A 69,241-nucleotide genomic window follows, 5' to 3' on the forward strand; every position below is an offset into this window, starting at 1 on the left:
CAGCTAGGACCCAGGGGTTCCTATTCTTTCCGACTTGCTCTGAGAAGAGGTGAAAACACCCGGGCACACCCAAGAAACAGAGCAGGCTCTTTCCGTGTGGTTTTGGCAGGGGGCACGTTTCCCTCTGCGCTACGCCCACAGCCCAGCCCTGGCACACGGAGAACGCCCACAGATCCCGGCCCTGGCCAAGGCGTGGCCCTGAGCCCCTTCTAGAGGGAAGCAATTCCCGACGGGAGGGTGAGGGACACCCCGTGCCGCAGGAAATGCCACCCGGGCCCAGACCCAGGACCCCCTCGGGGCAGCCAGGGCCTCCGGGGGCCGGGGGGGGGGGGGGGGGGGGGGGGGGGGGGGGGGGGGGGGAGGGCCGGGGGCGGGTTAGAAGGGGCGACAGCCCCGGAATCCCGGGGGCGCCCGAGGTCCAGGCGAGCACAGAGTCTCCTCCCGAAGCCCTGTTCCCACAAAGCAAAACTGCGGGGTCCAGCGCGCACCCCGGCTTTGGGAAGGCCTGGAGCCCCTGGGCTGGGCCCAAAATGAGTCCCGAGAGGGCCGGGCCGAGGAGAGGGGGCACGCCGACAGGGCGGCGCCCAGGGCCCGACAGGCTCACGGGGCCAGCTCGGTGCGCGCGGCCAGGGCCGGCGAGGGGGGAAAGCGAGGCCCGGACGCGGCGCGGGACAGCTGACTCATCCTCCCACCGCTGCCGTGAGTCACCCGCGGGCGCCGCCGCCTCACGCGGCGGGCTCTGGCCCCGGCGGCCGGCCCGCGGCGCCCCCTGGCGGCCACACGGGACGCGCCGCCCGGGTCCCCACGCCCCGTGCCCGCCCTCGGCTCCGCCCGAAGCCCAGCGGCTGAGCGGGGAGTGTCTCTCTCTCTCTCTGTCTCTCTCTCTCTCTCTCTCTGTCTCTCTCTCTCACTCTCTCTCCCTCCCCCCACAATGCGTTGTCCTTTTAAAAGATGAGTTTCTTGACCCTCTCAGGGACTCCAAGGCAATGCCACATTGGAGCCGGAAGCTGGGGGGGGCCTCCCCACCCACCGCAATCCCCAAGAGGAAAGACCAGACCCTTAGCTTCCAGGAAGAAGACCAATGACCGAGGCTACCATCTACCGCTCCTATCCACCTCTGTCCCCACCTGGGATGTGGGCCCGAAGAACAGTGAGCCTGTCTGGCTGGCTCATCCCCACCACCCCCACAATCCCCACCCCCACCCCCATATACCTCCCCCAACCCTTCAACCCTCCCCCCTACACTGTGAAGCGCAGGATTTTCACCCAGCAGACCCTCCATGAAAATGTACCAAATGAATGAATGGGTGAGGGACTTTGGAGTGCAGGGGAAGGGAGCAGGCAAAAGGAGAGCAGGGGTCCCCATCCACTCCTCCAGCTACACTTACCCCTAGAAATCTCACAAGACTTTTTCATCACTGCGCTTCTTCCTCCTCCTTCATCCCCAGGGAATTGAGGCACCTTGTGAGCCCCCCACCACCCACTGCCTGCTCACCGTGTCAGGCCCAGGGGGATCCCAGGGCTGGCCCCCGGCATCCTAAACCCCAGCCCTCAGCCTGGCACAATTACCCGTTTCCCCTTCCTGGTGGAGCTTCGTGGTCAGACAGCAAAGAATTCTCTGGAGATGAACAGGGGACTAATGATAGTGGCCAACATTTACCCAGCACGAGTGTCAAACATCTTGCTAAGCCTTTTACCCGCTTTATTTTATTTAATGCTCACAGCCACCTGAGGAAGTAGGTGCTGTTATGTGCCCATACTCAGAGAAAGAGATAAAGACTAGCATAATGACAATTTGTAAAGAACTTAATTATTTAGGCAACACTTTCATTTAATTCCACAACAATCCAAGGAATGAGAGATTATTCCCCTGCTTTACAGATCAGCCAACAGGACAAGTCTTTTAAAAAGTAAACAATTTATTCAAGGTCACACAGCCCCAGCCCTCAGACACCAAGCCCCCTGGTGTTCTTTCTGTCTCCTTCCAGGGTCACCCCACCTCTTCCTACCCCCAAGCAAAAAAAGTGACTCACTCTCTTAACGCACTCCCCATCTGGATGCCAGCACCCATGAGTAATTTACCCTGCTGGTGGCTTTTGCATCAAAAACAAACCTAAACGGGGGTGCCTGGGTGGCTCAGTCAGTTAAAGGGCTGACTTTTGACTTTGGCTCAGGTGGTGATCTCAGGGTCATGAGATCCAGCCCTGCACCCAGCTCCCTGCTCAGCGTGGAGTCTGCTTGTCCCTCTGCCTCTGCTCTCCCCCCCCGCCTCGAGCTCGCGTGTGCTCTCTCTTTCTCTCTAAAATAAATAAAGAAAAATCTTAAAAAAAAAAAAAAAACATATCCCCCTGCTAAGCAGCCGGCTCCTGGAACAGGGATTTCTTTTTCTATGTTATGTTCCCTGCTGTCTCTCCAGTGCCTAGAACAGTCTGCCTATCTAGGGCTCAGTAGACTTGTGAGGAATGAATGAAATCTCCACACCAAATGAGGCCAGACAGCTCCTAACAGACTTCAAAAAGATTGGAAGATAGGGAAATGAAGAATTGGGAGGTGGGGGACAGTTGTGCACCTAAAGCCTCTCCGGGAAGAAAGGGCACCTTCTAGGGCTCTGTCAGCTGCCAGTCTTCATGCCTCGTACCCTGTCAAGGTCAGGTATTTCTTCTTCAAATCTAGCCTTGAACATACTCTCACATTCCCCACATGCTTTAGGGGCCAGAATGAGGTTGGCGTCCTTCTGGCTCTTCATGGCTCCTTCCAGAAGTTACGTCCCACCACCACCCCTGCCATCCCTTATAAATATCCTTGAAGAATTCAGGCATCAACCTTTAGCAACCTGTTCTCTCTCTGCACCACCTCCTGGCCACTCCCCTTCCTTCCCTGCAGACTGAGCTCCTGGTCCCCATCACCGAGGCCTCTCTTTTCCTCGTCTTCTTCCTTCCTAATGACAAATTCCTCTCCCCTCAACTTCCCACTCCTGAGCCACACCTTGGATCTTATCATGTGCCTGAAACTGCCCCACCTCCCCAGGCCCCTGTCCCATCATCGCAGCTCTGGCCCCCTGCTCAGGGACTGCCCGTAAACCAAACCTTTGGTGTCACAGAGACCTCCAGCCTGTCACCCCTCCCCTGGCTTCTCTTCACTCTCCATCAGCCGAGGGTCAGTGGATCTTCATTAGACTCACTCCCTTGCACAAGTCCTCAATCCTCTCCCTCCCCTCCCAACATACTCACCCAGCAAAACCTCAGCCCTGGATAACTTCTCCAGGCCACACAAACAGAGTCGAGCATTGCTGGAGAACACACAGCAACCAGGCAAATGACATTGCTGTGATTTCTTGCTGACCAGCCTCCAGGGGGCTCCAGACGCAGCCACCGATCCTAAGATGTTTCTGAACCAAGTTCTCCCTCCCACTCTCCTTGCCCCTCAAAACTGCTGCTGGCCCCTGCCCCTCCCGAATTTCACCTGACCGCTTTCTTCTCACTTCCCCAGAACAGAGAGCCATCAGACAGGAGCTTTTTCAACTTCCTGTGACCAAACTCACCCACCTACACCAGACCCCATCCCCTTTTCCTCTCCTGAGACCACAGAGGACCGGGTCCCTCCTCCCAGAGACCAGCAGTCCGCAGGAGCCCTGGATCCCATCCTCCAACGTCCCCTCTGTCTCTGCCACCCCCATCCTTCCCTCCAACACCACACATGCTCTTATAAACGCATTTGCCTTCTGGTTGGATTTTCTTTCATTTTCTTCATTTTTATTTGTATTGAAGTACAGTTGACACACAACCTTATATTAACAGTTTCAGATGTACAACATAGTGAGCCTATAGTTCCATACGTTACGAAATGCTCACGGGAAGCGTAGTTACCACCTGTCACCATTCAAAGTTATTATGATAGTATCGACTATATTCCCTATGCTGTTCATCCGCGTGACTTATTTATTTTATAATTGGACGTTTGTACCTCTTAACCCCTTTCATGTGTTCCGTCCATCCTCCACCCCCGCCCCCGCCGTAGGCACAAGTTTGTCCTCTGTACTTATGAGTCTGTTTCTGTTTGTTTGTTTGTTCATTTGTTTGGTTTTTTAGATTCCATATATAAGGGCTCATACAGTATTTGTCTTTCTCTGTCTGATTTATTTTACTTAGCATGACAACCTCTAGGTCCATCCATGTCATTGCAAATGGCAAGATATCATTCTTTTTTTATGTCTGAGTAATATCCCATTGTCTATCTACCACACCTTCTTTAACCAATTCATCCGTCAATGGACACTTAGGTTGCTTCCTTATCTTGGCCGTTGTAAATAAAGCTGCAGTGGACATGGGATGCCCATATCTTTTGGAATTACTGTTTTCATTTTCTTTGAGCAAATACCCAAGAGTGGAATTACTGGATCATAATGCTATTTCTATTTTTAAATTTTTGAGGAACCTCCATACGGTCTTCCTCAGTGGAAAGCATTTTAAAAGCCAAAGAACTACAAAACCCCTGTTCTTTCTCCACATCCCTCTTGCCCAGGACTGCCCGTTTCTCTGTCGATCTTCAGAGCCTAGCTTCTCGATAGAGCTGCCTGCCCTCCCGTACCCCCATTCTCCCTTCTGCTGGCCTCTGCCCTTAGCTTGGGCTGGAACTGCTCTTGTCACCAACGGCCCACCATGCGGCCCAGCCCAGGGGGTGCTGCTCCTCTGCCTTCCATTGTCACAGCAACCACCCCACAAAGGATTACTCCCTCTCTCAGCCCCTGGGCCCAACGATTTGTCTTTCTCCTTCTGGTCCTCAGCTGTTGCCTCCTCCAGCCAACCATAAACATCAAGGTCTGGTCCTAGGCCCCCACCTTCTCCAGTTTGCTCTGCCTCAGCCATCTCCACCATCCCACGACCTCAGATACCGTCTTTGTCACCGTGACTCCCAGAGTCTCTCTCCTGCCCACAAGGCTCATACCCAACTGCCGACTGGACGTGGCCCCTTGCAGGCCTCCCAGGGCTTTAAAAATGGAATAACACTATCCACGGTTCCCCATCAGCAGGCCAGGCCACCCCGTCGCTGACCTGACCCCATAACATCCTTGCACTTTGGGCTGTCTCCAACCCTTCTCCACCCCCAGGCAGGGCGATTTTGTGTCATTTGAAATTTGTGTCAAACTCATATAGTATCATTTCTAAAACAAGAATTAAAAAGAAAAGAAAAACAATCGAAAGCTGGGCCTGGAAGAGATATTGGTACACCCATGCTCACGGGAGCATTACTCACAACGGCCAAGAGGTGGAAACAACCCAGTGTCCTTTGACAGATGACTAGGCAAGCAAAATGTGACATACATACACTGGAATATTATTCAGCCTTAAAAAGAAAGGAAATTCTGACACAGGCTACAAGCTGGATGAATCTTGAGGACATAACGCTAAGTGAAACAAGCCAGTCACCAAAAAATACAGTATACTTGTGTATCGTCTGATCCCACTTACATGGGGTACCCGGAGTAGTCAAATTCATAGAGACAGAACAGAGAATAGGATTGCCAGGGGCTGGGAAGTGGGGGGGGGGGGGTGTTATTTAATGGGTGTAGAGTCTTAGTTTTGTGAAATGAAAAGATTTGTAGAAACCCATTGCACAATGCGAATGTACTTCAGCTACTGAGCTGTACACTTACCAAGTGGTTAAGATGGTAAAGTTTATTTTATGTGTTTATTTTTACAATTAAAAATAAGAAAAACATAAATGAGCTGGTGTTTCTCCCCTGTTTTAAACCCTACCACGGCTTCTCATTTCCCTGAGAATGTTGATGTCGTTTTTTTGGAGGGGTCTTGGTGAGGTCCGGAGCCAACGGCCAAGAAAGAATTCTTGAGCCGTCTTCGGTGCAAAAAAAAAGGTGATTTTATGAAAGCATGGGGACAGATCCGTGGGCAGAAAGAGCTGTTGCTGCCCCGGGATTGTGAGGGGCAACTGATTATATACTTTGGGGTTGGGGGACTTAAAGTTAAGGAAAGTTCCGAAAGGATTTTCATATGCTAAAGAAGATTCACCAGATACGGGAGGCCTTGCTATTGTCAAACTAAGGTTGTTTTTCCCCTCCAGCAAAGCATTCACCTTAAGTTGGTTGGGAGCTTCCTGGAGGAAGGTTATCCTCTGCAGGTTATAAGGACATTTAATTTTATCAATGTTTCCTTCTGCCTTTGTTGCCCACATCAAATATGACTTCTGCTTCCCTGTCACCCTCACCTCTGCTCCTGATCCCCTGCTCAGCCAGGCCAGCAGCCTCTCAGATGCATACCCGGGCCAGGCTCTTCCCTCCTTGGAAGGCTCTGTCTCAGCCTCTTCCCATGGCAGGCTTTTATTTTATTTATTTATATTTTTAAGACTTCATCTATTTATTTGAGAGAACGAGAGAGAGGGCACGGAGCAGGTGGAAGGGACGAGCAGGGGCAGGGGCAAGCAGACTCCCCACTGTGCTGGGAGCCAGAGGCGGGACTCGATCCCAGGACCCTAATGAGATCAGGACCTGAGCTGAAGGCAGGCGCTTAGCGACTGAGCCACCCGGGTGCCCCTGTTTTATCCTTTAGTCTGAGCTGAGCTGCTATTTCCTCAGGCCTCCCCTAGTCAACCTCCCCAGAGATTTCCCCATCTTTCTATGTTGCTGTCCCCTATTTATTTCCTTCAGAGCACTTTCCTTAATTTGCAATTGCAGGCATTAATGTTTACTCTGCTTCCCACTAACACAACCACCAGCAGCACCTCCTCCAGGCACTAAAGCCTCAGGAAAGCAGGAAGCAAGCCTGTCCCGTTCCCCCTCTACCCCTGGTACCCAGCGCACCACTGGACACACACCATTGCCTCCTGTGTGTTTGCCGGTGAGTGGGTCCCACTTGCTTGTGTTCCCCAGAGTAGCAACAGCACAGCGAGAGTCAGCCACTCCTGGAATTAAATCCCAGCCTCCCCACTAAGTGGCTGTGTGACCTGGAGCAAAAAGTACTTTCGCCTCTTTGAAGTTCAGGTTCTTTATCTGTGAAGTGAAGGTATCTTGCAAGGTAGTTTTGAGGATTGTGTTAAATAACATATATTAAGTGCTTGCCACTGGTAGATGTCAACACATTAGTACCTAACATCATTGCATCCGATACCGTCAAGGGGACGCATTACATTCTACACCTTCAATGGAACGGCGTCGCTCTGGGAGGGAGAGGAAGGGGAAACGTCACAAATCCCTTTGAGAGTTTGATTAAAACTGTAAAACTTTCCTCTGACTAGAAATATACAGCTCATCCCAGGGACACATATTTTACATATGAATTCTAGATGTTCACTGACCACAGTCACCAGGTTAAGAACCCTGAATATCAAGGAGAAAAACAAAACGAATACCATTAGATTGCTGAGGCTTGGGTAGCGTTCAAGAAAGCCTGTCGCAAACAGCATTCTAGGTGGACTCACGGAACAACCTGGCTGGCGTCCCTCGTTGTACAGTGCCCCCTGGTGGTGGGCTGTAACTCTGGCATCGGACTCCCGGGCCGGAGTAGGAAGGGCAGGATTCCCTGGGAATGTGCTCCACCCTGGGAGGCTACCCTCAACACTTCACGTGGTCTCCGTCTACCTATTTATCCTTCAGTCACCTTCCCCGAAGCCCATCGCGTTCCTATTAAAATCTCTTTGGAGCAGTGAAGTGTTTCCAAGAACAGCTTTATCAGGGCGCCTGGGTGGCTCAGTCGGTTAAGCGGCTGCCTTCGGCTCAGGTCATGGATCGAGCCCCATATATCGGGCTCCCCGCTCAGCGGGAAGCCTGCTTCTCCCTCTCGCACTTCCCCTGCTTGTGTTCCCTCCCACGCTTTGGTCTCTCCTTGTAAAGAAAAAAAATAAATTTAAAAAAAAAAAAAAAAAAACGTCTTATCAACTGTAGACTGGTAGTTTCAGGAGAAAAAAAAAGTGATCAACAATTCTGCTCCTTATCTTTCACAAACTGGAAATATGACATTGATTATGGCTGTCACAGACATCTCATTATGTTAATAATTATTACATTCCCAAAGATTTCAGGACTGCTTTAATTAAAGGGGCCAGCTTACGCATGTTTTTGCTTATGTTTTAAAATGTACTTCGTGTGTTCACACTGTTGTGTTATGTTATATCCCCAAATTATAAAAAGTCATTAATGGTTCAAAAGTGCTTTATGGAGTCATAAAAGTAGCAATGACGATAGTAATATAAATCTGACAACTCAGAACAATGTCATCTGTACACGGTTAGCAGGAATTCAGTGGGAATATAATATGTCTGTATGTACTGAGACAAAGGAAAATGTAAGAGTGATTATTTTGCACAACAAGCAAAAAAGAAACTGCGGATAGGAGCTGCCACAAAGATTACCTGGAAACTCGGGTTTCTTGACCATTCACCCCTTGTCCCCAGTGCATTATCAGCTGTGAAATGTCAAATCATGGCTCAAAGTCATCAAAACCTGCTTATGAGTCACAGGCAGAGCCTATTAATTTTTTTCAAAATAAGCACAAAATATTTTTTAAAAGAAACCATTAGTGCAAAAGAAGAAGACAAAAAAAAAAAAAACAAAAAAAGCACTTCCCAGAATAAAAATTTACTGGAAATAGAGCACATCACTCCGAGTTGTCCTCACTCCTCTGAGCAAATCAGGTACAAGTCACACAGCAAGAGATGTGTGAAGAGAGATGACCCAGTTGTGAAGTTAATGACCTAAATACTTAGAAAGCAGCTTTATCAAATGCCGTGGTTGGATATCACATAGCTGGCAGATGAGGTGCTACAAGGACTATGAAATAGCTGTGGGCGTGAGGACCACATACAAGATGGCAAAACAGTCAACGAAGTTTTGTTCTCCTTATCTCTAAAATTCCCGACTACAGGAGAAAAATATTTTGTGCTATTAGAGATTATTTTGTGAATGAAAGGAACACATTGGCATCAGCACAGATGGAGAACTGGCTTTGGGAGCAAGAAGGCAGGCGGTTGAAGCTGTAATAAAAGAAGTTTGCCAGGTACATGGGTGGCTCAGTGGGTTAAGTGTCTGCCTTTGGCCGAGGTCACGATCCCAGGGTCTTGGGATCAAGCCCCGCATCAGGTTCCCTGCCATCTTCTCCCTCTCCCTCTACTCTTCCCCCTGCTTGTGCTCTCTTGCTCTATCAAATAAATAAATAAAATCTTTAATAAAAAAAGTCTACCTCTTTGTGGTTCAGTTTTTTCCCTCTAAAAATTGGAAATGATGATGACACTAATAACGATAACAATACCTATTTCATACAGTTGGGGTAAGGATTAGTGAAGAAATACATACGAAGTGCCGAGGACAACGTCTGGCAGACGGCAAGGACTCAGTGAAGATTATTATTGCGAGCATCGTATGAACGGCAGTTCACAGAGAACCACCGAGAGCTTCGATATGCCTCCTGAATCCAAGTTAGTATTGAAGGAAATAGAAACATTTCACCGTGATTCAGATTGCAGTCACCAAGGATGTATTCCTTCCAATGTGTTCAGGTAGAAATAAACAGCATATAGAAGAAACTGCTTCCTCCTCCCAACACCTGGAAAGTTCTCTGACTCTAGAGGGCAAAGGTGCTCACATGAATTTGTTCTGTTCTATTTTAACATTTTTATTAAGATGTAACTCACATAACATAAAATTCACCATTTTCAAGCGTATGCTCCAGAAATTTTTGTATATTTACTATATTGTGCAACCATCGCTAACTCCAAAACATCTCTATCACCCCAAAAAGAAACCCCACCCCTATTAGCAGTTAGTCCAAAATCCTTCCCTCCCCCATCCCCTGGTACGTGCTAATCTACTTTCTGCCTCTATGGATTTGCCTACTCTGGACATTTTATATCAATGGAATCATACAGTATTTGGTCTTTTGGGGTTGGCTTCTTTTACTTATCACACTGCTTTCAAGGCTCTCCCGTGTTGTAGCAAGTATCGGTACTTCGTTCCTTTTTATGGCTGAATAATATTCCACGATACGGCTATATCACATTTTGTTTATCTATTAATTGCTTGATGAACATTGTGTTGGTTCTACTCTTTGGCTATTGTGAGTAATGCTTCTGTGAACACTCACGTACAAGTTTTTCTGTGAACGTGTTATCAGTTCTTTTAGGCATATACCTAGGAATGGAATCGCTGGGTCATATGAGAATTCTATAACCTTTTGAGGAATTGCCAAACTGTTTTCCACAGCCGCTGAACCAGTTTATATTTTCAAGAGCAGTGTAAGAGGGTTCCAATGCCTCTACCTTCTCATCAACACTTGTTATTTTCCTTTTTGTTATTAATATTTTAACTATTCTAGTGGGTGTGAAGTGCTATCTCACTGGTTTTGATTTGCATTTCTCTAATAATTAATGATGTTGAGTGTTTCTCCATGCTTTTATTGGCCACTTATTGTATCTTTGGAGAAATGCCTATTCAAATCCTTTGCCCATTTTTTAATTGGGTTGTCTTTTTACTGTTGAGTTGTAAGAGTTCTTTATTTATTCTGGATACTAGACCCTTATCAGGTATATGATTTGCAAATATTTCCCTCATTCTGTGTGTAGTCTTTTCACTTTCTTGTTAGTGTCCTTTGACCCACAAAAGTTCTTAATTTTGATAAAGTCCCATTTATTTATTTTTTCTTTGTGCTTTTGGTGTGCTATCTAAGAAACCATTGCCTAATCTGAAACCACACAGAGTTTCACCTGTGTTTCCTTCTAAAAGTTTTCTACTTTCAGTTCTTTTATTTAGATCTTTGATCCATTTTGAGTTAAGATTTGTGTATGGTATGAGATAGAAGTCCAAATTCATTCTTTTGCATGTGGATATCCACTTATCCCAGCATTATTTGTTGAAAAAGTTTTGTCCCCATTGAATGGTCTTGGCACCTTTGTCAAAAATCAATTAACCATAAATGTATGAGTTTGTTTCTGGACTCTTAATTCTACTCCATTGGTCTATGTGTCTATCCTTACAACAGGACCACACTGTCATGATAACTGTAGCTTTGTAGTAAGTTTTGAGGTTAGGAACTGTGAGTCTTTCAACTTTGTTCTTCTTTAAGATTTTTTGGTTATTCTTGGTCCCTTGCAACTCTATATGAAATTTAGGATCAGCTTACCCACTTCTGGGGGGATTAAAAAAAGCAGTTTTGACAGGGATGACATTGAATCTGGAGATCAATTTGGCAAGTATTACCATCTTAACCATATCAAATTTTCCAGACAATGAACACAGATGTTCTTAAATTTATATTACATAGACCATCTTTAATTTCTTTTAACAGTGTTTCAGAGTGTACAAGTCTTGTACTTTTTTGGTTAAATTTATCCCTAAGTATTTTTATTATGTTTGATGCTATTATAAATGAAATTGTTTTAATTTCACTTTCATTTTTTGAAAGATTTTATTTACTTATTTGACAGAGAGAGACAGCTAGAGCAGGAACACAAGCAGGGGGGAGTGGGAGAGGGAGAAGGAGGCTTCCCGCCGAGCAGGGAGTCCGATGCAGAGCTCAATCACAGGACTATGGGATCATGACCTGAGCCGAAGGCAGACACTTAAAGACTGAGCCACCCAGGTGCCCCTTCATTTCACTTTCAGATTGTTCATTGTTAGTGTATTGAAACGCAACTGGTTTTTGTATATTGATCTTGTATCCCGCAACTTTGCTGAAATTATTTATTAGCTCTAATTCGTGTTTTTGTAAATTCTTTAGGGTCTTCTCTATACAAGATCATGTCATCTGCTAATAAAGATAGTTTACTGCTTCCTTTTCATTACATGAGTTTTTGAAAGGCAAGGTGACACTTCATAACATTGATAATGCCAACAAAGAACATTTCTCCAATTGCAAATGGTCTACTCACATAATGTAGTTTAGTGATATGTCAGAACCTATTCACTCAGAAAGTCAATTATCACATGGTTTCCCTTATTTGTGGAACATAAGGAATAGCGTGGAGGACATTAGGAGAAGGAAGGGAAAAATGAAGGGGGGGAATCGGAGGGGGAGATGAACCATGAGAGACGATGGACTCTGAGACACAAACTGAGGGTCTAGAGAGGAGGGGGGAGGGGGGATGGGTTAGCCCGGTGCTGGGTATTAAGGAGGGCACGTACTGCATGGAGCACTGGGTGTTATATGAAAACAATGAATCGTGGAACACTACATCAAAAACTAATGATGTAATGTATGGTAACTAACATAACATAATAAAATTAAATTAAATTAAAAAAAATAACCTATCACTCAGGACCAAAATTTCACAATTTTAGTGTTGGGGAAACAATATCAGGATGTCTCAAAACTAGAACTCTGACACGGTGGCAGCATCAAAGCTTTACTATTTCCCAACATTTGATTTATTTGAGAAAGAAATAAAAAAATATACTATTGGATATATTTAAAACCACTTTGATAAAATGGAAAGGTTTATGTTATGTATTTTACCACACACACACACACACACACACACACACACACACACACACACAGAAACCCTTGAAATTCTACAACATAACAAGAAGTGCTTTCCAGTACTGAACAAAGCCAAGGATTGGAAAAGGAATCGATTTGCCCCCAACTCCTAGGTTAAAACAGTCAATATTCCAAATTTTGTGCATAATGTGCTTACAGACCTAGGTCCTGGTAGTCTTGCAAACCATTTCCACTGACAATGCTCTCCACAGTCCTGAATCCAAGTTTAATCTGCTTACCCAGGACTGTCTGATGAAGCACTTGATGCCATTCCTTCGATTTTCCTAACTTAGTAGAAATGGTTAAAAAAAAAAAAAAAAAACCCTACTGGATATGGGATCTAAGCTATGGCTCAAACTCTCTGACATCAAGCTGAATATAAATACTTTAGTGAAGATTACAAATATATCTTTCTCATTGACTTAAATCAAAGCCATTGAGGCGCCTTGGTGGCTCAGTGGGTGAAGCAACTGCCTTCGACTCAGGTCCTGATCCAGGGGTCCTGGGATCGAGTCTTGTGTTGGGCTCCCTGCTTAGCGGCGAGTCTATTTCTCCCTCCCCCTCTGTCCCTACCCCTGCTTGCACTCTCTCGCTCGCTCACTCTCTCTCAAATAAATAAATAAATTTTAAAAAGCCACTGATGTGGGCGCCTGGGTGGCTCAGTCAGTTAAGTGTCTGCCTTCGGCTCGGGTCATGGTCCCAGGGTCCTGGAATCGAGTCCTGCATCGGGCTCCCCCTACTCTGCGGGGATCCTGTTTCTCCCTCTCCCTCTGCTGCTCCCCCTGCTTGTGTTCTCTGTCAAATAAATAAAATCTTAAAAAAAAAGCCATTGATGTTACTTCTTAAATGTTTCATTACACTATTCTAAATTTTGTGACAATTTTTGAAATGTAACAAAAATTTAGGTACTTCGTGTATACCAGACATCCATTAAAATGGTCTATGGATGCCAAAGTTTGAGAAATGATGATTTTGTAAAAAGAACATTGGATTGGGAGCCAGGAAGGCCAGATTTTAGCCCTGGATTTGACCTTGGCTATGTTAATTAACTTCTATCAGCCCCATTTTAGAACAGACTGGTATTTTTTGTCCTGGCTCCCTCCCAGGGCTTCTGTGAAAAGCAAATGATACAGTAGATACACAAGTGCTTTGTAACCTGTAAGACTGTGCAAATGGATGAGAGGAGATAATCTTTTAAAATCTATATTTTGGCTTCCCCTTCTTTTGGTTCCTTTGTGTACATCCCCACCACTTGTCGAATAGACCATTCCTCCTGGCTTTGCATTTGTAAATTTGGCCTATAATAGGGCACAAACCCTGTTTGGCCCTGGTGAAAAATGTTGCCAGGTCTCCCAAATCCTGCTCTGACTCCTCTGTGTCCCACGGTTCCCTGTCTCTCCGTTTCCCGGGGTCCTCCCATAAGTACTTGGAGAGGGTGGAGGCTGCGGGGTTCTCAGTCACACACTGCATATACCCCCGAGTCCTGATGACAGCTCCATACCCGAGCTTCTTTCATCCTCTCCCAAGGAAACTCACACCTGAGATTCTGTAGACAAAGACATTCTCCCACCAACCACCTCTGCTATATCCTGGACAGCTCTGCTGTCCTTGTCCCTTGTGCTGAGCCAGACAAGGGAGAGAATAGCTCCATCTGCAGACCCCACCCTCCAGGACTGGATTTATGCTTTATTGTTGGTGGCAACCATGGAAACCACAGGTGACTGTGAGTCAGAGGATAATAAACAGGATTCTTTACTAACAGAAGTTGCCTGGGGCAACCCTGGGAAGGCAGGGCCCTGGATTTCTTAGTTTGGCCTCTGAGAACCTCCAAGAACAGCAGAGGTCCCAACTCGGCTAACAAGCACAGGTAAATCATTTGCCATTCTTCTAGAGTTCCTTCTCAAGACCCCCAATATCCCCTTGAACTTTGAGTTTCCTTCCATTCCTCAAACTCACCATGCTGTCTCTTGACTTTCCTACCTGAGCTTCCTGCTCCCAGAAACTCTCTTATTCTTTTTACTCAGAAAACACCTATTCGTCCTTTACATACCAGGCCCCTTAAATGTCCAGGGCCTTCCCCACCCCTGGAAGTGTCAGAACCCCAGAAAACATGGAATCGTGTTTCTCTCTCACTTGAGTAAAATCTGGAGATACAGGATGCTCTTCATGGAGTCCTCGTGGCCCCAGGCTCCTTCCCACTCTGCCAGCCAGCCCTACAGGTGAGTCCCTCAGCCTCATGATCCAGGATGGCAGTATCTGCTCCACACAGCAGGATGGAGACAGGAACAAGTAAAAACGGGACCAAGGGCTTGTGCTGGCTGAGGTGTATAACCGGTCCTTAAATCTGCCAGCAAGTACTCAGCACCATTGGAAGGCAACTGATTTCCACCAGCTCACATTCCCTGTCACCTCCTTCCTAAGACATTCCTGCCTGCAGTCAAGGCAGCTGCCAATTCTCTTGTCCCACCAGCCTACTGACATGCGCCACTGTTCTGCCACTGTATAAAAGACAGGTAGGCCTCTTATCAACAGTGTGCAAGATCAGGGTCGTGGGAACTGTCGCCCCACCACCAAGGGCAGCCTATGGGGTGTGCTGTAGAGAATGTCAAAACAGTGATCAGCCAAAAGCCAGCTGCTCTTTATTATCACCTCAACCAGCAATTCTATTTATTTATTTGACAGAGAGATAGAGGGCACAAGTAGGCAGAGCAGCGGGCAGAGGGTGAGGGAGAAGCAGGCTCTTGCTGAGCAGGGAGCCCGACGTGGGGCTCGATCCCAGGACCTGGGATCATGACCTGAGCCGAAGGCAGACGCTTAACTGACTGAGCCACCCAGGCGCCCTCAACCAGCAATTCTAAACAACATCAGTGATAAAACTATTCCTTCCCTGAAAATATATTTTGTTGGTCTAAGTTTTAAATCTAAACTAATGCTGTGGTTTCCGCTGGCTTTCCACAATAGGTATTAGCAAATTAGCATTTTTTATCATGTGTTTTCAGGAAACATTATATTCTACAGAGAATTTCACTTCTGGAATTTCCAATGATATAGCAGGCCCTCAACTCCCGACTCAGCCAAGTGTGCCCCTTTCCAATTACAAGGCCCCTTCATGCTAGGTCAGCGCATCCATCTGGGCGAACTACTTACCTCTGCATTTAAACAGGAGATTCAAAGGAAGGGATGACAGCAGTGAGGACGTAAAGACAAAAAAAGTAAATTGAATTATTTTACCTCTGTCTGCTTGGACTTTTTCTTTGTGTTTAAAATTTAAAATAGTGAAAAAGAGGATAGATTCCAAGTGGGACTATTTTTGTTTAATAAGAGTAAGCATGAGGGGCACCTGGGTGGCTCAGTCGTTAAGCGTCTGCCTTCGGCTCAGGTCATGGTCCCAGGGTCCTGGGATCGAGCCCCGCATCGGGCTCCCTGCTCGGCGGAAAGCCTGTTTCTCCCTCTCCCACTCCCCCTGCTTGTGTTCCCTCTCTCGCTGTGTCTCTCTCTGTCGAATAAATAAATAAAATCTTTAAAAAAAAAAGAGTAAGCATGAAATGAAATCATTTCATTTCACGATTACTACAGAAAATAGTTTTGTCTAAAAGAAAAGAAAGGTGTTTAAAAAAAATAATCCACGCTGGGGCGCCTGGGTGGCTCAGCCGTTAAGCGTCTGCCTTCAGCTCAGGTCATGATCCCAGGGTCCTCGGATCAGATCGAGTCCCCACATTGGGCCCCCTGCTCAGCGGGGAGCCTGCTTCTCCCTCCCCCCCCCGCCTCTGCCCCTGCTCATGTGCTTTTTCTGTCAAATGAATAAATAAAATCTTAAGAAAAAAAAAAGTTATAATGCTTAGAGTGAAAAAGCTTGGTGGCCCCAAACAAAGAAAACACCAAAATATGGTTTTCGGTGAATCCCCTTGTAATCGGATCAGCACAAACCTATGATAGGTCTTCATATCTTCTCTGTCATGTATATATTTTTGTTACAGGCACACTGCGAAATTAACAGGAAGATATCACAGCCCATTTGGAAGCTGTGGATTCAGTTATAGCTTAGTGCAGGGCAGCAGGATGGCAGTATTAATTTCCAAGTGCCGCAAGTTGTCCCAGACTGGCGGGAGGGAGAACCCCTTAGCACAAAGCAATGAAATACTAAAGGTATCTTATATCATACAGGTGACAAACTCATAGCAGAGCTCCATGCCCGATCTATCCCTCTTAAAACTATTCATGATTCCAGTTCCAGTTCCAGCTGAGAGCCAGGCCACCCGGCTGTGCCCCCGGCAGTGCCACACAGGCAGCCAGGCCTGGGGTTCCTCCCCGGGCACCCCCAGGGGCCAGCAGGGTGCCTGGCTGGCTCAGTCGGTAGAGCCTGCGACTCCTGATCTCAGGGTTGAGTTCCAGCCCCATGTTGGGTGTAGAGATTACTTAAAAATCTATTTGTGGGGTGCCTGGGTGGCTCAGCCAGTTGGGTGCCCAACTCTTGATTTCCACTGAGGTCAGGATCTCTCAGGGTCCTGGGGTTGAGCCCCACCTTGCAACAGGCCCCGCACTCGAGCGGGGAGTCCGCTTGAGGATTCTCTCCTTCTCCCTCTGCCCCTTTTCTCTCTCTCAAATAAATAAATCTTTTTTTTTTTTTTAATCTATGCATGGGTGCCGGCGTGGCTCAGTCAGTTAAGTGTCTGCCTTTGGCTCAGGTATGATCCCAGAGTCCTGGGATCAAGTCCTGCATCAGGCTCCCTGCTTGGTGAGGAGTCTGCTTCTCCCTCTACCCCTCTGCCCTGCTTGTGCTCACGCTCTCTCTCTCTCTCTCTCAAATAAATAAATAAAATCTTTTTTTAAAAAAATCTATTCATGATTCCTAAAAAGGATCTGGACAGTGCTGACCTGCTGCAAAGCGCACTCCGCGCCTTCACCGTGCAGCCTGCGGTTAGATAGAGTGTGGCCAGCCAGCGCCCTCAGCCATCCGGTCTGGGTCTGTTCTCCTTTGCACATTTGCATGACTTCAAGGAGGAGGAAGTGAAAAGTTTCACATTTACTTTCAACAGATGAACACAACATCTTTAAATAAAAAGAACATATATCAAAGGCACTTCAATGTTTCATATTTTTGTAAACATTTATTGACTTGTAGAAAACATTCTCATTAACTTTTGCCCCCAAATTATTGGATGATGGAAACATCATGGTCTTTTCTTTTCTTTTTTTAATTTGGGTATGAGTATCCTGCTTGCTGTCGATTATCAATCACTTCTCGGCTCGTTTGTTTATTCCGACCATGTTTCTACTAAATTAATTTAATATCATCTGTGATGTGCTCTCCTGTAAATAATGCATTCAACAACAATCATTAACACATCTTTTGTAAGCCTCCAATTTACTGGTAATCCATATTTTCTTGTTAATTTGCTCTGAATCTTAATTATTTTAGCAATAAATAATTATGTGTCCATTGATGCATTCTATTTACATCATACACAATATATCAGGTAAAGTTCTAAGGACCTTATAATATTAACTCATTAGGTCCTCATCATAACCCTCTGAGATAGATACTATGAAGAGATTGAGGTGTAGAGAGGGTAAATAACTTGCCCAAGGCCAAACAGCTAATAAGTGGCAGAACCAGGCTTCCAGTCCAGGCTACCTACTCCATTCATAAGCTAAACAACTGCACTCTGCTGCCTCTCTCAAAAAATTTAGGTCGGGTGAAGCTCTGTCCATCTCACTGGGGAAGTACAATCCCAATAAACTTTTAAGTTCAATGTGAATCTGACATATTTCTGTTTTGATCAATTTTATACTAATCATTCTAATGAAGTTGTAGGGTATGGGAGACAGCAAACAGGGCAAAATATTGCTAACTGATGAATCCAAGGAAAGTGTATACAAGCAGTCATTGCATTATTTCACAACTTTTAAAAAATGTAAAATTTTTTAAATCAGTTACAATAAAAGTGAATCCTTTTTTGATGTTAATATTAATAATACACTAAAAGTTGCATTTAAAACTGGAAGGAAAAATTTTAGATCTAAAAAACATGCAAGGATGTAAATCGTTTCCCAAAATTCTTTTAGTCATGGTAACAAGTAAAGTTTGAAGACAACAGTCTTAATAAGGAACATTTCAGGAAATGGCCATGTGATTCTTTTGCTTTCAGCCCATTGGCTAGAACTCACCACGTGGCCATTGGCAGACCCTCTCACGGGTGAGTTCCGGGAAATTAGAATGTAAGATGAAGATATGAATGGAAGAGGTTTATTGGAAGCACCCCTGGCCTCAGCCCTTGTGGAGGGCAAATGAAGCAGGACTGGGCAGAGGGAGAAGTAGGGAGAAGAAAAGTTGCAAGAAAAACTTTAACTGACCCCCACAGGCAGCTCCGGAGCTGGCATGGCCCTGCAGAGTTGTCCCAGATTGGAACAAGGGGGCCAGAACTTTATACTTCCAGGTCAGCCAGTCATTGGATGTAGGCTATCCCAGAAGAGGGGGCAGACACTTGAGTAAGGCAGCTCTTCAGCTGAAGCAATCCATGGAAGGGGAAACAGCTGCAAGCTGTCAACAATGTCTCCTGCATCCCCATTTTACAGATAAGGAAGTGGAAGTAACTGGAGATTAAATAGCTTACCCAGGGGCGCCTGGGTGGCTCAGTGCATTAAGCATCTGCCTTTGGCTGGGGTCATGATCCCAGGGTCCTGGGATGGAGTCCCACATGGGGCTCCCTGCTCAGTGGGGAGCCTGCTTCTCCGCCTCTGCCACTCCCCCTGCTTGTGCTCTCTCGCTCTCTCTCTCCCGCTCTCTCTCAAATAAATAAATTAAATCTGTGAATAGCTTGCCCAAGGTCACAGAGCTGGTAAACAGTTGTATCGGTTCTCTACTGCCACATTAATGGTGCATAACAAACATCCACAAAACCTCTAATAACAGGCTAATAAGTAATTAGGTTTGTGCGTGAGTCTCTCAGTCGGCTAGGAGGTTCTGCTGATTTGGGCCAGGCCAGGCTCACTTCAGCTGGGCTCACTCATGCATTTGTGGCCCTGGGCCATGTCCTCTGACTGGCCTCAGCTGGGATGACTTGGCTGTCCTCCTCGTGGTCTCTCGTCCTAGTAGGCTACCTTGGGCTTATTGTCATGATGGTGGGAAGGTTCCCAGAGAGGATGAAAGTGCCCAAAGCCTTTGGAGGCCTGAGACCGGGACTAGTACATCGTCACTTCTGACACTCTATTGGCCAAAGCAAATCACCAGGCCAAGCCCAGAGAGCCGCAGAGGCATGAAAACCCAGGAATGGTCCGCCACAGTGAGGCAGCAAAGTTCAGATACCTCCCTTGACCATTATTTCCCAGCCACCTCCTATCAAATCTGTTGTAGTCTCCATTTCAAGTTCTGTCATTTCACAAGCACAGCACCTTGGCGGGCACTCTGGAGAGACAAGGTCCAACTTTCAAGGAGCCTACAGCCTAGTTAAGGAGATGAGACACCACCGTGGAAGGCTTGGTGACAAGAAAGGCAAGACAAATGGTAGAGGGACAAAAGCAACGGGAACCAAAGGTAGGAAAGGCCGCTCTGGACTGGGGAAGTGGGGAAGGTCGGACGGGGGTTCGTTTGGGTCTCGCACAATGTTCAGCATTGAGTCAGATGGTGAGTGAGGAGGAACAGATCACTCCACGTCCTCCTCTCTCCCCCAGGTACTGAAGGAGGGGGGAACAAAAGAGATGGAATGGGGGGCCCAGGAAGAAAGTTAACTTTTTAATCCCCTCTCCAATGTGTCCTCAGATCATTAGGGTTTCCTTCCACATCCCTTGGATATGCATTCTGCGCCCAGCATGCCAAGGCCAAGCCTATTCAATTCGTATATGGGTTTACTACTCCCTTTAGAGAATGGTAGGCTTTGAAAAATCTTTGGTTTTACTGAGCAGAAGGGTGGACAGAGCTGCAGAAGGGAAGATGAGAATGGATGGCTTTGAAAAGGGAATGAGTGGAGCTAGGGAGGGAAGGACCAGGCAGAGGGGTTAGAAGGAGACAGAAGAGAGGATGGGAGAGGTTTGAAAAGAGGCTATGAGGAGGGATCTTTTGGGTACAGGGAATAATGTGCAAAAAGGCTGCTTTTTAGGAAATGTTGCTGTGTGGTAAGCTGCAAGACCCTGTGCTCCAGGTCAACAGCCTTTAGCAAAGACCATTGTTACTTTTCAAGGCTTCAGGAGCTAGATTTCTGTTTCTTTGAATGCTGAGATGACCTTGAGGGTTAAAACAAGCCCTTTGGTGTTCCTTGGTTTTCTTGCCATATGGCAGGCTACACACAGCAACCCATTTATTTTCCCATAGGATAGTAGTAAAAGGTGCAGGCTTTGGAGTGAGACAAATGTGAGTTCAAATCCTGTTTTTTCTTCCTGTTGACTCAGTCATCTGAAGCATATTATATAACCACTCTGAGCCTATTTCTTCGTTTGTTCTAGGAGGGTAATACCTAACTCAGAGCTTTTGTGAGGATTAAATGAAATGAAACATGTCAAGTGCTTAATTATGCCTGCACATAGTAACTGCTTTATTAAAATTTTAGTGTGATTATCATAATGATCCTAAAATTTAATATTATTATCCTCATTTTACATATAAGGATGGAGACATAGAGAAGTCAAGTCCTCTTGCCCCAGAAGCCCTTGAGAAGGCCTTGTCTTTGAACAAAGACACTGACACAGAACAAAGAGCAGGAAGAAATGGGTAAGGCCATGACTGAAGGATATTTAGGCAGATAGAAAGGATTAAGGCAAAATTAGGGTGCAGACCAGTGTAAAATGGAAGTAAGGTCAGAGGAAGACATCTGTCCTAAATGCTCACAGAGGTTTCCTGTTTGGAGGCTAGTGGTTGGACCAACTCCCAGCTCTAAAGCCTTGTTAGATGTGGGGATAGGAGCCCAGTTGTTCCACATGCTGGCTTTGTGACCTTAGCCAAGTTACTTTACCTCCAAGACTCAGCTTTGCATCTATCAAATGGGATAACACTAGTCATACCTGTTTTCATTGGGTCGTAGCAAGAGAACGTTGATTAATCTACACGGGGCATCCAGCACAGTGCCTGGCGCACAGACCTAGGGGCCTCAGACCTGGGTGCCTGTCCACATGAACCCAAACTGAGAACCAGGGTCTCTGAAGGATGGTCTCTAAAATGACCCAAATTGTGGTTCAGTGATCTGAAAAGGGGTTCATGCTACAGAGAAGGACAGTTCCGGGCGTATGAGGAAATTATCTTAAGTTTGAGCTGGAGGTATTTGGGTCAGAGATGAGAAAGAACTTCCTGAAAATCAAGGTTGTCAAATTAAATTAGAAATAATGATTTAGGACTGTGGTGCTGGCATCCACCCAAAGAATAAAATATCTGCCCATCTTCCTGGACTGGGTAAGATGTGTCATAATGAGACAGGACGAGATAGTCATCCATTCTGGGCAAATGAGCCTTAAAATACATGTGCCATGAGCAAGGGCTGGCTGCAATCCTGGACTAAGTAACAAGGGCCACAGTGCTAGAAGTTGACCATGGCAGGGAGCCAAGATGTTCTAACTTGGAGAACATTTGCAAAGACCAACTGGAGCCTTAAACTTCACAATTACAAGTACTTTTGAGTTAACCTCGGGCTAAAGAGATGGAGACCCATTGTCAGGACAGACCTGAGGGAGGAAATCAAATGACTCCTCGGGAGGAAAGGGACTTGAAGGAAGTGAGCACACCCCCACTAATCAAAAACACTTGAACAAAGGTACAGACTCTGGGAGCAGCACTGCAGGAGGTTATCAGGTAGAGGCCTGGGCCATCTGCCAAGATCATTAGCCAGTGTTCTTGCCTGAGGAGGAATATTGGGTTGTAAGACCATATGGGTCCCATTCAAGGGGGAATGGGCAGGGCTTTGGGGCGTGTCTGCTCCTGACCCCAGAAACCAAGTCATAGCATTTCCAGGGGATGCCGCTAGGGGAGACCATGGCCCTCAGGTGCAGCAGAGCAAAGATAGGAAGCTGGGAAATAAAACATTTCTAGATATTACTCACTTTTGATACATTCTTGTCATTCCTTTAAAACTTTTTTTAAGATTTTATTTTTATTTATTTATTTGAGAGAGAGAGAAGGTATGCACACTGGAGAGGCAGAGAGGGGGAGGGAGAGGGACAAGCAGACTCTTCACTGAGCACGGAGCTCATCACAGGGCTTGATCTCACGACCCTGAGATCGTGACCTGAGCCAAAATCAAGAGTCAGACCCTTAACCGACTGAGCCACCCAGGCGCCCCTCTTGTCATTCTTGAAGCCTCAGCTGCCTAGGAGGAGAGAGGAATAGGGAACATTCCCACAGGTGGGAAACTCCTTGTCATCACCTTAGCTTTACCTGCTAAGGAACCTGCTGGGGATCCTGAACCACTGAGCCCTATTGGTCTGGCTGAGTCCACAGCCCCCTCTGGGGACTGATCATGTCAAGAGCATGAGGGGGCCCAGTAAGAACACAGACCCGGATGTTCAGACACTTGACTCCAAGGTCTGCTCTAGGAAATCTCAAGAAGGTAAATCTAACTTTGGAGTCCTCAGCTCCTCTTCTGCTCACTGTCCTCCTTCAGCTTCCACCAGAGGCAAAAGGCCCTGGGCTCTCCCAGTGCCCCAGTCTTGGCTTCATGTAAGTAAAGTATCTGATGAACTAACAGAAGGCGGAAGGAGCCCTGCCTCCTCACATGGCAAGTGTCACTAAGCCATCTTAGGGCCCTTTCTTCTTTTATTTTTTTTTAAGGTCTTATTTATTTATTTGTCAGAGAGAGCACAAGCAGGGGGAGCAGCAGAGGGAGAGGGAGAAGCAGGCTCCCCACTGAGCAGGGAGGCTGACATGGGACTGGATCCCAGAACCCTGGGATCATGACCTGAGCTGAAGGCAGATGCTTAAGCAACTGAGCCACCCAGGCATCTGAGGGCCCTTTCTTCTGAGCCCTCATCATCCACAGAATCCTTCTTGGCATAATATTCTAAGGAAACCACTACTAATCCATCAGCAGTGACGTGCAAGGTAAAACTTACACGGTGTGTTCATCCTAACAGGTCAGAAACCTCTAGCAGTAGCACCGAGGAAATGCTGAAGCTCTAGTAACAAAGCAGGAATGCCAAACTAAAATTATGGAAGACTCCCAGATATTTAAAGAACAAAGGTGCTTCCTTTGAGCAGGGACAGAGAGATGACAGAGTAGGCAAGTCTACCCACAAGTTGATTTTATCTGGATCCTCTAGCCAATCCATGCGGTTCAACCCCATAGACACTGGTCGCCAGTCCTAGGCCAGGCCCTATGCTGGTGGCTGGCTGCCTTCAAGGGGCTTGGAGTCTGGTGAGGGACATGGGCATATTGAATAGCAATAGTACTGGGCAGGTTAAGAATAGTGTGTTTTACAAAGCAGGAAAGAATGTCCAATGGAAAAAAGACAGTCTCTTCAACAAATGGTGCTGGGAAAATTGGGCAGCCACATGCAGAAGAATGAAACTAGACCATTTCCTTACACCACACACAAAAATAGACTCCAAATGGTTGAAAGACCTAAATGTGAGACAGGAGTCCATCAAAATCCTAAAGGAGAATACAGGCAACAACCTCTTCAACCTCAGCCACAGCAACTTCTTCCTAGAAACATCGCCAAAGGCAAGGGAAGCAAGGACAAAAATGAACTATTGGGACTTCATCAGAATAAAAAGCTTTTGCAGAGCAAAAGAAACAGTCAACAAAACCAAAAGACAACCGACAGAATGGGAGAAGATATTTCCAAATGACATATCAGATAAAGGGCTAGTATCCAAAATCTATAAAGAACTTCTTAAACTCAACACCCAAAGAACAAATGATCCAATCAAGAAGTGGGCAGAAGACATGAACAGATATTTTTGCAAAGAAGACGTCCAAATGGCCAACAGACACATGAAAAAGTGCTCAACATTGCTCGGCATCAGGGAAATCCAAATCAAAACCTCAGTGAGATATCACCTCACACCAGTCAGAATGGCTAAAATTAACAAGTCAGGAAATGACAGATGTTGGCAGGGATGCGGAGAAAGGGGAACCCTCCTACACTGTTGGTGGGAATGCGAGCTGGTGCAGCCACTCTGGAAAACGGTATGGAGGTTCCTCAAAAAGTTGAAAATAGAGCTACCATACGATCCAGCAACTGCACTACTGGATATTTACCCCAAAGATACAAATGTAGGGATCCGAAGGGGTACATGCACCCCGATGTGTATAGCAGCAATGTCCACGATAGCCAAACTGTGGAAAGAGCCAAGATGTCCATGGACAGATGAATGGATAAAGAAGAGGTGGTATATATATACAATGGAATATTATGCAGCCATCAAAAGGAATGAGATCTTGCCATTTGCAACGACGTGGATGGAACTGGAGGGTGTTATGCTGAGTGAAATAAGTCAATCAGAGAAAGACATGTATCATATGATCTCACGATATGAGGAATTCTTTTTTTTTTAAAGATTTTATTTATTTATTTGAGAGAGAGAATGAGATAGAGAGAGCACGAGAGAGAAGAGGGTCAGAGGGAGAAGCAGACTCCCTGTTGAGCAGGAAGCCCGATGCGGGACTCGATCCCGGGACTCCAGGATCATGACCTGAGCCGAAGGCAGTTGCTTAACCAACTGAGCCACCTAGGCGCCCCTGATATGAGGAATTCTTAATCTCAGGAAACAAACTGAGGGTTGCTGGAGTGGTGGGGGGTGGGAGGGAGGGGGTGGCTGGGTGATAGACATTGGGGAGGGTATGTGCTATGGTGAGCGCTGTGAATTGTGCAAGACTGTTGAATCACAGATCTGTACCTCAGAAACAAATAATGCAATATATGTTAAGAAAAAAAGAAGAAGATAGCAGGAGGGGAAGAATGAAGGGTGGGAAATCGGTGCGGGAGACGAACCATGAGAGACGATGGACTCTGAAAAACAAACTGAGGGTTCTAGAGGGGCGGGGGGCGGGGGATGGGTTAGCCTGGTGATGGGTATTAAGGAGGGCACGCACTGCATGGAGCACTGGGTGTTATACGCAAACAATGAATCATGGAACACTACATCAGAAACTAATGATGTAATGTATGGTGATTAACATAACAATAAAACATTAAAAAAAATTTTTTTAAAAGAATAGTGTCTTTTAAAGAAACACAGGGCCAAAGCCGTGAAAGCAGGGAGGAACACGGTCCCTCTGGTTGGGGGAGTAGCGGGAAATGGTTCATGAAGGAAGTAGCCCTTGGGAAGGACCCTGAAGGGGACAGAAATGGAGATGCAAGGACAAGGGGCCAAGAACATTGAGCGAGCTGAGGGGAAGGGTTCAAGCAAAGGCATGGAATCAAGGCCACTGAGGCAGACTCAGAGACTGGGGACATGTCCAGGGATGGAGTAGGGGGGTAGCAAGGGAAAGGCCGGAAGTGTAATTGGGGTCATATTGAGGAGGTCCTTGAATGTCAGGAAGAGGGTTTGTCCTCCTAAGCCACACTGCCCAGAGATCAGCTGCTCGGAGGGTGGGAGGTCCCCAGGAAGCCACCACGGCTAGCTTTCAGGAGGCCTTTGGGAGAGCCTGCCCTTTTCCTCTTGCTTTTTAAACATGCTCCTCCAACATGTCGGGGTCTCTGTTCACGCTGTTCCCTCCTCCAGAAATGCCTTCCTCCTCCTCAGCGCAGCAAACTCCTACTCATCCTTAAAATCCCAGCACCAAGTTCTCTATGACACTTCCCTGGCTCCTTTATGTAGCTGTTAGTCCCTCCAAAGTGTTCCCATAGCTCTTGGTTCGTTCCTTATATGTTCAACTTGTAGATCAGTGCTCTGTTCACCATCCGTCTGTCTCTCCACTAGTCTGTAGCCTCCTGGACGCCAGGGACTGTCTCTGATACTAGGAAGAGGGCTATTCCTCATACTGGGAATATGTGTTCTATACACTCCTTGTACCTTCTTGCACCAGTGAACACTGTCAGTAAGTGTGGAAGGAAGACCAGGAGGGAGAGGGGGAGAAGGAAAGTAGCAAAGGGAAGGAGGGCATCAGTTCTGGTCTGTGCCCAGGGGCCTGGCCTCCTGGTGGTTAGCTGCCTCACATGCCCTGGTGCCTCCCAGCTCCAGCCCTTAGGTTCCCCTCCTCTTCCTGACCCTGGGCCAAGGAGGATGCCGCTGCTAGCACCTCATTAACCCAGATGGCCTCCGCCCTGCCCTGAGAGGTGCTGGCTAGGCAGAGCTCTGAGCTCAAGTGAGTCTCCCTGTGAGGGAAGGGAGAAAGGACATGGAGCCCCAGAAAATTACCCCCATGCTCTGAATCCACATAGCTCCGATCTTGAGGACAGACACCTTCTCAGGAGCTGGGGCATACCCTGATGAAACGTATCCACACTAAGGGAGAAACTCAGGCTCAGAGGAGGGATAGGACTCAAGCGTGTGAGGAAAGTCCTGGCCAGCCAGGAGGAAAGACAAACATACAGGTGCCCCTCTCTGGGCCAAGGGCCAGGTGCTCCCCAGCGCCCCACAGTAGAGGCCAACCGTCCAACCCCCCCCCCGGCTCTCTGGGCTTCATTCATCTCCCTGAGCTGTGTTCCGCCTCAGCCTGTCTGAAGGCAGCTCTCCACAGCACAGCCAGGGCTTCGGGGAAACAGAGGTTGTGAGGGCAAGGATCTGACAAGGCCTGAATAGAAGGACTAGATCACAGGAGTCCCGCCTCCCGGCCCACAGCTTGCACCCGGCCACACCTCCCACTTTTAGACTCCAGCTTTCCCTGGGAACCTCTCCTCCCAGAGAGGCTGAAGACAGGCCCCGAGGCAGTGGCGGGTGGAGATTGGATCTCAGACTTGAGGGAAGTGAAAGGGTTAACTCTCCACATGTCCACTGGGCCAGTCCAGCCAGCTCACCCCAGAGCACTCTAAGTCCAGGCCTGTCTCTGGTGTTCTCTCAATTTCCATTTCCCGCTTACTCCTCCTTCCACCTCCTGCGAGACGTTGGGAGGAGAAGCTAGGGGCCCCTTGGCACCAGCTCTCTCTGGGGTGTCATTTAATACTGCCGGTAATCACCATCTCCTGGTTTATTAGTTCTCTTTCCCTCGTGGCTACTCTTGCCACCCCTGAATCTATCTCTCTCTCTCTCTCTCTCTCTCTCTCTCTCTCTCACACACACACACACACACACACACACACACACACAGGCTGTGAATAGAAGAGAAAAGGGCTTCTCTTCACTACAGTCCCTGCCCCACTCGGACTCCCCTTCGGGAAAGCCGATGCTGAGCTACCTGGAGGCAGGAAGCAGGAGGTAGAATGCAAGGACCTAGAGGAGCTCTTCTGAAACAACGGAGCAATCACGTAACAGCAAGCTCAGAAAAAGAGACTTTGGAAGGGCAAATATGAGGAGGGTGGGGGAAATTGGAAACCATCCCAAGATAAAGATTCCTCTCCCAAACAAAACGGAGTCATCAGAGTCCAAGCGAGGACTAGAACACTTCCAATCACTTATGGGTTCAAGGTGGCAGACAGGAGAGGAGCATGGAGACCCCTTTCCCTCCTGCTACAATGAGATTATGCTTTTGAACGTGCTTCATAAACTTCCCAATGCTCTCCAAATGGAAGGAGGCCTATCGGTCACCGCAGAGCTGATTCGTGGGAGGAAGACCATAGGGCAGGGCGGAGGGGTAGAGGCACTCAGGCCTGGCCGAGGGCACCACCACAGACTCTTCGGCTTCCCGATTGTAAGATCACAATGACGCCGCATCCGTGGACACTTCTGATCACCAATATCCAGCGCTTCTGCCAGGCGATGCGTGGAGAGGTGGGAATGCGAGAATGTGGTCCTTTCATGCAATGCCCAGCGAGTGCCCTTGAACGGCGTCTATGTCAGCAGCCCCCGTGGGTGCTGGGATGGCACCCTCACTGTAGGCGAAGCCCGTTTGCCAGTGAAGTGTGGGGATGCCCCCATCTGACACCCCTGTCCTCCCACCCCGGGTCTCAGGAGAAGCGTTGGGTCAGGTCTCAGCCTGGCGCCCGGTGCCATCCCCGGAGCAAAGGCAAAGTCCAGAGACAGCCTTCCACCCGATGGCCAGGGCAGCCATGTGAGAGATACTGGTCACACTTACTTTGGACTGACTCAGCCAGAGAACCAAGGGCCCCAAGGTCCTGGGGCCCCTGTGCCCCTTCCGCTGGCAGTCCCACTCCCCTAGGCAGGGGGAGGAGGGGAGAGCGGGCCACTCACTGCACCTGAAAGCAAGGTGGCACCGGAGATCACCGGGTCATTACCCGCACCGCCTCCTCCCGCGACGCCCAGCCTCGCATTTGGGCCTCATTCCTCTGGTGCCTGGAAGGGGTCTGGCCGGGAGGGGAAGGGCGCCGGGGCGGCGCGCGGTTCCCGGCCTTCCGCACCGGCCAGGTGGCTGGTGAGTTCAGGTGCGAAGGAGGAAGGGGAAGGGGAGCCCTGCGCCGGGAGCTCTCCTTGTCCCGGGAGGGTGGCGGCTGCGTCCCGGGCACAGGACCCTCCGTCCCGAGGGCCCCACGGGCGCCCGCACGGCGCGGCGGGGTCCGGGGCCCGCGGTGAGAGGGCGGTGCCAGCCCGCGTCCCCGCCCCGTCCCTCCACCTTCCCTCCCCGCCCGGCCCTGCGCTGCCCCGGGTCCCGCGGGCCGCTCGGTCCCAGACCCAGGCCGGGCAGCGGGGCTGGCATTGCCGGGGGAGCCGTCGACGACCGGGAGCCCCGCGGGCGGGGGTCGGCAGCGCGGGCGCCGGGACACCTGAGGACACAGGTGAGCGGCCGCGGGGCCGGGCGGACGGGGGCGGGGCGGGCAAGGGGGCTGGGGCCCGCGCGGGCGGCGCCGGGGCGAGAGGGGAAGGCCAGCCGGCGTCCCAGCTCGGAAAGGACCAGGGGGAGGGAGAGGGAGAAGGAGGGGAGGCAGCCCTCGGAGGGAGGATCATTAGGAGGGGGCCGGGGAGACAATGAACTTTTTCCTCTTTTCGCTCAGAAACCAGAGGAAAGTAAGGGGAGGGCTGAGCAGGGGCCTCAGGCCATCTGAGGGGGGACAAGCACCTGCTTAGGAGGCCTCTGCTCTCCAGGCCCTGCCCACTCAAAGGGTGGGTCCTCTATCCAGGTTTAAGGGGAAGGGATGGAGCCGAGCCCCCCACCCGGCTCCCAGCTCCGTGGAGGTGTTTCCCTTAGGCTGGGGAAGACCAAACATAGCCTGCTGTCTCTAAGTCCAGCATAGCTGTCCTCCTCACCTCCCTGTCTGGGGCCAGGAGGGTCCAGGTAAGGGGCGGACAAACTTTCAGTAAAGGGCCAGATAGTAAATATTTTAGACTTGACGTCTATAGGGACAGTCTCGGTCACAACTAGCAAGAAAGCAGTGGTAGACAGCTGGAGAGGTGTAAATGTGGCTGTGTTCCAATAAAACTTGATTTATGGACCCTGAGATTTGAATTTTATATATTTTCCATGTGTTGTGGAATATTATTCTTCTTTTGATTTTTTCCCAACGATTTAAACACATAAAAAGCATCCTTAGCTTCGGGGCTGTACAAAAATAGTGGGCAGGTGGTACAGTCTCCAGCATGCCCCCACCCCATGCCTCCCAGCAGCTTTTCCCTAGGCTACGGGAAGGGTGTGGCTCGGTGCCTGGGAAGGAGGGACATCCAGGAAGCCTGGGGACCTGCCTGTGACCCTTGTTCCCAGCTACTCCGAGGACTACAGCATCCTTTGAGGCCCGTGAGGGAGCTTGTACGCCAAATGTGCACACATGTAAGGGAGGACGCATAGCTCCAGGGGGCTTTCTCCCCAGCATGCGGGGTCATACCCTACCCCCACCAAGTCACAGATAGGTTGCTGTGCTCCTGCAGTAAGTGACAAGCCCTTGGCCCTTCCTCCCCGACTCCATCACCTTCCCCTCCCCCCTCCCTCCTCCCCCTCTTGGTCCCCAACCTGGTGCCACCCACTGATCAAGGCTGGCCCTGCCATTCCTTTATTTTCTCTTTGCAGCCTCAGGGGACCCTTTTCTCCTGGATATTGAAGATATGACCCTTCAGAGGTGACCCAGGAAAGAAGAGATGCAGACCTTTGCTCCTCCAGATGAGGGTCCCCTCCAAGGACTTGTGGCATCCCGCATTGAGACTTACGGGGGTCGGCATCAGGCCTCCAACCAGGGCTCTGCTGGCAAACTCCATTCCCGAGGAGGCCCTGGGCTGGTGAGTCCAGACTGCCCCAAAAGTGACCTGTGTGGGGCAGGAGGGAGGATAGCGCGGCCTTCAAGTCTGTCTTGCAGCTTCATGGGATGCTCTATTCCTATCCCTCACCCCTGCCTTCTTTCCTGGGTTGCGAGCGACAGGAGGGCCATGCTGTGCCAAGCTCCCAGGACTCCACACCCATCCCAGGCAGATGGGTGAAGCCAGGCCCTCGGAGGAGGTGCTGTTAGACAGGTCTGAGGCCTGGAGCTGGGGGAGGGTAGGGAGAGAGGGGGGAGTGTGCCACCCACTGGGATGGGCACCTCCCAGACTCCAGCCTCTACTTGGGAGGAGCCTGTGGGCTCCCTGAGACCTGCCCCCTCTGAGTCAGCACTGAAGGAAGAGCAAAAGTTCAGGGTGTCCCTACTCTGCAAGTGAGGAGGGGTGAGGGGGCCTGCCTTGGCTTCCCCGCAGCTCTACCCTCCTGGCCTGCCTCAAATGCTGACCGAGGAAAGGGGTGTGGAGGCCATGCAGTCTTTCCCTCAGCCTCCAAGCTTCCCCTTCACCTTGAGCACAGTTCTGCTTCCCTCTCGGGGTATCCCCTGCTTTCCTGGAAGAGGATTTGGCCCTGGGAGACTGGGGAGGACAGCTGGGGACTCTCCCAGGCCGAGGGCAGGAAGGGAGACTAGGAAGTATGTGGTGTTTAGTCAGGCCACAGGCAGATCACGGAATGTGACCAGGCCTGCCCAAGAGGAGACTTGTGGCTGTGGTGTCAGTCTCTCATGAGGAAGCACAACCACTCCCAACTGGAAAGGACACATGCTGCATGCCCCTGGGGAGGAAGCCGCACACGTGCATCCCCTCATGCCCACGTGCGAGGGAAGCCGTTCCCATGCAGGGGAAGCTGGGAGGGACCCAGAATGCAGCGCGCACTGTGCCTTGTACATGCAGGCCCGCGGGACAGGGAGCACACGTGTGAGGGGGCGGATCCTGGGGGCTGTCCACACCAGAGCCCGGGCATGTAGGTGCCTGTGCTCCTGCTCTGGAGGAGGCCCCACTTCAGCCCCGGGGCCCACTAGGGGGGCCAAGTTGGCGTGCCCCTGCCCAGCTCGGCTTGGCCTCCCTGGCAGCCGCTGCCGTGACTCAGAGCGGGAGTGACTCACCCCAAACTGGTTTTCAGGGGAGGGGTGAGCAGGCCCCACTTGCAGGGGTAGGGGACACCATCTGGAGTCAAGCCTGGCCCTCACTACCTCTCTGGGGCTTCTGGGAGAACGGAGGCCCCCTCAGAGCTTACCCTGCTATTCCTCCTCCTCCAGGATCCTGGCCGCCAACGCCTCCACGGCTATGTCCCCTTTGCCAAGGGCTCTGGCCAGGTCCGAGCCGTGTCTCCCCTGAAGCTGCGAGAACCAGAGCCCGAGAAGAGGCATGGAGGCCATTTTGGGGCTGGTCCACCACACTCCCCCAAACTCAAGGTAAAGGGCCCTCCTTCTCCCATCCCCACGCTCACAGCCCGAGCTGTAGTGTCCTCCACAGATGATCAGAGTGGAGAGCATGGCCAGCCCCTCCAAGAAGTGGGATTCGGTTCTGTGGAGAGACCCTCTCAGGGCTGCATCTGCAAGCCATGCTGCCTCATAAAAATGTCCGTTTTATAGGCAAATGTCAAAATGTCGCCTGAGACTGCGGGTCCCCTGGTCTCCACCTGCAGGTCCCTCTGAAGGGTTCTGTCTCAGGAGAGCCCTGGAAAGTATCTTTCTGGTCAGGGAGCCTACGTCAGACTCCTCTGTCAAGCACCTTTCTGCAGGCCAAGGTGTCTCTCCACCCATATTCCAGCAACGCCCTTTCCCCTGTCCCCCAGGCTTCTGTGTTCCCACTCACAGACAGTGCTACTTGCCACCTCCCATTCCCAGACATACATGCATGCGCGCGCGCACACACACACTCACACACACACGTGCACATGCACGCAGCCATCCCCAAGCCAGGGGTCTGCATGCCCAGGACATGGCCAGGACTGATCCCCTTTTCGGCTCCCCCAGGAGGTCACCAAGGCCCACCAGCTGGAGGTGAGGCTGCATACATTCAGCATGTTTGGGATGCCCCGCCTGCCCCCTGAGGACCGGCGGCACTGGGAGATAGGAGAGGGCAGCGACAGCGGCCTGGTCATTGAGAAGTCCTGGAAGGAGCTGGTGCCTGGGCACAAGGTGGGCCTGGAACACAGCGTCTGCCCCTGAGGCATCATAGACGCACACATACACCTCACCTCCACCCTGGAAGAGGGAAAGGCCTTGGGAAGTGCGATCACATGGGGAAAGCGTTTGGAGACATCTTGCTCTAGGTTCAACTCCTGGTTCTGCCACTTACTAGTGACACCTTGATGGAGACAGGAAACCTCTCTGGGCCTCAGTTGCTTCATCTGTAAAATGGGGATAACACCACCTACACACTTGGGGATTAAAAGGTCATCGTCTGTGAAGTAGATCTAGTAGCATTTAAACAGGTGGCAGCTGCCGTTCTTGTCATCATTCCCCAACTGAACCAGGGCTGTCCCCACCGCAGGAGATGAGCCGAGAGCTTTGCCACCAACAGGAAGCGCTTTGGGAGCTGCTGACCACCGAGCTGATCTACGTGCGGAAGCTCAGGATCATGACTGATGTGAGCTTCCCCCAGCTCTGGGCCAGGCCCCCACCTTAGCCATCCACCCATTTCCCTTGCCTGGTCCCCCTCTCCCCCCAGGCCGGGAAAGAAGGACCATGGAGGGGGGGTGGGGGAAAAGTGGGGACAGGTAACTTAGAGATCCCCCCCATTGGAGACCTGCTGGGGATCTTGGGAGGCAGGTTAGCAGTGGCGAAGCGAAGGGGATGCGTTGAAGGGCTAGGTTGGGGTCCCCAGAGGAGGAGGTCAGGCGCTGACACCCTTGGCTTTCCCTGCTTCCAGCTCCTGGCCAACGGCCTGCTGAACTTGCAGCGAGTGGGACTGCTGACCGAGGTGAGTGGGTGCTCAGGAGGACCTGGCCCATCCCAGGCTCTGAGGCCACAGAGTGGAGGTGGGCTCCCAGAGAGTCCCCCAGGCTGCTCTGTCTGAATTCCCTTGACCTCATTTTCCAGGACACCCCCTGCCCTCCTACTCCCCTTCCTGCTCTAGACCCCAAGCAGGCTGGCCTCTCCTCTTTTCCAGACTCAGCAGAGCTCAGCCCAAGTGCCAGAGGAGTAGAAGGGAAAGCCCCAGCCCCTTAGATCTCTCAGCTCCCCTGCAAGTTTCATCCTGACCCCACACTCTGCCAGCCAAGCCTGTGGGTCCTTGCCTGTCCACGGCCAGGGCTGCCTGACGGTGACCTGCCAAGGCTTGTGGCTAAGTTCTGCTCCATCCTCCAGGTATCAGCTGAGACCCTGTTTGGAAATGTCCCTAGCCTGATTCGAGCCCACAAGAGCTTTTGGGAGGAGGTGCTGGGGCCCACCCTGGGGGCAACTCGAGCCTCAGGCCAGCCTCTGGACCCTATCAGCCTGCGAAATGGCTTCTTGATGGTGAGACATGGCAAAGGGCCACATCTGGCTGGGGCGGGCCTGGGAGGGCCCAGAGAGGTCCTGTCTGCAGGGTATGCCTCTGCCACTTGAACTCTTCTATGACTTGAGGGGGTCTGAGAGCACAGCCCCCACCCCAGAATATCACCTCACCTCCTGCCCTTCATTCCACAGGTATGATCTCTGTCCCAAAGGTTCTTTGGTCTTTTGGTGACTCTTTTGAAATGAAACACAGCTATCTCAGGGAAGGGTTATACCTAATCTCTTAACTATAAAATCTTACTTCTTGGCCAGAGATGCATTGCCAAACAGCAGGGAGAAGAATGGGGCCTCAGCAAGGCATCCCCCGGGTGACTGGGGCCTTGCAGAGCTGGAATGGGGTACAGAGGTGGGGGGCTCATCTCCTGGGAGCCATAGGCAGGCCCCTTCCCCAGGAACAGGGCTTCTGGGCAAGCCTCAGGTCACTAGCCACCACCTGTGTGAAATGGGACCTGCAGTGTCCTGAAAACATTCCAGCTGAATTATTGATGATGGGAGAGTACATCCCCAGAGCAGCAGGGCACAGCAGGGGCTGTGCATGGGGGCTCAGAGAGTGGCAGTGGGTCTGCCTCCTGGGACCTCAGTTTCTCCCTGGACTCCGGAGAGAGTCAGGGGTTGGGGAGAGCGTCATGGGGAGTAGGGATTGGCGGGAGCTGGACTAAGGGTCAGTGAGGGGCTCTCTCCCCACTGCCCCCCGTGCTCTGCAGCTGGAGGCCAGATTTCGTGACCTTCTTACCCCCGCCTGCCCATGTCTGTCCCTCAGTTCAGCCAGCGGTTCCAGCCCTATGTCCAGTACTGCCTACAAGTGAAGCAGACCATGGCTTACGCCCGGGAGCAGCAAGACAATAATCCTCTCTTCCATGCCTTTGTGCAGGTGGGAGAGGGGGTGCCTGGGAAGGGGGCTGGGGCAGGCCCTAGACAACCAGGTCATCCCTGATCGCCAGCTGGGTCCGAGGCCGAGTCCATCACTGGAATGGGGCAGCAGGGGGCTGGCAGACTCCTCACCCCCTGCCCCCCTCTGCTAGCAGTGGTGTGAGAAGCACAAGCTCGCGGGGAGGCAGATGCTGGGTGACCTGCTCATCAAGCCGCACCAGCGCATCACCAAGTACCCACTGCTACTCCAGGCTGTGCTTAAGAAGAGTCCTGAGGCACGCACCCGAGAGGCCCTGAACGCCATGGTAGGTGGCCTGGCAGGGCCATGCCCTTGGGAGCTGGGGACTGATTTCCAGAAACTCTTAAGGGTCTCTTTCCTCATATGTATGTGGCAGCGTGGCACTGGCTGGCCACCCACGTTGTCATGGACTGGCGGAGACATACAGGGTAAGGAGCTGAGCTGTTCCTCCTTCCACACCCCGCCCGTCACCTAGATTGCCACTGTGGAGTCATTCCTGCGACACATCAATCAACAGGTCCGCCAGGGTGAAGAGCAGGAGAGCCTGGTGGCTGCAGCCCAACGCATCGGACCCTACGAAGTGCTGGAGCCATCCAGCGAGGAGGTGGAGAAGGTGAGGGAGGGCAGAGGGAAGGAGGCTCCGAACAAGCAAGGTCCCCAGGGGAACAATGAAGCAGCGGCCTGGAGGGTAAGGGGCAGAGCGGCCACAGAGGGGCCGTGTGCATCACTCCTTCCCCATGAGGAGGGCCTAAGGGGTGGCGTTCCAGAGACTGAGAAGGAGCTTGCTGGATGCTTCCTCTCCCTCCAAGAGGGCAAGGATGAGGCGGGAACCTTCCCGCCAGCGACAGAACAGAGAACCACCGTGGCTGGGAGGGGGAGGCAGCCCTGCCTGGCCCCATGATCCTACCCACCCCGTGTCCCTCAGAACCTGCGTCCGTTCTGCACCCTGGACCTGACGTCCCCCGTGCTGGGGGTTGCTGCTGAGCACACCAGGCAGCTGCTGCTGGAGGGACCCGTGCGAGTGAAGGAGGGGCGAGAAGGAAAGGTGAGGGGCTGTGGGGAAGCTCGGAGAAAATGGGAGCTAGACTGAAGAGAAGAGAGGGATGCCGGGAGACAGAACACAAGTCAGAAAAGCTGGAAATGGGCAAAGAGGTGTGTGTGTGTCTGTCTGTCTGTGTCTGTGTGTGTTGGGAGGGGGACATGGCATGGCAAGCTCTGGTTGTTTGTATGACCCTGGGTCAGCCATGTTCCCTGACTGTGAAGCGAGAGACGGGACCGAAGTGACACCCCTTCCAGCTCGAGCACGCCACAGTTGTGCACACGTGCACACATGCATGCACACCACACAGGAGCCTGATCCGTGTCCCGCCCTTCCCCTGCTCCAGCTGACCCTTGTCTCTTTCTCCTACACATGCCTTCCCAGCTGGACGTGTACCTCTTCCTCTTCTCTGATGTGCTCCTGGTGACCAAGCCCCAACGCAAGGCAGACAAAGCCAAGGTCATCCGGCCCCCACTCATGCTAGAGAAGCTTGTGTGCCGACCACTACGAGACCCTAGTATGTCTCTCCTGTGGGGACATTTTCCTTCTCATTTCCTCTTGGCAAGGGGAAGGAGCAGCCAGGATGGGCATCAAATGAGGTCTAGCCCTTGAACAGACCTTCTTCTCCACACAGACAGCTTCCTGGTGATCCATCTCACTGAATTCCACTGTGTCTCCAGTGCCCTCATCGTGCACTGTCCCAGTGCTGCAGACCGTGCCCAGTGGCTAGAGAAGACCCAGCAGGCCCAGGTATGTGAAAGCCAGAAGTGGGGAGGGCTGGGGGGGCTCCTCAGAAGTCAGAGATGGGAGCACAAGAGGGAAGGAGGAAGAGAAAGAGGCTGGGATGGATGCAGGTTGAGTCTGGGTCAGCCCCTCAGGAGGGAGACACAGCCTTGACCATCCGTAAGAGCATGAAAGAAAGCCTTTGGCCAGCGACTGTGCCAGCCACTGGGCGAGCCCAAGACAGCATCCCCTAAAGGTTTTCACACCCTGAAACAATGGGCCTCTGGACTTTGTCTTCCATTCAACATCAATGGAGCACTTGCTAGATGGAGGCACTGGCTGGGTGCTAGGGGTTCCGAAAAGAATAAAGCACCATCCCTCCCCTCAGGGAACATGCACTGCAGCCTAGCTAGACATGTTAGTATACAAATAATAGAAAATATGTACACAGAAGGGAACTATGACCGAGAAGGGAGATTTTCATTCTGTCTGGTGGGTTGGTTGGGAAAGCGACAATGCAGAGGGATGGATGCTGAGACCCCTTCACAGGCGGCTATTGTCTGAGCACCATTTGTGGGGATATCTAGGAGTTCATTAGGGGAACAAGGATGGGAAAGAAGGGTATTCCAAATGGAGAAGCAGAATGTGCAAATGTGGGAAACATGAAACATCATGTGTGTTGAGAGAAGCACTGGCCTAGTAGTTCATATTACCAGGATATAAAGTCCAAGGTCAGGTATAGTGGCAGAGGCCAGATCATGCCTACTACTAGATGCTATCTATGCTAAGGAACTTGAACTTTGTCCTATAGATGACGAGGAACAAGTGAAGGTATTTAACAGGGCAGATTTATGTGATAAAAGCTAGAAGAATTCAAGGGATCCAAATGGAGCTGTACTAGTTACCAGAAATTTAATGGCTTAAAGCAACAGAGATGTACTCTCTCACGTTTCTGGAAGCCAGAAGTTGAAAATCAAAGTGTCAGCAAGCCCACATTTCCTCTCCAAGACTCTAGGAGAGAATCCTTCCTTGTGTCTTCTGGCTTCTGGTGACTTCAGGGGTTCCTCAGCTTGTGACTGTCTCACTCCAGTCTCTGTCTCTGTCTTCATGTGGCCTTCTTCTCTGTATGTCTCTGTGTCCAAATCTCCCACCGGGGTCTCTAATGCAGACACCAGTCATTAGACTTAGAGCCCACCCTAAATCCAGGATGGTCTCATCTTCAGATCCTTAACTAAAGATCTTTGCACATCTGCAAAGACCCTTTTTCCAAACAAGGTCACAATCACAGGTTCTGGGGGTGAGGACCTAGACATATCTTTCTGGGGCCACTATTCAACCCACCATAGAATCAGAATGACCAAAGAGTAAAGATTTAAATTGGCCTTTTAAGGCTAGGGAAGATCATGAGCAGAAAAAATCAAGGGAGCAGTTGGGTTGGATTATCTGGGGGACAGGGACCATGTCTGTCTAAGTCAGGAGCAAAGGGTTTATGTGAGCAAGTGATGAGAGGCCAGGTTCTACAGGATCCCCAAAAGCTACAGAAGAGGGTGGACAGGATGACGTTGAATTGAATGGGTTGGCAAGAGAGAGCCACCATGGATTCTTGAGCAAGGGAATGCCATGGTGAAATCAGTGTGTTCATCTTGAATTGACAGCTGGCAGGGTGATAGGTGGGCTGGAAGGGGCAGAGATCGGTGGCAGGAGATTTACTGTACTAGTTCGGGCGTGAAATACAGAGGTTTAGTGTCATGTTCTTAGGGACATGTTGCAAAACAGGGGAAAAAATGTGTGGGGGTGGAGATAGAGTAAGGAACTAAAGAAGAGACAGGTGAGCCTTTGGGAGACTGTGGTTAAGAGCCCATACTGAACACAAGAACTGGTTCGGACACCCATTCTACCTCTTCCTAGCTGGGTGACCTTGGGTGAGTTATGTGCCCCCCCCCACACACACATAAATAATAACAGTCCTTGCCTCATGCGGAAGAGTCAAGGAAGTCATTCTAATTAAGCAGGCAGCCTACTGCCCAGCTCTAGGTAAATGCTCCCAGTGCAGGTCACAGGTTAGGAAGATTTGAAAGATCACTTTGGCAATGGAACCCCTGAGTAAAACAAAATCTTACAAAGAGAGAAACCTGTTGGGTTAGTTGTTGCTTCCTGGGAGGGGTGGGTCTAGGGTACTATTCAGTTTTAAGCGGAAGCGCTTTGAAAATGATGTAGGGGGGGATAGCCGAGTGGAGATATCTTAGGGGCTTTGGGAAGGATAGAAATACAGCCCTGGGGTGCAGGTGGGGACAAAGAATGAACTATGAAAGTTGCTAAGGGAATAGATCTTAAAAGTTCTTACCACAAGAGAAAAAAAAAATTTTTTTTGTAAAGTGTATGGTGATAGATGTTAACTGGACTTACCGAGGTGATTATTTTGTAACATATACCAATAGTGGATCATTACTCTGTACACCTGAAACTAATATAATGTTATATGCCAATTATACCTCAATTACCAAAAGGGCATTTTGAACAAGGAAAGACTATTTCTAAAGAATGCAACTTCATTATTTTTACAGTTTAAATCAAATTGGTGGTTCTCATAGCACTTGCTTTAATGAATAGATAATAATGATTTGTCATTGGCACATTAGGTCATTAGGGCTTCTGGAACTTGTGAAAAGAGTTTGTCCTTTAAACAATTTTAAGCATTCTTCCTGCAATCTTTCCTATAATACCATATCATAATGTGGAGAGCTTATTTAAGAAAAGGGAAGTTGGAGCTTAGTCTCTGTTTAAATTGTGTATTTAAAACTATGAATTAGGAGAGTAAAAAATAAATATGAGGATTTTGCCATTTAAAAAAAAAGAATAAATGAAAGACAGAACCTCAAGATCTTGTGTCTTTCAGCCCTGCTGGACTGCCACTTCCTTGAATACCTAAACAAGCCACAGGGCTCCCCAGGGCAGCAGGAGGGGGGCCCTTCCTGGAGCCCCTTTCCTTCACCACCCCACTGTCAGAACTTTTTCTTCTTCCTCTGGTTCCCAGTCCCGAAATGACACCCCCTCCCACCTCCCTTTAGGACCCCCAGGGGACCACTACAAACTGTTAGGATTTTATTCCAACTAATTCACCTTCAGAAGTCTCACTCCTGGTTAACGGGAAAGGAGGTCACTTCTGATAGGTAACCAAGCAGTGCACCAGCTCCCTGGCCTCGCTTAGCAAAACAAAGAACAAAGAAACTGAAATTAGTTTGTCCTGCTATTGTCTCACACTGAATTCTTAAAGAAAACTGCTCTCTGTTGCCACCGGTCTTTGTAAACTGATGGGAGCAATAGAATATCTGTTGGTCCCCTTGATAGAGCAACTGCCCGGGGATGGGACTGTTGCTTTCTCCCCCTCACAGAAATGTAGGTGTAGATTTATTCCCCACAGGTCTAGCCTGGGGAGCTTAAACTTTTAGGGGAAAAAATGAGCTTCTCCAAGGAAGACAGACTAAATCCTGGGAAATGCCCCTGCTTAGGGACTGGGAAGAGGAAAAGGGAACCAGTGATGGGAACAAAAAAAGCTGTCAGAGACAGAGGTCCAAAAATGACCGGAGGGGAGACTGAAGCAGGCAGCTGAGGGAATAGCCAGAGCCCAGCTCTTACCAGTTATCTGTGTTCTTACCGGAGTTATGTCATCTCTCCAACCCCAGTCACCATCTGGGGAATTGCAGTGATAGTGAGCACTACCATGCAGGAGAGATGGGACAATCATTGCTGCTTCTTGGCACGAGGCCCAGCACTTAATGGGCGCTCCATAAATGTTTGTTATTGTCACCATTAAAAGACAGTGGTGGTCAGTGGCGCCAGGGCAGGGCTATGTATAGCTGACTGGGGAAAGGCCTCACAGCTGCTGTTCAGAGTCCGTGGGCACCTTGAGAGATCCGTGTTAGTTCACTTGGGGAACTTTGGGAGGAGCAGATGAATCGAGGAGCGACCACAGAGGCAGCAGCGGGAAGAAGAGGCATTTCCTGTCAAGGCTGTGTTCTCCACCAGAGCAAAGGAAGAAGAATCCTGCTGGGGGAGTCCTCCCTTCCTCTTCTTGGCTCTGTGGAGGGGTCACATTTTGGCTAAGGCACCAATTTTCTCTTCCCTTCCCAACTTGTCTCTCCTCTTACCCAAGCTGAGAAGATCCTCCCAGGGTTGCTGGAGAGGCTTTGGGGTGTCTGGGAAGACCTCAAATAGCCCCATTCCCTGGTGCCTGAAGTCCCCTCCCTCCCTGCCTTTTCCTATGGTTGGGCCAGGGGCACGTTTAGTGGACATACTTGTATTACCCCACCCCTTCCTTCCAGTTCTTTCCTTCCACACACCATTCCTATCCTGGACTTCCCAAACACTCAGTTGAACTTGGGTCATATGGGGCCAAGGGCATGGCATCTCAGCCGGACAAGCAGGCTGCTCCAGCTCCACCCTGGCCCCAAGAACGACTCCGCCCACCATCCTTATTTCTTGTTCCATCCCACATTGGAGAGGAGGGAGGGGGTCATGGGACCTGGCCTGGTGTGTTGGTTTCCTACCCCCAGGCACCATCATCCCTTGCTCTGGCCAACTAACTAGTCTTATGAGACTGCTAAGAATCTTTGCACTGCTTTGTCACTTCTGAGACTGAGGGACTGGAGACCCAGAGAAAGGAAACTTGCAATATAAACCTGATGCCATTTTCCTACCCCTGTTCATCCATTTTTCCAACATGTCTCTTATCCTGACCCAGCTACTGGCTGTGTTTCTGGAGAGGCTTTGGGAAGGTCCAAGTGTCCAGGAGTTGCTGGTTCATATACCTCAAGCTGGGGAGATAGTCAAAATATTTAGCAATCAGTATGGCGTGTCATCATCCAGTCAGAGTGGAGCATCTTGGGGGTGGGGGGTGTCCTAGAGGCCCGCTGCTGTGCCATGTTATCCCTCTAGCTGCTGGATCTTGAGGGATGGGGTAGTCCTAGGGAAGGGAGGCAGGAGGCTCAGATAGCAGCCCTTTGCTTACCAGTTATGCAAGCACTCCAATATTTTAACAATGATATGGCCATACCAGCGAGTACTGATATCAGAGCTGCCCACAGCTGCCACCAGCACCTCCCTTTTGCCCAGCCTCTGCCTTCAACCTCTCTGCAGGTTCTGCTGCCTTCCCTCCCCCTCCCCAAGCAAATGTTGTCCTTTAAGGCTGCCCTTCAAAAACAGGGCAGTTGCTGAACCAGGACTCAAAGAGAAGGCCCAGTCCCAGTTCTGCTTCTCGTCCCATGGGACCTTGAGCAAAAGCCTTTGTCTTTCTAGGTCTTGTTTCCTCATCTGTAAAATGGGCTAATATCCATGCTGTCCACCCCGCAGGGTCATGGTGTGTATCATATGACCACATGCATGTGAGGGGTGCCCTGTAAGCCACTTCTCAGATGTCACTACTTGATTATCAGGGCACCTGTGTGAAAATGTTGAGGGAAGAAGACAAAAAATATAGTGTACCCTCTCTCTATTCCTCTTGCAATGGTCTTGCTTTCATCTCTGAAGAACAGCAGAGGAGAAAGCCTGACCCTATCCACCCTGGTGGCAAGAGCAACTTGAGGCCCAGTACCCTTCAGAACATTTACATTGCCATCACCATCTATCAGGGAGGGCTTCCTGAAGGAGGGGACAGACTGGATAGAGGGCTTGCAAAGGGGGCTTGAGAAGCAGGAAGACCTGTGCAAACAGGAAAAGGGGACTTCTGTTCACCCCACCCACCCCCAGGGCCAGCTCAAGAGTTCAGATCCTGGCTCCATCCCATTTTCTTTTGCTTCATGACCTTGGCAGTTACTTAGCCTGAGTTTTTCCATAGTAAAGTAGGAGTAACAAATAATATCTGCCTCATAGGCTTCATAATATATTCAGAATCTTTGAGGATTAAATGAAATAATGTCTGTAGAGCACTTAGCATCAGTCTGGCATACAGCAAGTCTCAATAAGCGAGAGAGAGCTCTTAATGAAAGTATGCCCATCCCAGGTCACCCTGCAAAAGCTGAAGGCAGAGGAGTATGTCCAACAGAAGAGGGAGCTCCTGGCTCTCTATCGGGACCAGGACCAGGAGTCCCCAGGCACCAGGCCCTCCTCGCCTTCCCCGGAGGGCTCTCAGAGCAGCGCAGAAGGGAGGTAAGACCCACAGGGACCACAAGTCTCTCAAAGCAGGGGAGCTGCAGGCAGGGAGAGAGAGAAGAGGAACCCACAAGGCAGAGAAATGTCAACACAGTTTTGGGGGGCATTGGGAATAGATCAAGGAACCCAGGCTATAGGATGGAGTAGAACAGGTTTGGCACCAGCCCTGCAAAGGGCCACATGGGACAGCCTAGGGGGTTAGCCAGTCTCCGGTTGCCCGGGTGAAGGAAACAGACGCAAGCGACGAAAGGTCCCTGAGAGGAGCAGGCTCCCCAGGCCAGGGATGGAGAGGGAAAACCAGGATGGATTTGCAGAATGTTCCAGCTGCAGGGATCCATTGAGTCTAAATCCCCGGAGAGGGCAAAAGTTTCATTCACAGTAACACAGCTGTTCAGCAGCATGGTTAAGGAGAAAACAGATCCATCACTGGGGGATAACCTCAGGGGAGCTCAGGAACCCTTCAGCAAACACCTGAGCACCTGCTTGATACAAGGTCCTGGACCAAGTGCTGTGGCTAAAATGCCTTAGAGGAGCTTACTACAGTCTAGCCAGCAAGATGAGAAAATAATCATACGGTGTAAAAGTGATACCGAGTAAGTGTGGAGGAGGGGCCGTTTCTGGATGGGATGAGACTTCCTGGACTTGAACTTGACCCCTCAGCACCGGACTCTGACCATTTACTATTACTATTACTTGTAGGACTCCTGAGTTCTCGACCATCATCCCTGACCTGGTGGTGACAGAAGACACAGATGAAGACTCTCTGTTGGTACCAGATGATACCTCGGACTCTGGCTACAGCACCCTGATCCCAGGCTCCCCCAAGGGGCCCCACTATGTGAGCCGTCTTCACCCACAGGCCCTTCGGCGTGACCCTCGCCTCACCTTCTCCACCCTGGACCTCCGAGATGTTCCTCTGCGCCCTCAGCCTCCTAACCCCCAAGCTCCCCAACGCCGAAGTGCCCCTGAACTGCCAAGGGAAGTTATCCGAAGAGGAAGCAGCCTTCCCAGGGGAGATCCACCAACCTGGTCTGAGGAAGAAGATGGGACCTCAGTGGGAGGGAATGTGGTAGCGGAAACCTTGCATCGGGCCCGACTTCGGGGACGGCTCCCCCCATCCCCGACCCACACAGACTCTGCTGGGGAAAGCCCCTGGGAGTCCTCAGGGGATGAGGAAGAGGGGTCCCTCTTCCTGGGACCTAGCTGCACCCTCTCCCCCCGCCCCCTGCGGGCTGAGGATATGCTGAGAGAGATCCGGGAAGAATTGGCCAGCCAAAGGATCGAGGGCATCCCCGAGCCTGGGAACAGCAAGCCTCGGAAGCTGACCCGGGGCCAACTGCAGAGGATGCGTGGGCCCTACATCTTACAGCTGGACACCCCCCTGTCCACATCGTAAGTGCTGAAGGGAAGGTGGCCTGGGAGGGAGCAAAGAAGGCCCGTATGGAGCGGGAGGAGGTGCCAGAGTAGGATGTCGGTGGGACGGAGTCAGTAGAGAAGGAGGGCACTACCAGAGTGGGGGGCCATGGCAAGGAAGGGCACTTAGCCTTGCTCTTCACCCCACATCTGACTTGACCTAACACCCACCTCCTTTCTTTTCAGAGAGGTGTGAAGGGCACTCAGGACTTTTGGCATTTCTCCCAGAGGAAATCTCTCCCCGAGAGTGCTGGTCACCACCCCACCCCTGGACTCTACCTCAAGGACCACACTTTCCACTAAGAAGCCACTCCGCCTCTCCTGCTCAGAGGGCTTTGGGATCAAGTGCTGTACATTTTTGTAGCATAGACATACCAGAGCCCCACATAAAGTCGTGCATAAAAATGACTGCCTGGCCATCGCTAGTTGAGGATGGGAAGAAAGGGAACCTGAGGGGGAGGGGCGTGCGCACAGGCTACTCCTTTGTCAACTGGCATCATGGTGGTGGGATGTCTGGCCCAAGCTCAGGGCCTTTCCCATCCCACGCCATCAGGAGCGGGTCTCTGCCCGGACCTCCCACACCCACCACTCAGAAGGACCACCCCCTCCAGGAGCAGAGCTTTAATTCCAGAGTTTTAGTGTATTTACAAAAGTCCACAGCTCCAGCTGGCGGCCCCATTGTTCTGTGCTCGCCCCTGCCTTCGGACAGGTCAGCTCACTCTGTGCTTGTCCAAGCAGGGGGCAGAGGGGTGCCCAGTTTCTATTAGTGTAACATAATTGATACAAAGATTGCTTATCTACTGTGAAAAAGGCCCAGGGACCAACCAGAGGCCCCTAAGCTGCCTTGCTTGGTTCTCCAAACCCAAAATGGGCGGTGAGGCAGGGCGCCCCCTATCTCTGCAGCCACAAGCTTGGGCTCCTGGCACACCCAGCCACTCTCAGGATCACACACACACACACACACACACACACACACAGACGCCTGTCACACACAAGGCTGAGCCTCTGGCAGTGCTCCGGCAGCTGAGAAAATCTATGTACACTGAAAGAGTAGCACCAAGTAGGTGGCTGACAGCCATGCCTGCCGTTCCAAGGCCCCCGTCCAGAAAAAAGGGTCCGAAGGGCATCTTGCACCGTCCTTCCGGGCAGCCCCGCCAGGAGGCATTGGTCCTCAGGGCAGGCCCCTGCCGGGGCGGGGCGTGGCCTCATCGCAGGAGGCGGGGCGCCGGCGAGAGGGAGGCGGGGGCACACAGCGCCTCCTCGATGTCCTCCAGGCAGCCGAGCAGTTCCATGTCGCGGAGCACTCGGCCCAGCAGCTCCAGCGTGGCCTCGCGCCGCGGCGTACGCCGCCGCCAGGCCGCCAGCATGCTGTAGTGCGCCTCCCGCAGGCAGCGCCCGTTCTGCAGCTCCAGCCGCTCGATCTCGTGCTCCCTCAGCCCCAGCCGCCGTACGAACTCCTTCCAGCGCGACGGGGGCACGCCGTCCACCACGGCATACAGAGTCGCCGGATCCGCTGGGTCGGCTGCGGGGAAGCCGGCGGTGAGCTTCCAGCCGCGGCGGCGGCGGCGGCGGCGGCGGCGCCCCGGCCCGCCCCCCTGCAGTCCCCCTGCAGCCACCCCCGCCCACTCCCCGTCGGCGCACGCGCCCTTTAGGAGCCCTGCCCACCTGCTCCGTCCAGGAACTCACCTTCTGGGCACTGAGTGTGGGTGCTGTCCTCCGACTTCTGAGCAGGGGTGGGGATGGGGGTGGAGGCTGGAGCCGCAGTGAGGATGGGGCCGGCCTCCTGGTAGGGTGAGGCCATCTCTCCAGAGACTGATGCAGCCCTGAACTTAGACCAGTCACTAGGGGTGAAGACGGACCTGGGGCTGAAGGTGGGGTTGGGGATGGGACTGAAGCTCGTGGTGGGACTGAAACCTGCCACCGAGGCCAGGGTCTCAGGCTCCCCCTAAAATAGAGAAGGCACAGCATTAGCAGAGGAGAGGAAAAACAGCCCCAAACCTCTTTACTCTGGAAGGGGGTTGGGACTAGAGGGAGTTAGGGGTGGCCGAGGGTCATTTGCGTATCACAAGATTATAATGGACCATCAGGGAAGACTGGGGGTAGGTTCCTACTTTCATCTTACCTCCTTTGTAGGTGTCGATTTCCCACAAACTGAGAAAAAAGAAACAAAGCGTCACAAATTTCACTTCCTCTCTCAGCCCTGGCACCCATACTGGGGCTGGCCGTGGGGACTTGTGGTGACATGCTTCAGGGCCAAAGTGGCCCCGGGGACAAGAGAACTACTGATGTAGCATGACCTCTCACAAGCCATCAGGGCCGCCTCCTGCCGACAGGGTTCTCGGCAGCAAACGAAGGGCACACTCCTCATTTCCCTCCGTGGGCTGGTCCATCCTGCCCACTCACCCTCCTCCCACATCCCCGCCAGCATGCTTTCCCCTCCCAAAGGCCCCAATCACTCACCAATGGAGAAGAACCTGGGCTTCTGCCGTTGGTAGCGGCACATTACACCGATGAAGGATAAAACGCAAATGCCAAAGAAGATCACCAGGGGCAACAGCACTGTGGTACCTGGAGACAAGGCAGACTGTGGTCTGGGGAGGGGATATAGCAGGAGGCAGCAGGGCTGGCTGGGTAGGTGGAGGGGCAAGGATTAGAACGGGGCAGGTGAGCATGGGAACTGGGTGATTTGTCCTCACCTGGGTCCTGAGGGACCTTAACCGTTTCCACAGGGGGTAGACACCACTTTGTGCACTCTGTGTTTTTCTTACAGCTAAAAGAAGAGATAGTACAGGTGAATAGGGGCCCTCCCATAAGAGGAAGACGGGGCGGGGCGGAGGGGCTCAAAGAAAAAGAAAAAAAAACTCCACCTCGTTGCAAACTCTTTGCTTTACGAATATTTTAGCTCTCTCTTGATATAATGGAAATTAAACCTCTCCTGGGAAATTAAACTTTTCCTGATGCAGAGGAATGAAACGCCAGTTAATCACAAAATCAATTAATTTTAGAACTGGTCTTGAGGAGGCTGTGTAGAAAAAAATTAAAAGCGGTGAGAGACGGGGCATGAATTCCAGCCCATTCATTGGCTAGCAGCGTGAAATCCAAGCAAGTCATTTAACCTGTAAGCCTCAGTTGGCCCATACACAAAATAAGACTCTTACCCACCTGCCAGAATTGAGGAGTTAAGTGAGATCAGTCTGCCTGACATATAGTAAGTGCTCAGTAAATGGTAATGGTCACTGAATCGTTTTACTGACGAGAATCCCATGGTAAAGAGAGGCTGGAGAGCTTTTTCTTGAGATAACGCTGCTAGTGACAATCCCTGACTTTGAGAGAGGGGTCAAACATGCATGTGAAAAAATTTAAAATACAAATATATTGTTGGGGGCAGCCAGAGAGCACTCTAGAACAAGCACATCTTCCCCCATTGGGAGTTGTCACTGGCAGCATGGAGTGATGAGAAACCCATGGGGGGCTAGAAGGAACTCAGGGGAAGGTGAATGCTCAGCAGGAATCTGAAAGCAGGAAGAGGCACTTTTGCCCACCTCACAAGCTCATGGTGAGAACCTCATGGAATGAGTGTGAAAGCTCTTTGAAGCAGCAGAGCGGACTTAGAAAAAGAAAAATAGTTCGGTGTAAGACACTTTGTAGCTATACAACTTGCCAAGTGGATGTCCTTGGCCTTACTTTAAAGGTGAGAAAACTAAGGCTCCGAGATGTTAAGTAACTTGCCTAAGGTCACACAGCCCAAGTGGCCTGGCTGAGATTTAAACCCAGGTCAGTTGAACTTTAGAGCCCTCAGAGTTCCTTCTTTGCAAGCGAGTGTGCAAGACCAGGCTCCGTGGAGCCAAAAGAGGAGGCCTGAACAGAGACTGGGGAAGAAATACCATACTGCAGCAAAGATGCCATCAAAAGTAAGAAGCACCATTATTTACATACTACATACACACACACACACACACACACACACACACACACACACACACACACACACACGGACCTGCCAGTTAAATCATGATACATCATCAATTGTTAGATGCAGTCTGATTTCAGAGATGTGAAAATGCACGTCCTAGACTCGATGAACTGTAGTAGACCCTGTCACCCCACAATCCAAATGTCTGAATTAAAAGAACTGCAAGGGCGCCTGGGTGGCTCAGATGGTTAAGCGTCTGCCTTCGGCTCAGGTCATGATCCCGGGGTCCTGGGATCGAGTCCCGCATCGGGCTCCCCGCTCAGCGGGAAGCCTGCTTCTCCCTCTGCCTCTCTCTCTCTCTCTGTCTCTCATGAATAAATAAATAATCTTTAAAAAAATAAAAAATAAAAAAAATAAAAATAAAAATAAAAGAACTGCAAGTCCATGAAGTATGAGTCTCTATTCCCAAAGACTTCTTCAGATTTTAGGAGCAAGTCCCCCCGGGGTGGGGAGGGAGTGTGGGAGGAAGGACTATCTGGTGTTTTGACACTAAGTATCAACCACTCAAACAGCCAGTAAGAGCCAGAGCATCCTGGGGTGTCTCCCTTGCCCTGCTGGTGGCTCTCACCGGCAGCCACCGCACCCCACCCCAAGCCCCCTCCCCACCCGATCCAGTGCCCAGCAGCTGGCAGAGATACTCACTGAACACAAGAGACGCATTCATTCTCTCTTAGAAAGAAACCCGCGTGGCAGGTGCACACGGTGTTCTGTCTCTCCTTGCCTGTGGGGAGAGATGCAGCACAGCTAGGGGAGGACCGCCCTGCACCCCGAGGATCACGGGGAAAGCCAGGAGGGGCAGGAGAGTGGAGGTGGTCCCACAGACTTCGGGAGTGGGAAGGAGGGGAAGTGTTGCATCAGGGAGCAGGGGGCACAGAGGCGGAGAGCTTCCTCCTGAGCCAGGGCCACCCTGGGGCAGGGAGGGGGGCCGGGGTCAGGAGAGCCATGCTCACAGGAGATCTGCACCGTGCCATTGGGGCAGAGGCTGCAGTTCACACACTGGAAAAGGGTTTCACTCCAGTAATGCCGGTACTGGTTCTCCCGGCAGCCGCACACAGTGTCCCGGTACACAGTGCAAGGAGAAATCTCCACTTGGTTCATTTCTGGACAGGGGAGGAGACGGGGTGTGAGCCCCTGCCCCACTGCAGTGTGTGTGTTTTTCTCTGCACACACGTCCCCACCCATGCACTCACCCATGCACGCGCATTCCCGCCCACACCCACCAGCAGAGATCTGTCCGCCCTCAGGGACACAGGCACGCACACTGCTCTAACCGAGCCACCTGGCGCTCTGTTTAGAGCCCTTGCCGCCTCCTGAGACTCACCTTTTCGGCATTTGGAGCAGCTGAGGCACTGTCTGAGGTGGTTCTCAGAAGCTGTGAAGGTGCCATTTTCACATTCCCTGCAGTCCGTGTCCAGCCCTGGGCCGGGACAGTCATTGTACAGGTAGGTCCCTGTGATGGGGTGGCAGGGTTAGAGCTCAAGGAAGGAGACCCATGCTAGAGAGAACAGCCAGGGCCACCCTCCTCCCCAAGTCTCTAACAGAGGAAAGAAGGGAGAAAATCCCAGCCCAGGAGAGGCAGCAAAGTTAGGAGACTGGAGGTGAGAGACCCCTAGGTTCTAGAACCTCTGGAAAAGGCAAAGGAAGAAGCAGGACCCCATAACTGAGCAGGTTTGCTGTAACCGCATTCTTCTACCTTTGTGACACTTTGTACAGCAAATGGAATTATCTCGAGGGTGAATATATTTTCCTTGGGGACACAGAATAGCTCTCTTCTCCCGGTCCCTGAGGTGAGGGACCAGTGCCGTAACCCTTAAGGGGTATATTTCCACCAACAGAGCCAGGAGCACCTGGGGAAGAATCAGACAAAGGAGATCCCATCAGGAGAGGGTGGGTGGGAGCCTTAGAGGTAGCAAGTCCAAAGCCTTCCCAGCTCAAGTCCTTCCTCAGTGGAACATTCTCCCCAGGCCAGGCGACTCCCGCTCACACTCGTTCTTTCTCTAAGCTTAGACAGCTGGCCCCATGTGATCCAGTGCTTAATTCTTCCCTAGAACAACTAGGGACTAATTTTTGTCCCTCCAAGTCAAGGCTAGTAGACCCCAAGCCTGGGCTCTATTTTATCCTTCTTTCCCCATAGCAGCTAATAGTGCTGGACGCGGGACAGGTGTTTAAGAAATGTTTTTTTGATTGAGAACTGGCAGGTTACCTCAATTATGGCCCTTCCTTCCAACAAGGAGCCCTAAGGATTGGGGTGTTGTTTCTCCATCCGGTGCTATGTTCGTAGTGTATTCACTTTGTGAACAGTCACAGAGGTGAACAGTTAGGATCTGTGCACTTTCCTGGGTTGTGTTATACCAGCAAAAAGGTTTTTTATAAAATCGGATTGGTGTGGAAGTAAGTGATGTTTCTGTGGGCACCATTCCTGGGGAGTGGGCAGAAGCAAAAGGAAGAATTTCTTTATAAATCTCTATCAGAACCTCACTTAGGATTGTGCCCTCAGACTCCAGGCCATATCCCCTTCTACCACCAAATCTGCACAAAGGCCCCAGGCTGGCCAGGGCAAATGGGGAGGGGAGTAAAAGGGAAAGTTGTGGGTCAGGAAAGAGGCTGGTGATTGACGAAGTTTAGGGGCAGGCAGGAGTGGACAAATGCATGTAGGTTACACGCAATAGAGCTGGCCAGAGGCTGGTGTCTGGCTCAAAGGACCATCAAGTCTAGAGCTGAGGGTGGCTCAGGGAGTCCTGCAGCCATCTGCACACCAGGGCATGCTGGGAGGCATGTTTTACGGACTCGGGGCAAGCCTAGGGCAACTGAATCACCTGCTCAGTTCTGGCTTCAGAGCCAGGGACAGCAAAGCCAGGAGTCAGTGTCAAGCTCCAACCCAGCCTTGGCCCATTGATCTCGTGTCAACTTCGTTCCAGCTTTCCCTTGGTCTTGATTTGGTTTTCCCTCTGCTATAAGTGCCACTTTATGTAAAGATAAGAGGATGTCCTCAAAGTGTGTTAAACACTGGGGAGCAACAGATCACAGAAACCCCAGTCTGGGACAGGAGGGCATCGCAGCCCACAGCCCAGTAGGCGGGCAGGTGGGCAGGTGGGCAGGTGGGCATGTGATGCTCTGAGGCACCCTCTGGGGGATGCTGCAGCCTGGAAGCTGGAGCCTCAGCCTCAAACAGAAGCCACCCTGAGAAACACAGCCGCAACACCCCCCCACCCCCACCCCCACGCCCCACAGGGCTGGGCTCCCCTACTCGGAGGGCAGCACCCTCCTTGGCCCACTCCAGAACTGTTATCTCCCCTGAACAAGACTGGGGCGTCCAGCGCAACAGGAAGAGTTTGGGGTGGTTCTGGGAAGAACTTCCCAATCCTGAAAGTGTGGTTCCTTTCCCTGAAGAAGAGCTGCCGGCGCTAAGGTTACTAAGGTTACTGGCACTTGAAATTCCACGCGGGCCCGCCTACCCCCCACGCCCAGGAGCAAAGCCAACCAGCAGAGACAGAGTCAGGGAGAAAAACTAGGGGCTCCAGTTCCGAGACAGCCTTGGTAGGGAGCTTTTCAGGGCCCACTGGCCTGTGAGGTATAAGCTTCCCGGGGGAGCGAGCGAGGGAGGGAGAGAGGCTTTCTCAAGCCTAGTGTCTCCCTCCTTCGCCAGCACTTTTGGGGTTAAGTCAGATCCGGGAAAGGGAAATCTTTTCCCAGCAACTCCGCCCAGTGACTCAGGCCAGGGAGGGAGGGCATCGAGGGGAAGGGAGAGAGAACCAGCAGCTTCCCCAGCTCCTCAAGGGTCATGACTCAGCACAAAGACTGAGGGACCCGCCAGCCGTTAAGACCCCATGTGAGCCCTTCCTCCAGTGGGCCAGGCTCTCCCTCCAATCCCCACCAGGAGTGCGCTTCCTCCCCCTCCCCCTGACCCTCCCCTCCTCCTCAAAAGAGCCAGGCAGAGGACCCTGGTCCCACTTGGCCCACAGATTTCGGGAAATGGCTCCCTCTCCCATTCCATCCCAAAGGGAAGTCTCCTCAACCCCTGGCTTCCTCCCATCGGGTCACTACCCACCCCTCCCTGAGGGGCCTCTCAGCTCCTTCCCGCCCCTCAGCATCCTTCCTTTAGACCGGGCCCCGCCCTCGCTCCTCCTCCCCATTCAACCAGTCCCCAGCCGACAGGCCTTTTCCCTGGGTTCTCACAGGAGCCCCCTGACACTCCCCAGTTCCAAAAGAAAGCAAACCAAGGCCGCCCTCCCACCCGGGGTTCACTGCATTCCCACAGCTTGGCTGGTTCTGGCCAGTGGGGTTGGGGTTGGGGACCTCCCTGAGGTCCCCAAACAACCCTTAGGAAATAAGGCCAGTTCTGAGTCTCCACAGCACACCCCCCCCACCCCCGCCAAGTCCACTGGCAGCACAGGAAACATTCCAGAGCCCTGAACGCCCACGTCCAGGAGTGAGGAAGCAGGCGGGCGAGAAGAGATGTAACACAGCCAGCCCCTATTTCCCAGGGTTCTCATAGCCCCCGGCAGCGCCCCAGCCAGCCCTCTCTGACCCCTAGTAGCCAGGGCCTCAGGCCCCCACCAGTGGGTACCGTTTGCTGGCACCAGCTAGCTCCAGGGAGCAGGTCCTCAGCAGCTGTATCTTGCAGCTAAATTAGGAGGTGAGCAAGCTCTGTGCCCCAAGACCCTAGCCAGCCTGCACCTGTCATCTGGAGCAGGGGAAAGGCAGGAAGCTGGGAGGTGCCTGTGGAGAGATAGTTGAGGGGGTGGCCCAGCACCCCTCCAACTCCCCCACAACTTCCGCCTGGGGAGACTTTAAAGTGTGACTTCCTGTGCTGGGGCTGCAAAGGGGGCGGAGAAGCTAGAGAAGCGGAGAGAGCGACCCTGTGGTCTAACCCTGACCCAGCACCTCACGACCTTCGCTGTGCCCTTCCCCTGCATTAATTTGTTCATTAAATTAAAACGTGTTTGTTCTATGAATGTCAAAATCTTTGGGGAGCTTACGACAGCTTCTCCTCCAAGAGCTCAGTCACGATCCCACCTCCCTCCCCTGAAGCCCTCCATTAACGCCACTTCCTCCGCTCAAGCTCATTAGATGCTCAGCCCCCTGTGAACCTCAATACCATGAATTAACTATATCTACTTTGGGCTCTTATTATAATATAATTATCCTGGGTGAGTAGATATGATCTCCCCAAACAGACCATAAACTCTATGAGATGAGCAATCAGAGAGCGTGTGTGGTCAGAGATAGTGTCTTATCCTCCTGGGTATCTTCTCAGCTCCCAAAATGAGAAGAGCAAAATAAGTATAGACTGATTGGCCTATCTAACAACTCATCTGAGCTCCACTCCAGTTGAAGCCAATGCTTCCCAGAGAGGGAAGTAGAGAGTCAGTGCCCCCTTGTAAGAACACACTTATCTCCAGGGGAAAGTTCTCAAACCATGCCCACTCCTTCACACACATACACACACACACACACACACTCTCTCTCTCCCCCACTGGAGAGTCTGATGAGTGTTCTTCTCCTTTTGAGCATCACTGGTGACTGAATGCAGCCCATACAAACGATATAAAGGCAGATAAGAGTTGGAGAAGCCCTGCTCTAGCCTGTTAGGTGTGCACTTCATCTGGCTGTTCCAGAACCCTTAACATGCCCCACACTCAACAGATCCATCTCCTGGTCTAGACAAATGTCACACCACCAACTTCTCAGCACCAGTGCCCAGAGCTCTGCTACCCTTCTCTCCTCGAGGCCTCCCTGTCCCGATCCTGCGGCCCCTGGGTCTGTCGGTTCATCTTGCCAGTCCTTCTTCAGTGATCTCTCAGTCTTGTCCATACCCATGGGTTGCCTCGCATTTGGATTATTGCAACTGTCTTCCAGCTGACTGCCCAGCCACCAGCCTCTTTCCTGCTCCGATCCATCCTACTCACTTCTTTAACTGTGTTCGCGCTTCAGCTTGTAGCCACATGTGTGGGAATCATCTTCTCCAGAACCTGACCTGGAAAATCATTTCCACAGGTCACTCTTTCCCTGAACGAGTACTTGCAGAGGTCCCTCACTGCTATTCTGAACATGTTCGCAGGCGCCATGGGCCCTCAGGGAACTCTTTCTGAATGAATGAATGAATGAATGGATGGATGAATTCCTCCACCTGGGACCACATTCAAGATTCTCTCTTCATCCCCTCCCCCACTCCCTCTAATGTTCTCATTCTCATTTCTTCTTGTTCCTCAACATGCTCCTTCCACTCCAGCCAAGGTGTTCTGTCTGCTTCCTGCCACCACCACCCCCAACACAAAATCCCACCTCTCCCTTCCCCTACTCTCCCTCCAACCAGTCTCCCTTCTTTCTAGCCACACTGCCAGTGAGTGACTTCGAATCTCAGCCCCCAATCCACTTTTCTATGAGGTTTTCCCTTCCTCATTCCATCTGACCAAGGCCTGTTCCTTGATTCATGCAACAAAGAGTTAGGGAGCACCATCTAGGCACCAGGTCCCATTCGGCTGCTAGGGGTCTACGCCGAATACACTGCTCATGCTGTCCAGTTCTCGGCGGGGTCAGAGACAGTCCCTTGCAGGCTCTTCGGTCTAGGCAGGGGGTGCTCCTGGAGCACTGAAGCCAGAGCTGAGGCAGCTGGATGATGCTCATTCCCTTCCCTGGTTCTGCCTCGCATCGGTGTTCTAGGACACTACATCGAAATGCTTTTGTGGGTATTCTCCGCCCGCCGCCCCGGACTGTTCTGAAACCATTTTTTTGCTGCAGGCTGTCTTGGCTCCCAGACTGTAAGCTCTTTGAGAACAGCAAAATCCTACGAGGTTTGTCACAGTCTCTCCAGTATTCTTCCCCACTATCCCCCCCGACACAGCATACTCCTGTGCTCGGTACTGCCCACTGAACGGTGAGCAACTGAAAAGCTCAGACACCTCGAAAACCTTCTGTTTCCCTTCAGGCTCCAGGATGAGCTCGGGTCCCTTCCCAGTCACACTCCCACAGGGGCTGGATGCTCCACCCCAGCCCCCAGGCACTTTCCTCTATCTGTTCAGACTACCCATCCCCTCTGTTTTCCAAACACAGTAGCCACCAAGCAATTACTACCAATACTACTAATACTAACAAGACAAACCGAACATTTAATTGAGTGCTTTCTATATGCTATACTTTATTTCTCTACTAGAATGGAGACTCCATGGGGGCAGCGATTTTGTTCACTGCTGTCATCCCAGCACTTAAAATAATGTCTAGCACAGACCCAGCACTTGCTAAGTTGAATGCTTAACCCACAGTTGACCCTTGAACAACGCAGAGATTAGGAGCGCCAGCCCCCCACTTAATGAAAAATCCATGTATAACTTTGAATCCCCCAAAACGTAACTACTCATAGCCTACTGTTACTGGAAGTCTTACCAATAGCAGAAACAATTGATTAACACACATTTTGTATGTTATGGGGAGTATATACCAGATTCTTACAATCAAGTAGGCCAGAGAAATGAAAATGTTATTAAGAAAATCATAAAAAGAAAATACATTGACAGTACTGTATTTAATGGAAAAAATCTGCACATAAGTGGACCTGCGTGGTTCAAACCCGTGTTGTTCAAGGGTCAACTGTATATCAATCTATTTAATCTTCAAAACGACATTATGAGGTTGTGTTTATTACAGACGTTTTGGAGATAAAGAAACTAAGACATGGAAGGTTCTGTAGCCTGCCCAAGCTCAGGCAGCTAGTCGGTGAGGGAGCCAGGATTTGAATCTAAGCGATCTACTCCTAAAGAGAGAAAAGAAGGAAGACCAGGCACCTGGGAGAAGGACAGCCTTGAGAGGAGTCAAGAGAAGGGGCTGGGGAGACAGGAGGCGGGGCGGTGAGGCCTAGATGGAGAGAGGTGCTGCCCGGGGAAGCAGGGTCTGGAAATGTGGACGCCAGCAGAGAAGAGAGGGAGAGGGAGGAACCAGGGAGAAAAAGTTTCTTTTCTTCTTTTGTATTTGTTTATTTATTTTTAAATACGTTCAGTTAGCCACCATGTAGTACATCATTAGTTTTTGATGTAGTGTTCCATGATTCATTAGAGGAAAAGTTTCAAAAAAGGAGACCATCGTGGGGAAACTAACAGAAAAGGAAGGAATGCTTAGGAGAGACAGCACAAGACCCAGAGGAGAGGACAGCGGGGGGTGTAGGCCGGGAAAGGGCAGAGACATGGAAGAAACCGGCCAGCGCAGGCCGGGAAAATCCACCCCAGTAGGTGGGAGACAGGGGCTCAGAGCACGGCACAGGGTGACTCCAGGACAGGCAGGGAGATCAAGGATACATTGAAACGAGGCTGAGGCACAAGAAAGGGACATTTTCCAGTGACGAAAACAACTTTCTACTAACTTCCCCAAACCGAGCTGTAAAAGAAGAAACCAAGACATTGTTGTTTAGGCCTGTGGGAAGGGGGCTGGAAGGCTGGCACAGGGAGGGGGACAAGGCACCAGGTGGGGGTGGTGCTGGTTGTCCAACAGAAGCCACCCATCTAGAAGCAGAGCCAGAGGCAGAGGGTGAGAAATGCCTCCAGGTGGGCGTCCTGGCCCTGGGGAGGGCACTGGGGATGCTCTCCATGGGGTTGCCCTGCCCCTACCCAGTTCCCACTCTACTCCCAAATACCCCCCTCCACACAGGCACACACACACACACACACACACACACACACACACACAGCATCCCAAACTTACCCACCAACCCATGTCCCTTCCCGGACTCAGTTTCCCCCTTCACTAGCATCCAACTCCTACCCTCTGCCAGGGTTTGCTCAGCCCGGGCCCACCGGCAGCCCCCCCTCTCCCAGCCCCCCCCCAACAGGCTGGCCAGCCCACCGATGGACAGAACTCTGAATCATCGGGACTCCGAGGCCTGAATGTCCTTCTTCCACCCCTTTCCTTACTCTCCCGAATCTACCCCACCCTCGGGGATCACCTGCCCCCACATTCCCGGCCACCTCCTGGCCCCAGCAAACTTCCTTGGCTGTCCTCGGCTTCTCTTTCACTGTCCCCCTGGCCTCCGACTCAGGGCCGGCGGCCGAATGGGGAACCCGAACGTCTGGCCGCGTTTGAAGTGGGGCCACACTGGCCCGAGGCCGGGGCGGGGGGGGGAGGGGGCCTGGGCGAGGGCCCACTCCTGCCGGGCGGCGCCCTCCTCCCCTCCCCCAGCCCACTGGGCCCTGGTCGCGGGGCTCACCAGTGGCAGCAGGAGGCCAGGCACGGTGGGGAGGCCCATGTCCGGCCAGCTGTGGCCTCTCACTCCCCCATCAGGGCTCAGGCAGTGGCGGCGGCGGCGGCGGAGTCCGGGATGCGCGGGCCCGGCAGGTCCCGAGAGGAGCCCGGGGCCGCGGGCAGGGGAGCTGAGGTGGAGACCGGGGTGAAGATCACGGCTCGGTCCCGGGCCGGGTCCTCCAACCCCAAAGGCCAGAGCTGGAGCCCGAGTCCTGCGAACTGGGAGAAAATTAAAGCCGAGAGGAGCGAGGAGGTGGGAGGGCAGGGAGAGTGGCAGATGGGGTGTTGCAACTGCGGGACAGGAAGAGCCTGGGGGCGGAGAAGGGAGGAGGCGGGAGGAGGGGGCGAAGGGCTGTAACCCTTTGGAGCTCAGTCAGAGGCGCCCGAGTCCCGGATCTGGCGGCCCCCGGCCCCCAACCCACCAATCCGACCCCTCCCGAGCCGACGCCGAGGTGCATAAGCCCCTCCCCTCCTCACTCACCCAGCCACGCGACCTTTCTCACGTGAACAGCAATAAACCGGCTCGGGGCTCTGGAGTCAAATTCACTGGGTTCCAGTTCAGAAGGCTCTATTTTTTAGCTGGCTGGTGCCGGACCAGCAACCTACACCCTGTGAGTCTGTTTTCCAACTTGCCACAGGGAGAGAACCTAGCTCAGGGGGTGGCTGTAAAGGTTTACTGAGACAGGACAGGTTGAGGGTCTGATCCATGACAGGTACTCAGTGTTCCTTAGTAGCTCTTCCCTTGCCCCAGAGTTCTCCACTGACACCCTGATCTCCCACTTTCTTGGGTATTTAGCCCTCCAATCCAGACTCCGAGTGAACCCTCACCCTAGTTTTCTGCCCTGCCTGGGGCCCTGACACCCTCCACCCACTCCGGGGCTCATCCACTCTGCCTGGCCGGGGGCCCCAGCTGCTGATCGTGGCTCTGCCACAAAAAATTGGGGACCTGAGGCAAAGCCTCCACCGAGCCTCATTTACCAAGTGACAGTAACATCGCCTGGCCCACCTACACGAGGAAAACGATGTCATGAGGATAAATGAGATCATACCTGTGAAACTGCTTTGGAAATTACAGATATCTCGATCGCGTTTTACCAGTACGTTCTCAGTGCCCCTCTCCCAAATATTCTGATATATAAATCCAAATTGACCTTAGACATAATCTACCACGGCCCTCTGTTTTATAGGTAAGGAAACCGAGGCCCGGAGACACACAAGGCATGTTCTCTGCACAGCCGGCTGAAACCTCTGAGCCCCAACTTCAGTCCAAGGGCCTGTTTTGCTATTATAGACAACATTACCACTTTTCTATCTGTCCCCTTGAGTCAGACACCACACTCTGGGTATTTCACACCACCCCGCTTTGTGCAGGATATATCCCAGATGAGTCCCACAACAAGGGTCCCACAACATTCACCCACATATCCTCTGGGCACAATGACTTTCGTAATACCCAGCTAAGGCCTGAGATCCCCCAGCCGCTGAGGTTGCTAAATGCAGGGAGACCGGAGAGGTCTTTGTGACTTGGAATCAGAGCTTCTGGCCCCTTCTCCCCTGAATCTACGATCTGACCCCACCTCTTGGACTCCAGCCTCCGTGGCTCTCCCTGGCCTCCCCTCTTTGATCCCAAGGGTGGGGCATCTGTAGGTGAAAATGGAGCTCAGATGTCCCCCACCCCTGGCTGATGTCACCCCATTTTCCAGCTTCTGAAAAAAGAAGTGTTGGGCGCCTGGGTGGCTCAGTTGGTTGAGCGACTGCCTTCAGCTCAGGTCATGATCCTGGAGTCCCGGGATCGAGTCCCACATCGGGCTCCCTGCTCGGCGGGGAGTCTGCTTCTCCCTCTGACCCTCTTCCCTCTCGTGCTTTCTATCTGTCATTCTCTCTCTCTCAAATAAATAAAATCTTTAAAAAAAAATGAAAAAAGAAGTGTTTACCATATATTAAGCATTCAATAAGTGGTAGCAATGTTAGGAGTTGCACAATGAGCAGAATTCCCAATTAACAACAACTTTAATGTCCTATCTTAATGTTACAAGGAATTTTTAATAGTCTGTGCCAACTGTCAAAGCCATTGTACATAGCCTGACACCAAAAGAGAGTTTCTTTCATTGTTTAGGATAAATGTGTATTTACTTTAAATTTTGAAAAATGTGGTATTAAATTGTTCAATAAAATTCTGTCTCAAAAAGATGGTGAGAGGTGGGTGCTGGTAGGAATAGGAAAGGCTAGTCTCATGGAGGAGGTGAGAATGTGGCCATGACCCCTCCAGGGGAAGAAGAAATAATGGTGAGGGAGGGAATGGCAGAGATGGAGAAATAGGAGAGGGGTGAACTAGGGGATGATGGAACTGGCTGCTAGGGCTTGTGGAGCAACAGATGAAGAGGAAAGAGCACAGACCCCTCTCCCCTGCCATGTCTCCCCCCCCCCCCCCCTCCCACCCCCCCCCCCCCCGCCACACACACACACCCCACAGCAGCAGAGTGATGGAAAGGACACCGGACTCCAAGTCTGGGTGACTTGGGTTCTAGCCCCAGCCCTGTCATCTGACTCCATGTCTCACAGGGAGACAGGATGGGTCATAGCAGGAGATCTGGCTGGTTCTGTAAGAATTAGGAGCTTGGGCAAGTCACGTCACCTGCCAACCTCCTCAATAAGGAAAAGAAGGCAACCGAAAGCCTTTCTTCTCTGACACCCATTCTGACTCCTAACCCTGGGGCCCAAGGGTATGTATAGATAAGACATAAACAGCTCAGGGTGGAAATGCACTGGGCCAGGAGAAACTCCAGTGTGGGCTGTTGGGGGGTGGCGGGGTGGGGAGGAGCTGAGTGAGCTCATCCACAATAGAGCCAGCTTCGTCCTGCAGCCAGAGGAGAGGGGCTGGGGACCAGGAGGGGCAAGGCCCAGAGAGCAGACAAGGACAGGCTGAACCTGAGGGCTCGGTCCGAGGAGACTGTTGTGACACCACCATTTTCCCCTCATCGGCTCGAATCTAGGAAAGGGAAGTCAGAAGTCCTCACGTCAGTGCCTGGTCACAACCTTTTCCACCTCTCCGCTCCCTTCACCACCTTCCCCTTTCCGCAAGGTTCCCGTGGCTCCTCAGGACAGGGAAGATTGTGATGGAGGGGGGTAAGACCAAGGCAGCAGGGAGGTGTCCTCGAAGATGATGAGGGAGAGTAACTTCCGGGTTCCAGGTCTGAGGCTAGAGTGGAGAAGGGAACCGGGATTCCAAAAACTGGGGTTCCACTCACACATCTCTGTTTCTCCTCTACTAAAAGCAGGTGGATTCCTGCTGCTGCTCTCTGCAATGATGAGAGAATAAGAATATACCAGGCTTTGAGGTTCCAGAAGGAACTGGCCTGAGTCTCATCCTCTGCTGCACCCCGCCCCCGCGGACTACCGGGCAGTTGATGGGGAGGTGGGCAGGTGAGGGCCTTACCTTGGGACTAGGAGGAGGGTCACTCCAATTGCACTTAGCAGTTGGAGAGGTGGATGACTGATGACGGTAAGCAAAGTTGGGGAGGGAAAGGAAGTTCAAACCGTGGACGAGGGTGAGTCATCCCAAGCACTGCCCAGGAGGTGTCCTGAGGGGAGCGGCATCACGGCTTCGCCCTCACACCTAACATGGTGGTGGCCACGTAGCAGATGCCCAGCGATGCCCATGGCAGAGCTGGAGGTCCAGTTTGTCTCTGCCAATGCCCCTCAAGAATGGCTGCTTCCATAGTGAAGCCAAGGGCTATGGAAGTCTGGCCCCTCGCCCCACCCTGGGACCTCCAAGGAGCTTGGGCAGTGACCCAGGGACTTGCAGCCACTCCCTGCCCCCTCGATGGTGCCCCCGTACAGCTCTCCAGACATGCCTTATGCAGCAAACGTTTATTGAGCACCTGCCTACTTGCTCCAAGCGGGACACTGGGCTAGACCCTGAGGATACATAAATGAACAAGACTCTGTCCCTGATCACAAGGAGCTCACAGTCTAGCTGGGCAGGTGGACACAAAGGAACAAGAAAGCATAAGCCAACATAAACCCTCCAACAGATGTTATGCCGTGCTATGGGAGTCCAGGGGAGAGGGAAGAGATCAACTCTGGGGAAGACAAGAAGGAGCAGAACTCTTCACAGAAGTAGTGGTGCCAGAATAGGGTTGTAAGGGATGCATAGGAACTCTCCAGATGGTGTGGAAGGCTTCAGGCTGAGGAAAGAACTCGGGCCAATATGCAGAGGTATGAAGGACGCAGAGGCACTGGGGTATGGCTCTGTTGGGGCGCAGGGTAGATGAGGCTGGAAGAGTCCTGGGGCCAACTAGGCATGGCCAAGCCTTTACTAGGTCGGTCTGCTCCAGCCCCTGCCCTGGGAAGGAGAATTGCCCAAGAACTAACAAAGGGGGCTTTTGGGTGGGGTTCCCCACTCAAGTTCAAGAAGAGGAGCAAACATGTCACTGGAAAGCAGCGTGGCGAGGCCCAGGGTTGGCTTCAGTCATCTCTGGGTAGGACGTGTGCATGCCTTTGTGTGCCCTTGTTTTTGTTTCCGGTCGCCAGTGGTTTCCTAGGAAGGTTCCTTGTCGAAGCTCCAAGTTTGGCCTGGCTGATCCAAGGGAAAAGTGGACTCCTTTGCGCTCGGGCAGGGAAATCAGCATCTTCTAGAAGCAGGACCAGAGGGGACAGGGCGGAAGACAGGGCAATTCCGGGCAGGTTCCTTGACCCCTGTTCACTGGGCAATTTCTGTAGCCCCTTGTCCACCCTGCTTCCCTCCCCCACACCAAAGGCAGTGGGGCAGTTCTGAGAGGAAGTCCCCAAACTTTCTCTCATCCTGCCAAGCCTGGTCCCCTCCCACCAGGGGAAGCGCCTGCCTTGGGTGGATGGGGGACACACTCCTTCCCACGCAGGGCTCCTCCAGAGTATAGGCAGAGTAGTCAGTCCGCACCAAGCTGGATGGAGAAGGGCAGGGGCCCAGAGTGGCATAGGCAGGCGGGGGGGCTGTCAAGGCTGAGAAGGTGGCAGGGCCTGGTGGGGGTGAGGAGAGGGATGTGGAGTAGGGGCAGAAATGGGAGGGGAGGGAGGAAGCTGGAGTGGAGGCCACCTCCTGGGCACCCCTGCCCCCTCGGCCCGGAGACCAGTATCGGCTTCGGAACCTCCGGAGCAGCATGAGGAACGTGATGACCAGGAGGTCAAAGACGAACTCAGCCATCTCCACCACAGAGAGCACCGAGGAGCCGAACCACAGGCTCCACTGGCTGCCCAGGTTGGACAGGAGGGTGACCATCTGTGAAGGAAAAGGGCACGCTGATCACTAGGGCAGAGGTGGAAGAAGAGCCCCATCCCTCGTTCCACGAGGCCCTCACCCACCCCTTTTGGCTTCTTGGTGGTCCCCTGGACCCCTTCTGTCCAAGTCATTCCCATCTGGCACACCCTTCCCTCTCACCATGCCCAGAGACCTCATCCCCCAGCCAAGCTCCCCTTCTTCCAACCTTCTCAACCTCACCCTTACCCTCCCATCCTTTCCTGTTCCTCTACCTTCAAGGCCCAGACCCCTGTGGCCCCACAGAGGCACCCCCCCTTGTTTTCCCTGACAGCCACCCATTAAGACCTCCAAGAGAATCGCTGGCTCAATAAGGACATACCGTGACAGAGGGAGACTCAGAATTGGTTTTGTATTTCAGCTCCTTGAAGAAGATGTTGAGTTTGGCAACCCCATTTCTTCGGAGTTGAGGAGAGGGTAGGAAGAAATGGCAATGGATTAACTTCTCAGACCCTCACAAACAGCCTCCCCCGATCACGTCCTCCTCCTAGACTGGTTTTCCCTCCCAGGGACTCCTCTCCACAGCCAGACCAGGGTAGGACTGACCTTTTGTTGCTGATGGTATAATTGTTCTGTCGGGATAGCATCCGGAAGATCCAGTCCTGGAAAAGAATGGGGGTGTCAATGGGGTCACCCCATACTCTTTAGGCTTATAGGGCTGGATGTGGCATCAAACCCATGCATATACATACCCAGAGAAGACCACAGTGTGTTACACACACACACACACACACACACACACACACACATCCCCTATCCCTCCCCTTCCCCACTTTACCTGGGATGTCACTGAGGGCCATCGTGAATAACCGGCAGAGAGCTTGTAGCCAGTCACACTGGGGATGGAGAAAGGAACTCAGTGATTGAGGTGAGGTTCTCCCGCTCAAAGGCTTAGCCAAGTACCCTGGACTCTCCCCAGCCAAGTGGCCAGCTAGCCAACCTGTGCCCCAGGGGACGGAGACACTCACCTGCATGGCTTCCGGCACTTGGTGAAACAGCCCAGACGGTCCGAGGAAAAGGCATCCTGAAGCTTATAGTAACAGTAACCTATGGGTGCAGACAGGTGCCCATTTTCCTGGGGCACCTCCACCTTCTCCACCCCAGACCCAAGAGGTGTCCCAAGATACAAGGGTACCCACATCACAAGTAGTATTACAGGGATGCCTCCTGAGTGCTAGCACGAAAAGGTGTTTAAGAAACTAGGCTAAGTCAGGAAAATTAAAAAAAAAAACAAAACAAACAAACAAACAAACAAAAAACCAACAACCCAGGACACACCTATGTAAAGATGAGTAAGATAGGGACGAAAATCTAAAATCAAAAAGAAAACCAGGAACAACTGTGTAAGAAATATGAGCTTAAACCACAATGAGATGCCACTTCACACCCACCAGGATGGCCATTGAAAAAATAAGTAAATAAGTATCGGGGAGGATGTGAAGAAACTAGAACCTTCCTACATTGCTGCTGGGAACGTGAAATGGTGCGGCCACTTTGGAAAAGAGTCTGGCAGTTCCTCAAAATGTCGAACACGGAGTTACGAGATGACCCAGAAACGCCACTCCTAGGTATATACCCAAGAGAACTGAAACATATGTTCACACACAAAATAGAAACAGGAAATAGAAACAACCCAAGTGTCCGTCAACTGATGAACGGGTAAAAACACAAGGCGGAGCTATACGACAGAATATTATTCAGCCCTGAAAAGGAACCAAGTGCCAATAGATGACACAAGGTGGATGACCCTTGAAAATGCTATGCTAAATACAAGAAGCCAGTCACAAAGGACCACATAGTACAGGATTCCATTCACATGAAATGTCCAGAATAGGCAAATCTGTAGAGACGGAAAGTAGATTAGTGGTTCCCAGGGGTGGGGCAGGGGGCTGCGGGTGCAGGACACGGGAAGCTCAGAGAGTGCTAATGGGTAAAAAGTTTCTTTTGGGAGTGATGGAAATGTTCTAAACTTGACTGTGGCTGCCACACAGCTCCATGATTATACTGAAAACTAAAACTATACTAAAATCAAATTGTGCACTTTAAATGGGTGAATTACCTGGGACAGAAATGATCTCAATAAAGTTGTTACCTAAAAAGGTGGGGGATGAGTCTATGGATCCCCCTTCTCCCCTATTTGCCAAGTTCCAAGCAAGGTTATTGTGTCATTCTTGCTACTTTGTTGCCCGTTCTGGAAGTCCTCCATTTCTGACCCCCAAATGGCTTCGTCTGCAAGGACTGGGGGGGGGGGGGCTGGAACAGCAAAGCGTGGGGGACAGCTGGGCCCTTTCCTCTGGGGAGTCAGGAGTCCTTAGGAAACAGCAGACCGTATCCCCCAGTTCCTCTCCCCCATCCTCCTGGCTTCTCAACAATCAGCATCGTTATTTTTCTCTCACAGATCCTCAAACTCACAGCCACTTAGCAATCATTGGGGGCAGCGAGGCACAGTGGGTGGGGAGTCCCTGCTCTGCACATGGGAGGGGGGACATCACATCACATCTTCCCCCTGGGCCTCAGCCTGCTCATCTGAGAAAGGAGCCGGTGAGGCCAGATGGCCCCTGAGTTTCCCTCCAGCTCTGGTGCGCTCTGACCTAAGGCAGGAGAGATGAGAACAGGAGGCCAGAACTACCAAGTACAGGGCAGGGGAGAGATCTGTGGGGAGCACACCCAGGGAAGGGAGGAGGCAGAAAAATCCACAGGGACAGAACCAAGAGAGGGGTCTGCCCCGTCCCCTTACACATGTGGAGGCTCATCTCCTCCAGCAATGGCCACCAGCAGGAGGAGAGCTGAGATGCCTCCTGAGTGCTAGCTAGAGCCCCGGGGGAGGAGGACCTGGGGAGGACCGGTCAGTTGCACCAAGTAAGAGCATGTGCGCCAGGATTGCCAGTCCTCTACTTTCTAGTTTCTTGTTTGGGATTTTCCTCCCTCTTAGGTTCCTAGAACAGAGCTTCCATGCAGCGTAACTCAGCTATAGTTATAGAAAGGAACAGGGATTTGTCTACTCCTAAACCAGGATACAAAGGAGATTTCAGTGCTCTCCAAACTTTTTTGATTGTGCCCTCCAGTAGGTAAAAAAATTCTTAAATTGGGGTGCCTGGTTGGCACCCCTCTGACACTTGGTTTCAGCTCAGGTGGTGATCTCAGAGTTGGGAGATCGAGCCCCGTGTCAGGTTCTGCACTCAGCGCAAAGTCTGCTTGGGTTCCTCTCTGCCGCTCCTTCTGCACCTCCCCACCCCCCCATGTGCTCTCTCTCTCCCCCCCAAATAAATAAATCTTTTAAAAAAAATCTTAAATGAGTAACTCTATATGTATTGATTTCTAAATTCCATACTTGCTACTATAGAACTGATCCATTAGGTACATTATAAAACATATATAGAAGGGAAGATGTTAGGGAATTGGATAGATACATGTAACTTCTAGTATTTTCTTCCAGCACCCAGTGAGCGGTCTTGTGCCTTGCCCAGCACCTGGCAAGTGAGACGGGGAAGCTCCTGGCAGAGTGTGCACTAGAACCTCAGCAGGCAGAGTGTGGAGTGAGCGAGGGAGACTTTCCTCATGTGCTTTGCCTGCCTTATGCTGTGAGTCATTTTTAAATGGGGCGATTCTCTATAAACACAGAGAAGCCAAAATGCAGGGAGAGAAGCTGAGAGGGAGGAACAGGGAGAGAGGAGAGAGAGAGAGAGAGTGAGAAGAAATTGAGAGGTGAGTCTAAGGGCTGGAACGCAGGAGAGAGAGAGAGAGAGAGTTAGCGTCACACAGGGACCCAGAAGGAAGCACACACTTCCGCTCCAAGAAAGCCCTGGGGCCCAGCGGCAGACCAGGGGCTCCCTGTGGTCTCACCCCAGGAATTATGCTTCCTGTAGTCACAGAACTCCACATTCTTGGGCAGCGGATAGAAGATGTAGGCACAGCCACACTCCTTGATCATGTTCTCCTGGAAGCAGGAGCGGATACACACCTGGAGGAGACAGGGGTGGTGGGAAAGGGGGTTCAGGCCTGCCCTCCCCCCACACAGCCCCAGAAGGGTAGGACAAACCATTCTCCGCACCCCACTTTCCACCTGCAACACACATACACACATACACCCCTCCAACTTTCGATGGGCCAACAGGGCAGGCCTGGGGGATGGTTGCCATAGAAACAGGCTGGTCTCACCTGCTGTGTGTACTTGGAAAGATAAAGGTTCTCCACAGGGACATCACTGCCATTCTTGGTACAGTCACCATAGTTGCCCCCAAGTCTGTCCAGGGCTTCCTGCGCACCCACACACACAATGAAGTCAGAGGTCAGAGGTCAGAGCAAGTGGCCCGGGCCCCTTCCTGAATTCTCTGTCTTCCCTCAGTCCAGAGGGTTTATATCTCCTACCCTGCCAGCCTCTCTGGTCTGCCTCGCCATTTCAGAACATGCCCCCAGGGGCCCCCAGTGCCCATCCCGGTGCTACTTGCAAGGACAGAGCGCCCTGGGAACTCTAGGCACGTCCTGAACCGTTCTCGGCACTCCCATCCACGGTCCCTCCTCAGGTCCCTACTTCTCCAGGCCCTCGCTCCCGATTCTGCTCCTGAAGACCTCCACCCGCCTCAGACCCACTCCACACGAACTCCCTGTCCGGTCTTCTGGCTGTCGGGTCACCTCTCCTGCCCTCTCCAACCTGCGGCTCTCCTCCCAGGCCTCCCAGGCAGCACCCTTGCCTTCCTCATGCTGATGGATGTCTCCACGCCAGGCCGCAAGTTAAAGCCGCCGTCGTCCATGAAGGCAGGCTCATCCTGCCCGTGCACCATCACCCTGGCCCCAGTCACCGTGGACAGCAGCGGGATGAAGTCATTCTGCTCTGTGCGCAGCGTCAGGGACAGGCCTGGGGGTGCAGAGGGAGCAGAGTGGGGGAGGTCTTGGAGAAGTGGGAGGGGACGGAAACCCCCTCTCCCACCTGCCCAGGCTCTAATGCTCCAGGGGAGGGCAAAGCCAGGAAGACCCACGTAGGGATTTGGCGAGCCCTGAGCTGGATTCGGGGGCGGGCAGGCAGAACTGGGACAGGATTCCTATCACACCTGGAATCGGCTCTGGTGCCCATGGGGGCAAAGAACTGAGAAGACTCCTCCCAGGATAGAGATAGGCACGTTGTGGGGAGGCCACGCGGCACACGGCGACTCTGAAGGTGTGAGCACGAGGTGGATAAAGGCGGGTGAGCAGGGCCAGGGGAAGCCCTGAGGCAGAGGCCAGGGATGGTGGGAAGGAGGAAGGGCTCACCATTTTTGATCCCGGGCATGGAAGACATCCAGAGGTTAGAGTTGTTCTTGCCATTGAAAGTGTAGCAGTTCCCATACATCGGGTGGTGAAAGTGAGAGTAATTCCTATCCAGGAGAGGGAGAGAGTAGGATCAGAAAGGAAAGTGTAGGGGGTCAGAGAGAGCAGGCCCTCCAGTGACCCTTGTTTCCTGACCACCTACTATGTGCCAACACACCCCGGGAGCTTTACCCACGCTCCCTAAGCCACTCCAACCAATAGCCTGGGAGGGCATCACCCCCACATCACAGAAGAGGAAGCCAGGGCTCAGAGAGGTCAAGGAGCTGCCCAAGGTCACACAAACAGTGATGACAAACTTGGAACTCAAACACAGGTCCTCTACCTTCTAGCCCAGTCTCTTCCCTCCAGGCCACCTGACCTCACTGGCCTTGTGACCTCTCTTGTGTCACTGTGTTGCATCATGAAGACTTTAGCGGTTTCCTTAGCTTCTCACATGTCTAAATCTTAGTTACCCCTTTGGACTGTGATCTCCTGGAGGACAGGGGTCACACCTCACTCATCTCTGTATCATCTCTGGGTTAACTGCATAGTTCCCAGCATAGAGACAATAGAGGAGATGGATAATAAATAGCGGCTGAACGAATGAAGTGGAGAACTGGGAGGGAACAGAGTTAGAGGACAGAGTGAGACCAGTGGTGGGGCGTGGAGCTGGAGGTCAGACCCCAGGGCGGGAATGAGCAGGGTTCTGCTGGGGTGGCCCTGAGCGAGTCATTTTCTCTAAGCTTATCCTCCTCATCTATCAAGTGAGGAGACTGGAACGAGATGATCTGGACTATTCCTTTGGCCTTAAAGAACAAAAGCCCAGAGATGTGGAACACGGGTGCCCGTCCTAGGAAGTGCTAGGGATGGAAGAAGAGGCTCCAGAAGTGAACAGAGGCCCGTCCTGAAGGGCCTGGGAGCCCTGCTCAGGGGAGAGAGGGCACAGACAGGTCCGACAGACAGTGCTGGGGCGCCTGAGTGCGGCTCAGTCAGTCGAGCATCCAACTCTTGATTTTGGCCCAGGTGGTGATCTCATGGGTCATGGGATCAA

General features: G+C 51.7%; 3 protein-coding genes across 14 annotated transcripts in view; 1 reads left to right on the forward strand and 2 right to left on the reverse strand.

Moving 5' to 3' along the window:
- Nucleotides 1-14,270: 14,270 nt before the first annotated feature.
- PLEKHG6 (pleckstrin homology and RhoGEF domain containing G6) lies at nt 14,271-44,807 on the forward strand. 10 transcript variants are annotated; one of them, XM_073888727.1, is made up of 17 exons: nt 14,271-14,349; nt 30,064-30,223; nt 30,461-30,666; nt 31,959-32,114; nt 32,679-32,843; nt 33,199-33,294; nt 33,577-33,627; nt 34,014-34,163; nt 34,963-35,073; nt 35,228-35,377; nt 35,567-35,704; nt 36,017-36,136; nt 36,515-36,647; nt 36,765-36,880; nt 42,852-42,997; nt 43,700-44,392; nt 44,600-44,807. In XM_073888727.1, exons 3-17 carry the CDS (start codon nt 30,529-30,531, stop codon nt 44,607-44,609), a joined length of 2,373 nt encoding a protein of 790 aa, XP_073744828.1. In that variant the 5' UTR covers nt 14,271-14,349; nt 30,064-30,223; nt 30,461-30,528; the 3' UTR covers nt 44,610-44,807. The 10 variants fall into 10 exon arrangements, with proteins under 10 accessions (XP_073744828.1, XP_073744833.1, XP_073744834.1 ...); XM_073888733.1 differs by lacking the exons at nt 14,271-14,349; nt 30,064-30,223 and adding exons at nt 19,822-20,016; nt 21,083-21,186; XM_073888728.1 differs by lacking the exon at nt 14,271-14,349 and adding an exon at nt 28,800-28,876 and having other exon boundaries at nt 30,075-30,223.
- A 212-nt stretch (nt 44,808-45,019) lies between these two features.
- TNFRSF1A (TNF receptor superfamily member 1A) lies at nt 45,020-57,915 on the reverse strand. The gene is made up of 10 exons (XM_025851738.2): nt 57,580-57,915; nt 50,080-50,233; nt 49,708-49,836; nt 49,337-49,486; nt 49,029-49,107; nt 47,110-47,183; nt 46,874-46,981; nt 46,536-46,564; nt 46,100-46,358; nt 45,020-45,935 (listed from the first exon to the last, which is right to left on the reverse strand). Exons 1-10 carry the CDS (start codon nt 57,616-57,618, stop codon nt 45,619-45,621), a joined length of 1,338 nt encoding a protein of 445 aa, XP_025707523.1. The 5' UTR covers nt 57,619-57,915; the 3' UTR covers nt 45,020-45,618.
- A 3,554-nt stretch (nt 57,916-61,469) lies between these two features.
- The window catches only part of SCNN1A (sodium channel epithelial 1 subunit alpha), a 39,962-nt gene continuing 32,190 nt past the window's right edge, over nt 61,470-69,241 (reverse strand). For 2 of the 3 annotated variants that reach the window (XM_025851736.2, XM_073888736.1), the window contains 9 exons: nt 68,155-68,258; nt 67,599-67,762; nt 67,066-67,164; nt 66,751-66,868; nt 63,876-63,954; nt 63,686-63,743; nt 63,454-63,509; nt 63,230-63,305; nt 61,470-62,871 (listed from right to left, as the gene is read on the reverse strand). In XM_025851736.2, the coding sequence (XP_025707521.1) occupies nt 62,317-62,871; nt 63,230-63,305; nt 63,454-63,509; nt 63,686-63,743; nt 63,876-63,954; nt 66,751-66,868; nt 67,066-67,164; nt 67,599-67,762; nt 68,155-68,258 (1,309 nt within the window). In that variant the 3' untranslated portion in view covers nt 61,470-62,316. The remainder of the gene's footprint in view (nt 62,872-63,229; nt 63,306-63,453; nt 63,510-63,685; nt 63,744-63,875; nt 63,955-66,750; nt 66,869-67,065; nt 67,165-67,598; nt 67,763-68,154; nt 68,259-69,241) is intronic. The other variant, XM_073888735.1, reaches the window with a different exon arrangement.

The sequence above is a fragment of the Callorhinus ursinus genome, unplaced genomic scaffold, assembly GCF_003265705.2.
Source record: "Callorhinus ursinus isolate GAN/ISIS: 27379988/994484 unplaced genomic scaffold, GSC_fseal_2.0 scaffold94, whole genome shotgun sequence".
Lineage (NCBI taxonomy): Eukaryota > Metazoa > Chordata > Mammalia > Carnivora > Otariidae > Callorhinus > Callorhinus ursinus.

Bases quoted from the DNA above. Each gene is read 5' to 3' on its own strand.
- TNFRSF1A (XM_025851738.2), bottom strand. From the start codon at position 57,618: ATGGGCCTCCCCACCGTGCCTGGCCTCCTGCTGCCACTG. The intron at 49,837-50,079 runs GTAGAAGAATGC...ACCCCATCACAG, and splicing joins CTGTACAAAGTGTCACAAAG to GGACCTACCTGTACAATGAC. The intron at 46,565-46,873 runs GTGAGTGATTGG...CTTTTTTCTCAG, and splicing joins GCCCAGGTTCTTCTCCATTG to TTTGTGGGAAATCGACACCT.
- PLEKHG6 (XM_073888727.1), top strand. From the start codon at position 30,529: ATGCAGACCTTTGCTCCTCCAGATGAGGGTCCCCTCCAAGGACTTGTG. The intron at 36,137-36,514 runs GTGAGGGGCTGT...ATGCCTTCCCAG, and splicing joins AGGAGGGGCGAGAAGGAAAG to CTGGACGTGTACCTCTTCCT. The intron at 42,998-43,699 runs GTAAGACCCACA...TATTACTTGTAG, and splicing joins CAGAGCAGCGCAGAAGGGAG to GACTCCTGAGTTCTCGACCA.